This window comes from Akebia trifoliata, chromosome 15 (assembly GCF_017979445.1).
Source record: "Akebia trifoliata isolate Shusen 1 chromosome 15, ASM1797944v1, whole genome shotgun sequence".
NCBI lineage: Eukaryota > Viridiplantae > Streptophyta > Magnoliopsida > Ranunculales > Lardizabalaceae > Akebia > Akebia trifoliata.
The window spans coordinates 18,637,295-18,709,383 of NC_141389.1; the positions used below are offsets into that span (position 1 = coordinate 18,637,295).

General features: G+C 35.6%; 3 protein-coding genes and 1 long non-coding RNA gene across 5 annotated transcripts; 2 read left to right on the plus strand and 2 right to left on the minus strand.

The window, feature by feature from the left end:
* Positions 1-1,465: 1,465 nt before the first annotated feature.
* Positions 1,466-2,704, minus strand: LOC147384492 (acid phosphatase 1-like). The gene is made up of 3 exons (XM_086426854.1): positions 2,259-2,704; positions 1,925-2,134; positions 1,466-1,769 (listed from the first exon to the last, which is right to left on the minus strand). Exons 1-3 carry the CDS (start codon positions 2,645-2,647, stop codon positions 1,592-1,594), a joined length of 777 nt encoding a protein of 258 aa, XP_086282980.1. The 5' UTR covers positions 2,648-2,704; the 3' UTR covers positions 1,466-1,591.
* Positions 2,705-17,285: 14,581 nt separating this feature from the next.
* LOC147384493 (UDP-glycosyltransferase 76B1-like) lies at positions 17,286-42,776 on the plus strand. Its single transcript, XM_086424790.1, has 2 exons — positions 17,286-17,944; positions 41,744-42,776. The coding sequence occupies exons 1-2, from the start codon at positions 17,329-17,331 to the stop codon at positions 42,634-42,636; spliced, it is 1,509 nt and encodes a 502-aa protein (XP_086280916.1). The 5' UTR covers positions 17,286-17,328; the 3' UTR covers positions 42,637-42,776.
* A 2,259-nt stretch (positions 42,777-45,035) lies between these two features.
* Positions 45,036-48,089, minus strand: LOC147384494 (uncharacterized). 2 transcript variants are annotated; one of them, XR_015172811.1, is made up of 3 exons: positions 46,901-48,089; positions 46,212-46,289; positions 45,036-45,394 (listed from the first exon to the last, which is right to left on the minus strand). It is a non-coding gene; the product is annotated as an uncharacterized LOC147384494 (long non-coding RNA). The 2 variants fall into 2 exon arrangements; XR_015172810.1 differs by having other exon boundaries at positions 45,037-45,394; positions 46,212-47,184; positions 47,305-48,086.
* On the plus strand, positions 47,958-49,130 carry LOC147384495 (uncharacterized). Its single transcript, XM_086426072.1, has 2 exons — positions 47,958-48,699; positions 49,011-49,130. Exons 1-2 carry the CDS (start codon positions 47,958-47,960, stop codon positions 49,046-49,048), a joined length of 780 nt encoding a protein of 259 aa, XP_086282198.1. The 3' UTR covers positions 49,049-49,130.
* Positions 49,131-72,089: the final 22,959 nt, after the last annotated feature.

Consider the following 72,089-nt stretch of genomic DNA (forward strand, 5'->3'; position numbering starts at 1 on the left):
TGTAGAGGGCTATGTCATTACACTACCACATAGACTTGAAACTCATCACATATTCAGGTCATTTTATCTTGAAAGATATATTTAATTATTATTGAATTAAGCACTCCTGCGTGTAGTAATGATAAGTTGCTGAAAATCTCAACCCTCAGTCCTGCCCCTTGTTAGTAATCCCCCATTTTATTTGTCAAAAATTCACAATTTTTCCATTTTTTTGAATAGAAGTATTATTGGCCATACATGTGAATTATTCACAAAAAAATCGGAGTTTTTGCTATTAAAAAGAATTAAACGGATTTTAAAGGATTTTTCAAAAATCCATCCTAAAAAAATGCTAAGTAAAATAATAGGAAATTAAACCTGAATACCTATTTATTAACTTTTACCTTAAAAATTTGTAATTTTTACCTAAAAATACAACAACTTCTTCATATTTTTTTTTTTTTTTTTGTTTGTCAATTCGACTTCGACCTCCATAGCAACAAGTTTTGAAGGGCATTGAAGATAAGCTTCCTAACCAAATTTTACTATTTTTTTCGCATGTCTCTTTCTTTATTTATCTCTCTACTTCCATTCCATCTTTAAGGAAATACAGATTTTATGAGTTTTTCTTTGTTAGCATGTAAGCATTTTAATGATTGACATAATGGATTTTTAGGAGGAAATATAGAGAGAAAGAGAGAGAGACCAGATCTGCGATGTAAGCAGAATGAAAAGTGAGAAGTTATTTGGCTTAAAATTCAGGCTTTCAACAATAGAGTAGATGTTGAAGACGAAAAGACCCACCCCATCTATAGGTCCCCCCTTTTTATTTTTAACTAATACTTTTCAAATTTACATTGGTAATAAGAAGTTTCTTGTTTCTAGCTAGTACTTTTCCATATTTACATAAGTAATAAAAAACTTTTTGTTTCTAATTAATACTTTTCATATTTACATTGATGATAGAAAGATTTACTCAGCTAAGTATGGGATCCACTTGTAAGTTTGGTGGTGTATTCTTATCTACAAATTTAAATTTTTTAAGGTATAACTTTAAATTTTCTCACTTGTTCTGATTAAAAAATAAGATTCTTGAAACATTGACTATGTTTTTTGTGTGTGAATTGTATGAATTTACAATGTGGAAGGATGCTGATAATGAAATTATACTTTTGAAATTAATGATATGTATGTGAATTCAATCTATGATACGGAGATGGAGTTTGCTTAATTAATTTATTGATTCATTCTATGATTTATATTTTTCATATTTTTCTTTTATCAATGATATTATTTGAAAACTATTAATTCTACTAATGTACGTGAGTTCCTTCTATTTATTTGGATTTTGAATTATTTTTATTTGATGAAGACAAATTTTTTATTTCCGGATTTTTGATGTGTGAAGAGTAATACATGCATAAATCATTTGCCGTATGTTTGTCGTTTAACAAATGTTTGACCGGATATTAGCCCTTCAAAATCAAATAAAACTCGAATTTTTATTGACGTATTCCGAATTACTAACAAGGGTCCTACCAACTGAAAATACATTTTACTAATAACACACCAAATTAAGCCGCGCAAACTATGCATTAATTATTGTCCAAACTCAACCAATGTAGTACATTGGATCGGGCAACTTGAAGGTCCTCTTGCCTTCGTAGGTCCCTAAAAGATCACTCCATTGATCCCCAATGTTCCCTACAATTATATATCCTTCCTCTTCAAGCTTTTTCCTTTCACCTGATTTGTATTCAACGGCCTTCATCCCGACCTGCGACGATCCTCTGCCACCAATAAGAACCCACAACTGTTAGGTGACAACCTTCATGAATCTTTACCTCTTTCTTTTGTTTTCTACTTTGGATGGAATTAAGTTGACCTTAGATATTAACATAATAATGCATAGTGTTGTCATTTTCAAAGAAAATGAAAGATTTACCTCAGTATAAGCTTCAACCAAGTGTGATATCCGAATTTCTTTAGATTTGTTTCAGTAACTGCTCTCTGTTTTTCTGGTCTTCCTGTTAAGAAGACAACCTTTATTCCTAGAGAGAGTAATTTCTTGTATAGCTTAAGAGTATTGGGCAATGCTGGTGCTTTACCCAGATTGACCCATTCATTGAATGAGGTATCGTTGTATACTTCAGCCCTGAAATATAATAAAAATCTCAAATTAATTATATATATATATATGTTCATCAATTTAATTGAAATGTATCTGTGTGTGTGTGTGTGTTGTGTATTGTACACACATATATACATGCTTGACGTACCCAAAACCATTATCAGCATAGTAAGGAATATTAGATAGTGCAGTCTCATCGATATCAAAGATCCATATGTCCTTGTCATCTCCAGTTAGGTTAAGGCTCTGGGCATAATGGACAGCCGCATCAGCAACAAGTTCTGAATCCTTACGATATAGTTCACCAAGCATGTAATGACCCACATAGCCGACACATTCGAGTGGCACTGTGCGCCAGTTACGAACATTGTTAGTCTCTACGGCCAAACGCCAACTGATGCATGAGATATCACTTCCAATATGATGGCCACAGCCAGATTTTGGTCTGAGGAGGTGAATTGGATGGAGAATTCCCTCATGAGATGCATGGCAAACTGCCAAGATGGAGGCAAGGAAGACGAGTGAAAGCCGTTCCATTAGAGAGGCACCATTGTAGGAAACTTTTTACCTTTCGGTTTGCCTCTGGGCTCCGGCAGGGCAGGCTCTAGAAATAAAGTGTAGTTGATGTAATTGACCCTATGTTGATAGGATAATTACTGGACTACCCCTGAGGATGATTGTCACAAATAGCAATCTAGCCCATTCAACTAGCTTTGATGTAATTGACCCTATTTTGATAAGATAATTACGGGACTACCCCTGAGGATGATAGCCACAAAATGGCAATCTAGCACATTCATCCATGGTTCTGACGTCTTGTCTCATCCGTGAACGAGATACAGTCGTGTTGGACGAGTTTTTCGATATATTTAAGACATCTCATTTAATAATGAAAATAATGAACGTGGGATTTTAAATCTTTTTTGATACATTGATTTTTCCATTTCATCCATGCTAGATATCGAGTTGACTCAGAATATATGTCTCGGTCTCGGACGAGTTTTAAAATCATACATTCATCATGTTAGGAAGATAATTATTAATATAGTCTTAAAACTTGACTCGACTCAAATGTCCATAGAATTAGTGAACTTGAAAACTTTAGAATTGACTCAATTGAGTCAAATTAAAGAATTTTGGGCGTGTTTGATTACAAACAAAATCTTGTGACAAATCGTTCATCACGGAGAACTCAAAACTTCCAATGTTGATACCCACAAGAAATTGAAAAAGATAGTAAAAAAATTTCTCCCACGTAAGAGATTTTCCACCAAGGATGGCAATTCATTTTCTTGCGTCCCCGCCCCTAGGAAAAATGATTTGCTAAGCACCCCGTGTAATATTAAAAAAAAGTCGCCCTTTCGAGTTTTCGACCTAGCAAGCTTTTTTTTTCTTTTTTTAAACTTCTAGAGTGACTGCCTGATTTTGCTTACTATTTTCCTCAACCTTTTCATGCGATAATTAGGAAGACTTCCATAGGTGGGCTTAGGAGTTTGCTAAGAAAGAAAAGAGACTTGAGGCTCAAAACCCAAATGCCCCTTATGTGGCATTTCTTTTTAATTCTTTTCTTTGGATTTTCTTCCCTATTTTGACAATATTTTTTATTTTTTTTTCTTTTTGAATATTTTTCTAAGGAATATTTTTTAGTGTGGTCAGACCTGAAGTAACTTCTTAGGTTTTCTACGTACCCCAGAATTTTGGGATCAGACCAAAACGTAGTTCAAACAAATTCCCTCCCCTATGTTAGATGATCAGGTTGAGAAAGAAAAATGTAATTTTTTTAATATAAAAAAAGGCTGCAAAGGGCTGAAGAAGGAGATATTAAGACAGGTAACCAGAAAATTGGATCGGCCAAAGATGGCCTCCTTAAATATAGTAGCACTTGATCTGGCTAAGGTTGAATGATTCCAGCATTTTGGCATCATTACGATCTTTGAAGTCTAACAGCTTTTCCAAAAAATTTTATCTTAGTGGTGAAAAGACCTTCTCTGTTGGATTTATAATTTTCTTTCTTTAAATTTGAGATACTACTCAATTTTCTTTGTAGGCTAAATCTTCGACTTGCATGTCCCGCATCTTTACTTTCTTATCAAAACACAAATGATTCACGGCGATAAATCAAATTTACTTCTGACGATTGATTTTTGTATTCACACTTTAAGGAATGAACTTTCCATTTCAAAAACTTCTTTTCACGCCACAAAACATAGAACCCTGAGTAATCCATATAGAAATTTGAGTTGAAGTTTGACATGTCGAGGGTGTGGATGATAATTTCTCGAATCGATTTCGATGTGGCTGCCTCAATAGTAATCCATTCTGGGTGTCTAGCCATTTTGAGAAATCCAATATTGATATATTTCATAACTTTTTCTCTAATTATGTGATTCTGTTCTGGCTTTAAAAATGGCAAATATCCATCTTGTGTTGGACAACACCCAAGCTTATCCTACATATTCATAGGACTATGCGAACAAATCTTTTGAATTTTTGAATAGATTCATCATCTCCTCGTATTCCTTTGGGGATAAGTCAGGTTCAATCTGAATTTCTTATGAATTATTTTTTGTTCTGAGGTCAATGACTTTTACTTCCTCAATTAGAGGTTGAACTTGAATTTTGTCTTCTTGTTTAATTTGGGAAGGGGTTCCTCATTAAAAGATCATCTCTTGACGCAAGATTATCAGTTAATTCGTTAATACGCTCAAGGTATTCAAAAATTTCTTTTATTTCATTAAATCAGATAAGGCGATAGACACCATTGCAAGCTCGACAAACTGACTTGACTCAGTAAAAACAAAATGGCTAGACTCGATGCAACAAAAACAAGACATTGCGAAGTTGATAATAAGAGAAATCTAAACTCAAACCAAACCACATGACTCGTGAAAAATTAAAAACAAGTACCTGCAATAGGTTTGAGTACAGACTGAGGACTCAAGACATTGCTTTCAACCGGTAGGACTGAGGCACTATGATCTTTAGAGAACAACTGGCAATGTTGAAATATTCTGAAACCATTTCTGATTGTTGGCTTGGTACTGACGTACATTCCAATTGACTGGACTTACAGCTCCAACTAAATAGCGGATGCTTAAGCTTATGAATAATGATATCCTGAAATCCCATCAAAAGTGAAATATTTGTTGCAGACTCGAGAATAAGTTTTTTTTTTATTTTTTTATAGCAAATTAGAACAAAAGGTCTCTCTTGATAACGTTTATTTAACTAACCCCCTAAATTCAAAGTCTCTAACTAATGAAACATTTTGAGCAAGAAACGACATGAAGATGATTTGTTGATTGATTAGGAATCTTAAAAAATTTCAAATCATAATTAAAGGTCGTACGACCTTCAAAGAGAAAGATCTAGGTTGTGTTAGTCAGTACACCCCTTAATATGTTTTCTACTAATTCCAACCTTATTGATTAAAAATATCCGGCCCATTGAATAAAATTGGTCAATAAAAATGATTGGGACTATATACCCATTTGAGTTTGGGCCTATTAGATCCAATAGATCTGGATATTCTTCTTGAATCATTTTATCTATTATTTTTAAGCCAATTAGTCCAATCGGTCCATGTTTTGATCCATAAGATCCATTTATCAATTGGACTAATTGGTTTAACAAGACATTGATCGGTATGTCTCATCAGTTATGTTATTGGGTTGGACCGGTATTACGGGTTCAATTTGAGCGGTGTAGATCGGTTCACCCACTTACCTTTTGATTAGATTAAAAAAAGGCAATCCGAGAGTACTTATGGTTGATTCAAGTCGTAGTCTAGTAGGACCGTACCTAAATTATAGACTTACTATATGATTGAGGCTAGGTTAGGACAAAGTTTAGGTAACTTCAGCCCGAAACACCGATATACTATCCCAGTTTTACCTAGTCAAGCAGTACGTGGTGCTCCAGTTTGATATACTTGAAGGTACTGTATGAAGTTGTAGCGTTCACGGGCGTCCCCCGTGTCTCGAAGGACCAGGTTAACTTAGATTCGGCTACTGGGTTTATAAGGACATGACATGATGCAAATATGAGTATGCATGCTCGTGAGTGTATGTAAAGGGACAAAGTGCACCTGTGACGTTTTTCACAAATATCTAACCATTCAAATTAAATACATCCAATCACCAAACCAATCAACAGAGATAAATAATTGAATATTTCTAATTACATGCTAATGAAAGAAATGACAAAATCTAACCTAATCTAAGAGTCTCATTGAGTCAACTAGGTTGACTAGAGGAAAAATTCGAACTAAGGATAGTCTTGGATCAGGTCAAGTTTGATCCTAAATATCCTTAGTGGAGTCGTTACTGAAATCGCCTCGACCCCCCCCCCCCCACAACCACTAAATAGCGGATAGGCGTCCGATTACATCAATCGAAATTTTTAAAGAATAGAGAGTCGCCACCTAGTTTAGGTCTAAGAATCATAGATAATTCTAAAATGGATCGAATTAGTCCACGAGTAATGGGTAAGGGTCAGATTACAGGTTTTAGAAGGTATTAGGCACCGCACCAGCTTGATCAAGATGATCAGTCTCTACTACGATCCAAAAATATTCTATGGTCAATATTCAAAGACTAAAGGTCAAATTAGGTCCAATCATCATCGAATTACATCGGATTTAATAAACGAATTTTATGGCTAAAATAACTACATGGATTCTCGAATTTCGCATGATGGAATCCCATTATTTAATAAGACTTACGTGACACTAAAATTTAATGGATCAATTCAGTCACATTTTGAAAAGTATGAATTCGATCTTTAATGTCATGCGTGCAAAAATCAGTAAGTCAACTCCTTCATTTTAATCAAAGAAATTTGATTTTCTAAAATCGTCACGTATATTAAAATCAATCAATTTGCCCACACATTTTTTTAATTAAAGAAATTTGATTTTTTTTTAATTACCACATGTATCAAAATCAGTTAGTTAACCCACAAATAATTAATTAAGAAATTTGATTTTTTGAATCGTTGCGTGAACTAAAATCAATGAGTTAACCCACAAATTATCAATCAAAGAATTGATTTTTTCAAATTACCACATGAACCAAAATTAGTGAGGTGACTCACGTGTGATTTTAAACTTTCAATTTACACAAAATTAGGGAGTTGACTCACGTGCCCATTTCATAGAAAATTTTGATTTTAAAACCTCCAATGTACACAAAATTAGTGAGTTGACTAACGTGCCCATTTCATAGAAAATTTCTATTTGAAACTTACAATGTACAAAAAATTAGTAAGTTGATTAACATGCCCAATTTCATAGAAAATTTTGATTTTTGACTTCTAATGTACACAAAATTAGTGAGTTGACTTACGTGCCTATTTCATAGAAAATTTCTATTTTAAACCTCCAATGTACACAAAATCAATGAGTTGACTCATTTGCCAATTTCATAGAAAATTTCGATTTGAAACTTCCAATATACACAAAATCAGTGAATTGACTCATAATTTTAATCAAGAAAATCTTGATTTTCTAAAATTGTCATATGTGCCAAAATCATTGATTTAACTCAGATATCCATTTCATAGAAAAAAAAATCGATTTAAAATTTTAATGTACCCAAAATCAGTGAGTCAACTCAATAATTTTGATCAAGAAAATTTTGATTTTCCAAAATCGTCATGTGCACCGAAATCATTGAATTAACTTACATATCCATTTTATAGAAAATAAATCGATTCAAAGATTTAATGTATCCAAAATCAGTGAGTCAACTCAATAATTTTGATTTTTCAAAATCGCCACGTGCGCCAAACTTAATGAATTAGCTCATACATTTTGTAAAATCAATGAATTGATCCATTAATATTACAAAATGATAAAATCGATCCAGTAATATTAATAATCAATTGGTTAATCCATCAATATTTTAGAAATTTTAAAAATTGTCATTAGTGCCACGTACGCCTCAAAAATCGACGAATCCATTTGAGTACATAAAAAATTATGAAATCAATAATGAATAAATAAAAAAAATTACCTTTGTCGAATGATTTCGAACACTTGGATTCCTTCAACAAAAACTCGAAATAACTTATAAGTAGTGCTGTGATCTTGCGAGTTTGATATGTGAATCCTTTTCTAAAATCAATTTTTTTCTGTAAGGGCAACGAAGAAGTCGTTAATAGAGGTGAGGTTATGGCAATTTTTTTTTTCGATGGTAAAGAGAGAGAGAGGGAGAGGAGTTGAGGACGTTAATGGAGAAGAATGTGTGATTTTTTTTTAAGAAGGAAGAAGAAGGTGTCGGTTTAATAGTGAAAAAATGTTACTGTTTTTTTTAAAAGGTAGCTTCAAAAATATTTTTTCATCAAACATATTTTTTCAAAAATTCCCTTGATCTTCTTTTATGGTGGTTCTATCATCAAACATAAGAGAGGGAGAGATGATGGAGGATATGGGTAGTTGTAGATACGTGATTTTTGTCATTGCGACGGTCACATCTACTATGATTTGGAGTCGCCACCATTCATGTTGTAAGTGGGTGTGAATGGTCACCCGATATACATTTTTCAAAAATGACATTTTTGGCATTTTAGTGACTCATGATTGATAGGGATTGATCAAACCTAGAGATTCGGATAAGCGATTCGGTTGGAAAAAAGGAAAGGTGCTAGGCACCCTTTTTTCCCGTCAAATGGCAGTAACCTCAAAGAACTCGATTATTTTGATTTTTTAAAAGTAAAAAATAAAATGTCACGTGTGTGTATTTGTACCCTAAATAGGGATTTACTTTCGGCTCAATCATAGGATCATCTCATTGAAAGAGATGATCATAATGGATCATTTGCCTTGAGGTCCATTCATCTCGAGTCCATTTAAAACAAAGTGAAGAGGAAAGGGGTGATAGAAGAGGGAGGAGGAGAGGGTAGTGAGAGAGAGGGGGATTATTCTTGCTGCACCCACCTTGATGCTTCACCTTTTTATTTCCTCGCTTTTCTTCTTTTTCAATGTCTTCTTGAGTTGAGTCCTTGATGAGTTATGAGATGTAACTCTTTTGAGGTTAGTGTGAGAGAGTAGTGAAGAGATAAGTAGATAGTTGAGAGTGAAGAGTAGAGTGATTTTTATGAGACTTTGTAAGAGATTTTTTTAATCAGAGTTGGAAACTATTTTTGGGAAGAGGAGAGGGTATTTATAGATGTTGAGGGATTATTTTATGGGTATAATGGGGTGAAGTGTGGGAGAGTAGAGAATGGCATATGTTTTAAAGGTGGGGGTATGAAATTAGGAGTGGGATTGAGGGTAATTTTGTAATGAGTAAAAATGGGTAAAGTTTTGATCCAAATGATTTGGATCTTACCCAAACCATTTGGGTGAAGTGTTTGGTGAGGTGAGATGATGAGTGTTTAAGAGGGTGGTCGGTTGATTGAGTGGTATTTAGTTTAAGAGAATAGAGGGTGTAAGAGAGTGGTTGGGAGGGTGAGGGAGATGGTGACATGTGGCAAGATGTATGGATGTTAGGGGTTTGATTTTAATTGATGGAAGAGATTGAGTGTTTGATTTTAGAAGATTGGTGTAGGTTTAGGTTGTAGAGATGGGTTTATAGGAAATGATGATGGTAGATTAGGGAGAGGTATGATGATGGTAAGTTAGGGGAAGGTGTGGGTTGGAGGTATTTGATTTGAGAGAATAGGGGTTAGAGAATTATGATGGTAGGTTAGGGGAGGGTGTGGGTTGGAGGTATTTGATTTGAGAGAATGGAGGTTTATAGGGAGTAATGAGGGTAGGTTAGGGGAAGGTGTGGGTTGATGTAATTTTTTAGAGAAAATGTGATGTGGGTAATTAATGTTTTAGAGAAAGATGATGGGGTGGGTGGTTTGATGAGGGAGGTGAGAGGGAGTGATGACATCTGTCATCTTTTGATGGTAAAAGAGTGATTGGTTGATGTGGGTTGTGGTTTATGGGTTAGGGTTGTGGGTTGGATAATGAATTCGATATGGATAATGATTTGTGGGCTTTGTAGTATTCGGCTTGGGTTTTAGGGATTGGTTGATGGTTATTTTGGAATGGATTTTGAGGGTGTAGGTTGGTTTTAGATTTTAGGTGGTGTGGGATTAGGTTTAGGTTAGGATTAAGATAAGGAAGATAGATTTTGAAGAATTGAGGGTTTATGAGCCTTAGGTGGGCTTAGTTTTTTAGGATTCAGAGATGGAACGGTGAAGGGATAGGTGTGGTAGGCGTCCCAAGTTTCGTTTTTTAATTTTATTTATTTTTTTTGTGATTTTTGAAATCATTGGTTTGATCAAGATGCCACGTGTTGGCAAATCGGGTATTTTAGGGCCCGTCGATAATTTTTATTGAGAATTCATCATTTTCGATTTTGTGAATGATGCGACGAATATTGGGAAAGCTTAGGGTAGGCCGAGTCCTTTTGGTGTGTCTCCTAGACCATTACAAGGTCTTAGGGACCTCGGTATAGTCAAAATGTCACTTTTCAATGACTTGGGCCCTTAAGGCCCGTTGGCCCATTTATTTGGAAAATTGATATTTTTGGGCCCTTTCGAGTATGGGTCGATTCAAATTAGGGTGTGTAGACACCCCATTTTTGCATCCGCCTGATTAATCAACTCGTCAACCCAATCGCAATGATTCCCAATGATGGATGTGTATTCCATTGCTTTATTTTGTTACCAGATGTATTTCAGAAATCCGGATGAGGTATCTCAAACTAACAAAACCTTAGAAACCATGCTACGCTAGGAAAATACGACTCCAGAAACATAGAAATCATCATTTTTCAGACAAAAAGAAGCTTCACGATAAAAATCACTAAAAAACTATCAAATTACCAAAATACCCCTAACATCAAAACAACCCTAGAGCCTACATTATGCTTATGAAAACCCATTCAAACACATAAAATAATAAATCGAAATCAAATAAATCGTTTAGCCAATTTTCACAGAATTCGCCAAAATTACGAAAATGCCCCTCATAAAGTTCACAATCATTTCACACAAAAAATTTCATAAATGACACAAACTAATATTTCCATTGAATTTCTTACGAAAAATCGATTCTAAAACATCCTAAAACATTAAAAACCGACTTAAAATGTGAAAAGTCCTCTTCGGGGGCAAAACAGTAATTTCACAATTTTCATAATTAAAAAATTCAAAATTAATAAATAAAACATTAAATAATTAAAGTGAAACATTAATAAAATTAATTTTAAAATGTGAACAAAAAAATCGATCAATCAGGCTTTCAGGCAAAATTGTTGAGGGTTCGTAAGATATTTCTTTAAGGACCTTTCCATTTGGGGGTCCAAAGAATTAAAGATATAATAGAGAGGGGTTCTCCAAAAATTTAAAGTCATTCAAGTAAGACTAAAGTCAAGATATTAAAGTCAATCAAATAAGACTAAAGTCAAAATTAAAGTTAATTAAGTAAGACTAAAAGTCAAGTATTAAAGTCAATCTCATAAGACTAAAGTCAAAACCCTAAATCAAAACCTTAATCTCAACTAATCAAGTCAATCTCATAAGACTAAAGTCAAATCCTAAATCAAAACCCTAATCTAATAAAGTCAATCTCATAAGACTAAAGTCAAAACCCTAAGTCAAAACCCTAATGACTAAGTCCATCTCATGAGACCAAAGTCTAAACCCTAATTGAAACCCTAATCAAACCCTAATGCTTCTAAAAATTTTATAAATAGGAGCCTCCACACCCTATTTTCGTATCAAAGAAAAAATCCTAGGAAAAGTAGGTGAAGAAACCTCCACAACCCCTCCAAAATCCTAATTTTGGAGCCCCAACTCCTTATCTAACACCCCTGCTCTGATTTTAGCCTAAAAAACACCCAAAAACCTCTCAAAAACATCCCAAAAATCCACAACAAATTCGAAACACCCAGATCCAAGAAGGAGATACCTTACCTCGGAGGTCAGAAATCAGATCCGGAGATAGAATTAAGTAAGGAATACGGTACAAGGAGCCATTTTCACCAGATCTGAGGGAATAGTATTTTTGCAGATCGAAGGTAAGTTTTTTTATTTTTATATTTTTTTAATCTAGGTTTGTCATTAGCGATGTAGATTTATTTGGGATAAGTAGAGACCGGCCATGGCTGGGCGGGGTTGGTGCCTAATACCTTCCAACCCCGTAACATGATCCCCGGATCCAGATTTTTTGTGGTAGATTAGTTCTTTTTATTCATGTTAGAGTCAGTTTGGTTCTTAGACCACAATAACTAGGTGGCGACTCCCAAACCTCAAGGGTCAAAAGCGGATCCGCACACCCCGCGGATCGAGGGCGCTTTCAGGGTGTCTACAGTAGTTATGAGAAGTTGGATAGAGGAAGATGGATGACATGGGGAAGAGAAAGTTAAAGAAGAAAATGTGTGCCCACGTGTTTTCTTTCTCTCTTTTTTATTTTTTTAATTTTGGAGAATGGGGGGTGGTGATCTCACACTACTCGCCTTAATGATCTCTCATAGACCATTGTAGAGACCCTATTTTTGCACTCGTCTGATTAATCAATTTGTCAATCCGATCGCAATGGTTCCCAATGATGGATGTTTATTCCAATGCTTTATTTTGTTACCAGATATATTTCAGAAATCCGGATGAGGTATCTCGAACTGACAAAACCTTAGAAATCATGCTTCGCTAGGAAAATACGACCCTAGAAACATAGAAATCATCATCTTGCAGATCAAAAAGAAGTTTCACGATAAAAATTACTAAAAATGATCAAATTACCAAAATACCCCTAACATCAAAACAACACTAGAGCCTATGTTACACTTAGGAAAACTCATTCAAACACATAAAATAACAAATCGAAATCAAATAAATCATTTCGCCAATTTTCACAGACTTCGACAAAATTATGAAAATGCCCCTCATAAAGTTCACGACCATTTCATACAAAAAAACTTTATAAATGACACAACAAATATTCTCATTGAATTCCTTATGAAAAATATATTCCAAAATATCTTGGAATATTGAAAAACGACTTAAAACGCAAAAAATCCTCTTCGAGGGTAAAACAGTAATTTTACAATTTTAATAATTAAAAATTTTAAAATCAATAAATAAACCATTAAATAATATAAAGTGAAACATTAATAAAATTAATTTAAAATTTTAAACCAAAAAATCGATTAATCAGGCTTTTAGGTAAAATTGTTGATGGTTGCTAAGATATTTATTCAAGGACCCCTTCATCTAGGGGCCCAAAAAATTAAAGATATAATAAAATGGAGTTCTCCAAAAATTAAAGTCAATCAAGTAAGACTAAAGTCAATCTTAAAGTCAATCAAGTAAGGCAAAAGTTAAGATATTAAAAGTCAACCAAAAAAGACTTAAGTCAAGTAAAGTCAAAACCCTAATCTAAACTAATTAAGTCAATTTCATAAGACTAAAGTCAAAATCTTAAATCTAAACTAATCAAGTCAATCTCATAAGACTAAAGTCAAAATCTTAAATCTAAACTAATCAAGTCAATCTCATAAGACTAAAGTCAAACCCTAAATTAAAACCCTAAAGATTAAGTCAATCTCATAAGACTAAAGTCAAAATCCTAATTAAAACCCTAAAAGAAACCCTAATTCTTCTAAAAAATTTTATAAATAGGAGCCTCCACACTCTACTTTCGTATCAAATCATAAACCCTAAGAGAAGTAGGTCAAAAAGCTTCTCTAGCCTTCCCTAAATCCTAATTTTGAAGTCTTAATTCTTTACCTAACACCCATACTTCGATTTTCGTTTGAAAAATACTTAGAAGTCCTTCAAAAACATTCCAAAATCCATAACAAATTCGAATAATCCTGATCTAAGAAAGAGATACCTTGCCTCAGAGATCAGGACTCAGATCCGGAGACAGAATGAAGCAAGGAGTACGGTACAAGGAGCGATTTTATCAGATCTGAGGGAATAGAATCTTTGCGTATCGAAGGTAAAATTTTTTTTATTTTCTTTATCTAGGTTTTTGTTAGTAATGTAGTCTTATTTGGGATAAGTAGAGATCGGCATTGGTCTAGCGGGGTTGGTGCCTAATACCTTCCAATCCCATAATGTGATCCCCGGATTCAATTTTTCTTCAGTAGATTAGTTTCTTTATCCGTTTAGAGTCAGTATCCGATTCTTAAACCGTAATAAGTAGGTGGCGACTCCCAAACCTCAAAGGTCAAAAGTAGATCCGCTCTCTCCGCGGATCGAGGGCGCTTTTAACTATTTTTAAATTGATTGGTTGGTTAGAACTCGATTAAATTTCAATTTGATCGAGTGAATTTTACTTTTGGTTGATTGATTTAATTTTGAATTTGATTGGTCTATTTTAGTTTGAATTTGGTTGATCAATTTTAATTGGTCAATTGTATTTTAATTTCAATGTTAATCGATGGATTGAATTTTGATGAATTTTAATTTTCATTTTACTTAATCGATTGGATTTTAATTTGACTTTTGTTTGATTATGATTTGATTTTGAATTTTTTTAATTTGATTTTAAAATTTGATTTGGTTGATTCAATTTTAATTTGATTTTGATTTTATTTTAATTGGTTGATCGATTTGATTGATTCGAATGATTTTCAACTTGATTTTGAATTGAATTTCGATTGGTTTTTGTCGATATTTTAATTTGATATTTAAGTTTGATGTTTAAATTTTGATTTTGATTTTGTATTTCAATTTAATTTTAAAATTTGATTTTGTTGATTCAATTTTAATTTGATTTTGATTGGTTGATCAATTTGATTTAATTTTACTTTTTAATTAGTTGAATGATTTTTAAGTTGATTTTGATTTTGTATTTTAATTGAAATTTAATTTGATCTCTGATTTTAAATTTTTGTTAAATTTTAAATTTTAATTTGATCTTGGTTTAGTTTAATTTTCAATTTGAATTTTATTTTGATTTTTGGTTTAAATTTGATTTTAATTTTAAATTGGTTTCTTGGGTGAATTTTATTTTGATTTTCGATTTGAATTTTATTTTCGTAGAGATCAGGGTCTCTATGTTAGAGTTAAATATTGAGAGGCATTTTGATCATTTTGGTGATTTTTTTACAGATTTTTCTCGACTTTCTCTGTTTTCATCGATTTGGATCATGTTAAACTCGAAATCACATTCTGAGTGCAATGGAGGTACTTTCGATATTTTTCGAAGGTCCAAAATTTATGAGGGGTATTGTCATCATTTTCGGTGACTTTTACATATTTTTATTAATTTCTCAATTTTAATCGATTTGGGTCTCGTTAGACTTGAAATCACATTCTGAGTGTAATAGAGGTACTTTCGAGATTTTTCGGAGGTCCAAAATTTATAAAATGTATTTTCGTCATTTTGATGATTTTTTTTATATAGATTTTAGCATGAGGTTTCGTTCAGTCACTATGTGAGTATTTATAAGTTTTAAAGTCATATTTTCCTAGTGCAGCGAAGTCTCTAAGTTGTCGAATTGTGTAGCGAACCTAAGCGTACGTGCTTGCTAAATCGGGTGTAAGGTGTAGTGATCCTAAGCGTGCATAAATTTCTATGTCGAGTCGTAACGAGTAGGGAGGATAAAAGGAATCAAGCAGTACTCACAAGCATTCGAGTTCTTTATGCTTATCATTAGGAATCCACAACAATTAGGTGACGAATTGTCGAATTAGATAGATGCAAAAATGAGGTGTCTATAGGTGTCTACAATACCATCACTTGATCGTGGTTTATGATGCGTTTAACATATTGATGAAGAGATGAAGGTAGTTCCCCTGCCGTGTAGATCCACAACCTCCCTAGAAGGAAATTGAAGATGGTTGGCATGCTTATGACCTCAAAAGTAATCTGAAACATGTATGATCTTATAGTAATTGGTAGATCTATCTCCGCCATTGACTTTCTCATTAAGTTATTGAAAGGTCGGATTTGTCTATTTTTTTTTTGTCTAAGAAGGGTTCGATCTACACCCAATTTCTTTAATGTGGTTAGTGGACAGAAGTTCAGTACAGACCCGTTTCCTATTACTATTTGTGTCACTACCATTCCTTTGCACATCGCTACGATATTTAATGGCTCTATGTGGCCATGTCCTTCTAAAGTAAACTCATCTTTAGTGAATATGATGGCGTTGGACACCGTGATTTGACCTACCATCTTTCCCAGTTGTTTTGGCATGGTGACCTCGACGATGTGTGCTTTGCTCAATAGCAGTACTTCTTGATGTTTATCTGAATTCAATAGTAGCCCCAAGATTGATACTTGGGCTGACATCTTATTGAGATGCTCTATTTTGATTTTTTTGACACGGATGACATAAGTAATAGAGAGAAAATCTCTTTTGCTCACGAATTTTAATTTTAAGATTTCAAAATTTTAAAAGAATCATGAGACCCACGTGGATTATCATATTAGAAATTGAACACATAACCTTTTAGATTTCCTTAAAAATCTCATGTTTGAATTCTTTTTTCAAAAAAAGAAAATTTCTCGAACTTGATCCAAAGTGTTGAAAATGGATGACTACTGGGCACCTAAATTTAAAATTAAAATTTAAAGGAGAAAAATAATTATTTGATTTTTTAATATATATATTTTAAATTCATGAAATTTTATCCTCCACGATACTCTCGTATCAATTCTAATAAAGAAATTTCATTTTTTACCGTGGGTAAGAGAAAATATTTCACTTATGGCATTTGTCATCTGTGTCATTTGATTAATGCTGGAGTGAGATTAGTGGGGGACACATGGGGATATCTTCAAGTGGTGGGGGGCGAGCATACATGCCGATAGATGCATTTCTCCGGCATACGAGTAAAACGCGTCTATGATCATCCGTGTGCCATTCCGTCAAGGTGCTCGCTGAGGTCACTCCGACACAACTCGTGCCGTATGCAAAATGGGTATTAGGTTGTGAGAAAAAAAAAAAACTCGTACCAGCTGCAGAGGCAAAGTTGGACACGCATATAGAGAGAGAGAAAAACGGAAAAATAAAAATAAAAATAAAAATAAATAAATAAATAGGTAAGCAAAGTTGGACACGCATACGGAGAGAGAGAGAAAAAGAAAAAAAATAAAAATAAAAATAAATAATATATATATATATAGAGAGAGAGAGAAAAAGAAAAAAAATAAAAATAAAAATAAATAAATAAATATATATATATATATATAATTGCGAGATTTCTCGATTAAATAAAATTTATGTGTGAGTGGTACGTGGAGTGCAAGGGGACGCGGAGTTGTGATGCAAAGAAATCCAAGGAGTGTAAATTTTTTTTCTACCTTCTTCAATTTATCTTATAAAATGAGGATTATTGCAAGGCTCTGTCTCCAGCCTCAAAACAAGATAGCAAACACAACTGGGATAAGGATGGAGGCTTCTGAAGGTTCAGAGACTCAACAGAAGAGAAGGCGTACGGTGGTTCTTTTTCCTTGCCCTTTACAAGGTCACATAAACCCTATGCTTCAGTTGGCCACCCTACTCCACTCCAAAGGAGGTCTCTCCATAACAATTATTCACACTCATTTCAACTATCCAAACACTTGTAATTACCCCAACTTCACCTTTAAACCAATTTCAGATTTCTTAACAGATGATCAAGCCTCGAGCCCTGACGTCATAGTCACTCTCTCCCTTCTTAACCTCAATTGCGTGGCTCCCTTTAGAGATTGTTTGGTCAAGCTCTTAGCCCAAGAGCCCGTCGCATGCATCATCTCAGATGCAACTATGTACTTTACTCAAGCTGTTGCTGAAAGTCTTGAGCTCCCAACGATTGTCTTAAGGACCTGTAGTGCCATAGCCTATGCTGTCTTTGCTGCTTTTCCACTTCTACGGTTAAAGGGTTACCTTCCCATACAAGGTGTGTAGTTAATTTAATAGCACTCAAGATTTGAACTTTCTGTTGCAGGCTTACTGTTTTTTTTTTTTTTTAAACTATCAACTGCTAGATTTTACTTCCTTTTAACCTTAAATCTTCAAAAGAAAGATAGTGTTTTTAGGGAAAAAACTTTGAAGCAGCCAGGCCGCTTCAAAATTTTGAAGGATCCCTCTCCTCCATTGGATCACACCTGGCACTTCTAAGGAGGTATTCCAAAAAAAAAAATTCTTTTTCCTGGATAGTGTTTTTTTTATATTAAAAAAAAAATTAAATTCTTTTTTTTTTTCGAACTTGATCCATGGTGTATAAAATTCACTGCTACTCAGCACCCACATTTTAAAAAAAAATTCAATGAAAAAAATAATAATAATAATTTTTTAACTTTATGCAATTTTATACTTTACAATCCATTTTCATCGGATCATAATTTTGAATGTCACAAGGGAAAGTTTTTTTTTTTTTTTTTGTTCACTATGGGCAGGAGAGAAAAACTCTTTTTTTTTTTTTTCTTTTCTTTTTTTAATAAGTTATGTGTTACCACGTCAGTATGCGTCAAGTCCATCCACCAAAAGTCCGTCATATTATCAAGACTAAAAAAAAATGCTTTAAAGTGGGCGGTGTGCTTTAAAGAATTGAAAGAATAGTCTAATTTACTTGAGGCCCTTTATGTTTTGGTTAATATTTGAGAGATCCTTTTTTCCAATTTATCAATATGCCCCTTGACCTTGGTCTTCCCTTTTTGTTAGGGACCCACATCTCTATCTCTATTTCCCGTTTTTCATAGAATTGTTAGTTCTTAGTATTTCAGCAAGATTAGGAGTTCTATTTAGGTATTTCAACAAGATTAGGATTTTCTCTTAGAATTAGATTTGATTTGAATCTTTGTTAGAGTTAGACTTGATTTGAATTTCTATTTGCACGTAAGGTTGGAGTCTGTATATATTATATGAGTTCTGTTTAGGTATTTCAACAAGATTAGGATTTTTTTATTATTAAAGTTAGATTTGATTTGAATTTCTATTTACACATAAGGTAGGAGTCTATATATACTATGTTTTTAGAGGAGATGGAATAAGAAGTTTTTTTTTTTGTCCTATCTTGGTGTGTCAAGCAGTCCAGATCACCCTTTCTCTTGTTTGAGTGGGCACGTTAGAAACTATGTTCGCATTAGAGCACTGATATGGGTATGCCAATAAGGAGAAGCCGACATAGATGAGTATCGTGGAGGAGTGAGTGAAACATTTAGAAGAAGCGAGTACCACTATACAAGTTACCATGGTGTCAATATAACAGGCTATGGAAAATTGGTGGCTCAATAGCCACCCACCTTACCAAACCCACAAGTACATACCACCGAATCTATTGGTGGAGACTCAAGTGTAGGATATCAGGGTCGTATCCATAATAATCTAATGTTCAATGACCTCAAGGAGATCAGACTGAAGGGCGATTGTTGCCACATTTTGCTCGGATCGATTTTCCCTATTTTTGATGGGAATGATCCACTGAAATCCATCTACAAGGCAGAATAGTTTTTCAATTATCATCGAACATTCGAGGATGAGAAGATCATTCTTGCATCATTCTATATGGATGTGGGGTCACTTCAACTTGGTTCTGATGGTTCAATCGAACCAACTATGAATCGTCTTGGATGCATATGACAACAACCTTATTGGTGAGGTTTGGCCTAGTCGATTATGACAATCCAGGAAAAGTGTTCTGTCGAAAGGGAACCAAGAGGAAAATCCTTACAATCTCATCCTTTTAAAAATTATAAAAGATTTTTCTATGTTTGCTATGTGTAGATTGCATCCTAGGCTTCTTTAATTTCCCATCTACCTTACTCTTTGAGTAAGTAAGGCTCAATCGTCATGAAGATTCAATCAGAGGAATCAATTCAAGGGAGGTGACATTTCAAGTAACAAAAACCTTCAAGCAACACCAGATGTAAAAGGGAAACTTGAAATAATAGTTCTTGCTCAGTTCGTGGTTAAGGAAATAAAGTGAAGGGAGAACATCTTGGTAGGGTATGTTCTGGGTAAGAGACCTTACTTCACAAGCCTAAAATCTACAGTGTCTAAAAAGTGGAAAATAAAAGTCACACATAGATTATCTCTTTTGGACTTAGGATTTTTTTCTTTTCAAATTTAACACTATAGAACATTGTGGTTTGGTGCTAAACTCGGCAATCATGACTATTGGTGGTCATCCTCTAATCCTTAGAAGATGGAGTCCAGAAATGAAATTCTTTAGAGATATGTATCTTCCATCCCCATTTGGATTGGGCTCCCCAAGTTGCCTCGGCAATTTTGGGGTGTGGAATGCTTGAGAATGAATAGAATTATGATTCGAAATCCATTGCACATGGATGTACCTACTACTAAACGATCACGACTATTTTATGCTAGAATATGTGTTGAAGTTGAATTAAATTGCAACCTCCCAGAACTGATCATGCTGAACCAGCAAAATAGTTAAGAATTCTTATAATCCATTTGATACAAATAGAATCCAAAGTCTTACAACTCTTGTAACACTTTTGACCAAACTATTAATGGTTTTCAAAAAACTAAAGTGATTTAAAAAAAAAATCTCAGTAGGTTTAGGTTAAAATTCGTACAACCAAGAGATAATAGACAGAGATGCCAACAAGCAAAAAACTGAAGTAGGTAGGAAGATTGTCCATGGCAACAACATTGATGCAAGCCTTAAATTGGTAATTTTTCTTAAAAGGAAAAATCTCATGAGAAAGCAAAAGAAATTGGAAAGTCACCAGATCTTTCAAGTAGGACAAAAGGAAAGTCTATCGAAAAAGGAGATATCTCAAAATGATAGAGAACTCCAAACTCCAAACTAGCTGAATGAACTAACATGTGTTGAAGTATGACTCAAAATCAATTAGGCTCGGTCCAAGTATGTTTTTTGGGGTTGGTCCAAGGTAATTTGGGTTGGGTTGGGCTTGAAACTTATGTCAGTTACTCACTTATGTGGTACTTTTAAAAGGGATTTTGTTTTTTGTTTTTTGTTGTTGTAAGAAGTCTAATTCTAAGTTTTTTCTAGATAAGAGAGTCTAGAAAGAAAGAAACCCAAGAGAAGAGAAGTTGAGAGATTTGGGAAAAGATTGAGATCTAGAAAAAGGTGAAAGCTAAGTGATAGAGGTGTTTCCTTGTATTGATTTGTCTTGTTTTCTTTATATTGAAATCGAATTCCAACGTTTATACCTCTATGGATGTAGTCTTTGGGTGAATCACGTAAAATCTCGTGTTGTGGGTATTGTGTTCTTATTCTTTCTTTGTATAGTTGTTTATCTTCTTTTCATTTGTTATTATTAGTTGGGTTATGTTTCATTGCCATTATCAAACAAGGTCTTGGAAGATGTGACATATAAGGTATTTGATTAAATATCCAATAGGTGTTTGATCAAATTACTAAGTGAGCTTGAGAAAGGTATAGACATGCACAACAAGTTGTATCAAAGCCTACGTTATCTAGAGTGTTTACAACTACGAAAAAGGTACAATGATGATCAAAAGTTTCGTGGGGTAAAATTTGAGATGAAATCATTTGGTGAAAAATCAAACTTTACATTGTGGTAAAGGAAGATGAAGAATATTCTTATCCAACAAGGACTTCATAATTGCATCCAAGGCATTGAAGCAAAGCTGGAGAGCATGTCCAATGAGACATGGGAGGAATTTGAAGGCTATTAATTCTATTGAGTTGTATGTTTTCGATGAAGTAATATACAACGTCATGGAAGAAAAGACCACAAAAGGAACATGGGATAAACTTAAGAAACTTTACATGGGAAAGACTTTGTCCAATAAATTATTCCTTAAGGACCAACTCTATGGCTTAAGAATGGAGGAGAGATAAGATATCATGGAGCACTTAAGCATTTCCAATCAGTGTTTTAGTGATTTGTTGAAGGTGGAAGTGAAGTTTGAAGAAGAAGACAAAGCATTGCTTTTGTTGAGATCACTTCCTAATTCCTTCAAATATTTTTGGAGTACTCTTATGTTTGACAATGAGACCTTCAAGTTTGAGGATGTGGTTCAAGACCTAATCTCTCACGTGATCATGAACAAGTCAAATGAAAAGGATGCTCAAGGGGAATGACTCATTACAAAAAGTTCAAGTAGGAGAGGTCAAATAAAAGAGAAATGCAAATCCGAATGGAAGAACTCTAGATCTAGATCTAGAAGTAAAAAAGAAGTGGAGTGCTACTATTGCGGGAAGAAGGGACATTACAAAAGAGATTGTAGAAAGTACAAAACGGAGGTAAAAGAAGGGAAGAAAGCCGAGTCAAGCTCTACGGTAAGCATAGCATCGAAAATCGATAAAGAGTTCTTAGGGGCATTTTCAGATAATCTCACCTCCAACTCTTAGATTTTAGATTTTGAGTGTACTTTTCATAAATGTTTCAATTGTGATTGGTTTGAATCTTATGAATCTCATGACGTTGGAGATGTTTTAATAGGTAATAATGTGGCATGCAAAGTCATTGGAACGGATATCGTGAAGATAAGAATATATGATGGGATGGTTAGAATCTTAGGTAGTACAAGGCACGTGCTGGCACTCAAGAAGAATTTGATATCCTTGGGCACACTCAACTCAACTGGGTGTTCTTTCTCGACAAATGATGAAACACTTAAGGTGTTTAAGGGAGCCATGGTGATTATGATAGGTGTGAGCTTGCAAATAACTTCAACAAGCTTTTGGGGAACATAATTCTAGGTAAAATCGTAATATCCACAATTAAAAATTCTAGAAATGATGAAACTCAACTTTGGCACTTAGGGCTTGGCCATACGAGTGAAAGAACAATATAAGAGTTACACTAACAACAATTGTTGAAGAGTGTTAGAGCATGCAATTTAGAATTTTCCAAGTTTTGTGTGATGGGAAATCAAAGTAAGGTGTCATTCTAGATTGCAAACAAATGGATCAAGAGTAAGGGATTGTTAGATTATATTCATTCTGATGTGTGGGGGGCCCGCACCTACTAAATCAAAAGGTGAAACGCGTTATTTTATCACTTTCATAAATAATTTTTCAAGAAAGGTTTGAGTCTACTTTATGAAAGAGAAATCCGATGTCTTTGTCAAGTTTGTGGAATGGAAGACTGAGATAGGAAATTAAACAGGAATAAAAGTCAAATACTTGAAAAGCAACAATGGGGGTGAGTACAAATATGGCAAGTTCTTGAAGTTTTGCAAAGAAGAAGGCATCCCAAAACATTTTTCTGTGAAGAAAAATCATCAACAAAATGGCACGATTGAGAAGATGAATAGAACTCTCATGGAAAGGAAAAGATGCATAGGTTACATGTGGGGTTGCTAGAACCATTTTGGGTGAAATCAGTTAATTAAGCTTGCTATTTGGTTAATCAGTCACCATCTAAGTTACTTGAATTTAAATGTGCCGAAGAGGTATGGATGGGTAAAGAAGTGAATTACTCTACATTGAAGGTGTTTGGATACAAGGCATATGTTCTCATTCTTAGCGATGAGAGACACAAGTACAACCAAAGTCACTTGTGTGTATCTTCCTCAGATTTGAGAAGGGAGTAAAGAGATTTAAGCTTTGAGATCCGATAAACAAGAAGAAAATTTTTGGTAGAGATGTGGTCTTTAATGAAAGTTCCATGACAAAAGGAGAATTCAAGAAAAATGATGGTGAAAATTTGGTGTTGGTAACAAGGTAGTTGTTACCGAAATTCCTATTATCACAAAAAATACTACAAGGGAATAACCATAAATTCAATTGAAGTTGGTAGCACATCCGATGGGGAAAAACAACAACAAGAGAAAGTTCATGATGAGCCTTCTAGCATAGCACAAGGAAGGCCAAGAAGAACCATCATACTAATTCAAAGGTATGGATGGGAAGACGAAGTACACTTTACACTAGTGGCAAGTGAGGGAGATCTCACTAAATCGATTACAAGGGACAAGCTTGAGCATGTAAACTTGCTTAATCTCATTGCTTGTGGAGATTGGAGGGTACCTACTCATTTGAGGTACATGGAGATGAGATGTTTCTTGTCAAGGTGGAGTTATAAACACATTGATGTTCTAACATTTCTAAGGGTTGAAGAGTTTTTTCGCCAATGTAGAGATTGTTGAAGTATGGTTCAAAATCAATTAGGCCCGGTCCAAGTATGTGTATTTTTAGGTTTGTCCAAGGTAATTTGGGTTAGGCTTGTAACTTATGTGAGTAGCCCATATATGTGATGCTTTTAAAATGAGTTTTGCTTTCTTTTGTTGTAAGAAGTCTAACTTCAAGTCTAAGTCTTTTCTAGAGAAGAGAATAGAGAAAGAAAAAAATCCAAGAGAAGAGAGGTTTAGAAGTTTGGGAAGATTGAGATCTAGAAGAAGGTAAAGCTAAGTGATAGAGGTATTTCCTTGTATTGATTTGCCCCATTTTCTTCATAGTAAAATCGAGCTCCAATGCTCATACCTCTGTGGTCGTAGCCTTTAGGTGATCCATGTAAAATCTCGTGTTATGGGTATTGTGTTCTTACTCTTTCTTTGTGTTGTTATTTATCTTATTTCCATTTGTTACTATTAGTTGGGTTATCCTTCATTGCCATTATCAAACAAGATCTTGGAATATGTGGCATACAAGGTATTTGGTGAAATACCAATAGGTGTTTGATCAAAGTACTAAATGAGATTCACAAAGGTGTTCACATACACAACAAATAAAAGTATTTTCTCCAAAATGAGATATTGGAATGAAAATTTTTCTCCTCTTTTGGAAGTGCCAATCTGAATAACTCCTTTGAAGGTGGCAAGTCCACTTGCAATATTAGTTGATGTCGAAGATGATTTTGAAAATGGAAATTTCTATAATCTGGATTGTTCGAGCTTGCCATCCATAGAAGAAGTTCCATCAATTTTTTTAGAAAATTCCTCATTGTATGGCTTGCCCCAATCAATGGAAAAACCTTTGAGAAGGGGTAAGAAAAATAAAAAAAGAAAACTATGCTCTTATCAGACATGATAACGAGATCTAAGGTAGTTTCCCCCAGTGGGGACACTGAAATTTTCCTATTTAATGTCATTAAGTTCTTAGAACATTAGACATCTAAACCATGTCAACAAAAGGTGTGCGATCAAAGAATCATTATATTTGAAAATTTAAGTGTGTTAGTTATTTGTGAAACAAAAGTGGTGGAACATGAAGTACATGGGGCTACATAATTAGAATTTAACATAATTGTGAAAACGCCCTCGATTCGCGGATGCGGATCCACTTTTTCATTTTTGGGATCCGCCACCTAGTTTATGGTCTAGGAATCAATGATGACTCTAAACGAATAAAAAAACTAAACTACGAATAGATTTTTGATATGGGGATCAGGTTACGACATTATAAGGTATTAAGCACCAATCTTGCCTGGCGAAAGTCGGTCTTTACTCCTCTCAAATATTTACATTGTAAAAAATGACCCATATTTAGAATAATAATAAAATAAAAAATTACCTTTTTTTATATGAGTGATTGCGATGGTCGGTTCCCTAAAAATTTGGCTGTGAGCGTTCCTCGTGTGAATCTTCTTGCTTTATCTTTGTTTTCAAATCTACTTCTGATATTTGAGATGAGAGTTTCTTCTTCTAGATCTAGATGTTTTTATGACTTTTTGGGCATTTTTAGGGTTTATGGGTATTTTTAAGTCAAAAATTAGGGCTTGTAGGCTACGTATTGATTTAGGACTCTAAATTTTGGGGTTCGAAAAGATTTTGGATAGTTTTTTATCTTGATTTTCTAGAGTTTCTCAAGACCTACGAAATTAAGTAGTGGAGACTCATTTTTTAAGAGCTTTGTTGATAGGATTAGGATTTGATTAGGTCTCTTAAATATAGAATCTATTTCTAACTCATCTGTTAAACAGTTTAGATAAGATTTTAATTAGGTTTTATTTTTTGACTTACGTAGAATGAGAATTTTAAAATTTTGGAGAACCCCCCAATGAAGAGTTCTTTATTAAATTATTCTGAATTCTTTGGGACCCTCAATGGAGGGTTCTTTATTAAATATCAGGTGGGTCGCACTTGAATAATGGGTCGTCACTTGAAATTTGGCCTATGGGCTTTTTAAAATGAATTTATTCATTCAAAAATTTTAATCTGATTTATTAAGATTTCATTTTACGTTAGTTAATATTTTAATTATTAATTTTTGATCTTAGAATTTTAAGATTGAAAAATTATCGTTTTGCCCTCAAAGATGACTTTTGAGTTGGGATGTCTTTTTTTGATATTTTGGAATAAATTTTTGTAAGGAATTAATGAAAATATTGGTTTGTGTCACTTATGGATTTTTTACGTGAAATCATTATGGATTCTATTAGGGGTATTTTGATAATTTTATCAAATTTTGTAAAAATTGACGAAATAGTTTATTTGGTTTCAGTTTTGTTGTGTTTGAAAAAGTTTTCCTAAACATAACAGTCTCTAGGGATGTTCTAGTATCAAGAGTATTTTGATAATTTGATCATTTTTTAATGATTTTTCTCGTAAAGTTTTTTTAATCACAAAATGATGATTTTTGTGTTTTGGGTCATATTTTCTTAACGTAGTGTGGTTTCTAAAGTTTATTTGTATAAAATACCTCATCCAAGCTTGGGAAACACATCTAATAACAAATAAATTTTTTTAAAATATTTATCCATCATCGAGAATTGTCACAATCGAGTTGATGAATTGGTTAATCAAGAAAGTACAAAAATGAAGTGTCTACAAATGCCCTTCTTTGACAGAAGGTTGAAGCAAACTAAATAGCAAATCTACTTTAGTAGATAGTGCAACATCCAAATGTCAAAGTCAATGATAGCTCGTTTTGCAGTCTGATTTAGCAATTCATCTGGACGTTCGGATCTTTGAGGATAAAATTCTCCCAAAACTAAAAGGTTGTTAGGTCCTCAAGTGTAAGCTTTCACTGGTGGATAGTGTTAAATCCTTGAATTTCAAGAATTCTCCTTGATTAATGTGAATGCAATAAGAGTACACATATGTGTAATGGTGTGATGCTTACGAAGTATTCCATTGGATCATTGAGAATAAACTCTTATCGATTAAAAAAAAAGTTAGGTCCTAAAGATCTTCTCTCATTGACAATAATGATTCATATTGAAGTGCACCTACGTAATGAAAGTAATCATACAATATGAAATTATAGCAAGGTTGAACAACGAGATAATTGGAGTCATAGCATTATCGGCATCAAGTAATGTAGGAGCTTTATTAAATCTTATTTGAAATTCATTTTTATAGTTCAAAAAGTTTAAGTCTCATATATCGGACTCGAGCTTATAGGAGCCACATTTTTTAGGCTAAGGTTTGTAGGAATTTATTAGAATCCTATTTTTAATCATATTCTATGATTCAAAAAGTCGGAGTCATTTTTTCAGACTCGACCTTACTGAAATCACGCTTCTTGGGTTATGATTTGTAGGAACTAATTAGAATCCTACTTTTAATCATATTCTATGAATTAGAAAGTCAGAGTCTTATTTTTCTTACTCGAACTTACTAAAGCCACACACTTCTCGAGCTTGGGTTTGTTGGAACTTATTAAAATCATACTTTAACTCATATTCTATTATTCAAAAAATCAGAGTCCTATTTTTCGGACTTTAACTTACTAGAGCCACGCTTCTCGGGCTTGGACTTGCAAGAACTTATTAAAATCCTACTTTAACTCACATTCTATGATTCAAAAAGTCAGAGTCTCATTTCTAGGAATCAAACTTACTAGAGCTATGCTTTTCAGATTTGGATTTGCAGGAATTTATTAAAACCTTACTTTAATTCACATTCTATAATTCAAAAAAGTTGGAGTCTCATTTCTTGGATTCAAACTTATTGGAGACACGCTTCTCAGGCTAAGGTTTGCTAAATCCTCAGTATTATCAAACTCAAAGATTGGAAGATTAGGTCTTTATTGGCTTATCATGCATTTGGATTCATAATAACATTGGGCTCTACTAAACTTTTAGACTTTTGAGTAAGATCTTCATTTTTTATCATATGATTAAGAATAAAAACTTTGGAATCACAATGACTTTAAAAAATGCCCCTAGTTTCGAAGTTGGCCTTTAATCAAAATTTGACTATGAAATTGATGGAATGGATTGCACTTGAAAAGTATGGACGAGAAATTATGAATTCTGATAAATGATAGACAGAAGAATTCCTTTAAATTTTTAAGACTCTTAAGATTATCATATGTGCAATAAGGAATTAATCACTTTTTTCAAATTTCTTTTAAGAAATGCTTGAGCTGAGCTTAAAATCTTGATAATTAAAGGAATAGAAGATTTTTCTCTTCAAAGTTGTCGATGGTTTTACATTGTCTTTTAGGGAACACTTGGACAGATAAACGTACTCTAAAAGATCCAACATGTTTAAAATGGCTTTTGAGTTTTTTCAATTTCAGCATTGTCTTCATCGAATGCTAGTTGTTGATTGAAAAATGGAAGTTATGACTTGAACGATTTTCTGCATTTACCAGTTTTTACGTAAGTTTCTTTCTAAATTTTTCTTTTCAGTGGGATTTTTTATTTCCCTATTTCTTTTTGATGCACTAATTTTTGCCTAGATTGCCCTTCCAGGTTTTGAACCTAGCGGACTTTGCTTTTTTTTTTTCTAAGGATGTCTTGATTTTTGCCTAGGTTGCTTTTTCAAGTTTTCAACTTAGCAGTCTTTTCTATTTATTATTATTTATGGTTATGCCCTAACTTTTGTTTAAGTCTTCCTTTCATGTTTTCAACTCACCACTTGACTTGTTCAACCATTTCGCAATTTCGAAAAAATCTCATATTTTTTTGCGAATGAGAACTTTTCTCTCTCGAGTGAAAAACATAATGAATCCCTTTTGTGAGTTTTAACACCTTTGTCAATGATTTCAATTGCATCACCCTTGACCGATAATCTTTGACTCTGACTTTATATCTCGATCTATTTTTGTATAATTTATTATGATGAAAGGCAACATGGTGTTTATGATTGACATATTTTCATAGGGCCATGCGAGGACACTACTAAATTTCCTGAGTAAGTTTATATTCTTCTCATGTTTTTCTGAGGATAATGTAGTACCAATTTGCATTTCTGGAGTGTCTTTTTTTATTTCAATATTTATCAAGTTCGATTAGTGAAATCTAAGTTATCCTTTATGTTAAATTTTATGTCCAACTTATTATAACGTGTAAGATAATCAAAAGACTCCTTTATTTTATTGGAATTAAAAAATACATAGACTTACAAACTTTACGAAACAGTCTTAACAGGATTAATTGAACTCAAAGATTGACGCAATTTAAGTGAAACTAAAAAAAATTCAAGGGTGCTCAACTACAAAGTAGGGAGATCAAACATACTTCTGGAGCTTATTTCACTTTGGATATCTTTACGATGGATGACATTAGCTCATATGTTTTCGCTATCTCTTTATGTTTTGATTCAAGCCTATCCGATGCTGAGTAACCCATTATTTTAATAATATCTTTATCTTCCAATTTCATCATTGTCTCAAGGTAGATGGGCTCATTTTGATATATTAAGGATAAACTATTAAGACCAATTGAGCGAATGAAGTAAACTGAATCAATTGATTTGAGTTTAGATAGGGATATTAGGTTCAAAACAAGTAGATGTTGATTTTGAAAGGTAGGCAAATGATTATTTTTAACATTGGGCACGGTAGGAATGGGTATGGTGACTTTTCCTTGCACACTAAGGTCTTGAATAGTATAGTGAAGAGTAATATACTTATCAAGAACATGGCCCATCTGATGGAATTCATAGAATTGCTTATTATCCAAGTTTAGAGGGAGATGATTAAACAAAGGTTTAGGTTGCAATGGTGTTAGCAATCCCCTTTTTATCAATTTTTTAAAAACGATACTAAAGAACATTCCAGATTGGAGAATTGTTTCATAGGCTTGGCTTGTGAGGGTTACACGACTTGAGGAGCTAATGCAAAAGAGGTATTGGCCACTTGTAAGGAATTGACACTAGGTTTGAAATTTTATAATTTTGACTCAGACAAGTTACCAAAGAGACCTATCCTTTACCATCTTCCTATGCGGGCGTCCTACGATATATAGAGGAAGGCACCCATCAAAGTCCGATCACAAAGAGTAGGCGTCCTCAACTTGATTTCCAACCTTAAGGAGAGACTGAAAGGTGGGAAGGTATTGAGGCATCAAATACTTAGCATAATTTGGAGTGACATTCCTGTGAATAATCTTGACTTGTTCATTCTTTTAAGGTTGATCCCATAATTGAGCGGTTTTAGGTCTCCATCGAGCAATGAACTTAGTGAAGGCTTCCCTAGGTTTTTGCTCGGTCATTTTTGAATCTCTTCTTATGAGTTCAATATCCGCATTAAATGAATATCGTCTAATAAACTCTTTTATTAATTCATGCCATATTCTTACACGAGATGAGTCTAGTGATATAAGGCCAATCTTATAAAGAGTTATCTGAAAAAGTTGAGTTATATGTTCTTCGTTTAGACCTTGATATTGCATGATGCCAACATACTTTTAAGTAAGTCCAAGGGCATCCATTCCCGTCAAACTTATCCATGTCTGGCATTGTGAATTTCTTTAGAAGACGGATAGTAGGGAATAATGTCATTACCTTTAATCTAAGAGCAATATCATCTGGTTCCGTGATATTCTTCAAGATAGTTTTCACCTGAGTTATACGATGAGCTAAGATTAGGTCGACGGGTAATTGATTATCTTTTTGGTCTTTGACGAGGTCAAACACAGCCTGAGGTTCTATAATTTTATCTTTTTTATTTTCAGTCTTCAGGGTTTCAATTTGTGTTTGAACAGAGTAATAATCTGTGCTTGAAAGGATTCTAAAATTTGAGATAGTGTTATTTCGTCCATAATACGTTTTTCTTCTTATGACAAAGGCTAATTACTTGGACTTGATGATGGTACTTTGGCAAGAAAATTCTTTTGACAGACCCTAAGTGACGTAGATGACAGTTTAGAACGTTTAGGAGCAATTATTACCTGATTGGAATGAAATAAAATTAACCATTGATTCTGAAGGTTGGACTCTTAATCATATTTGGCATAAATTAACCCAAATCTAGTGGCAAACATCGAATCAAAATGCACTATAAGTCTATAATGGTCATATGGTGAGAAATGTTAGTTACGAGTCTACTACGATTGAGGTTGAACATTTGGACAGACAAATTAATTTGACCATTAGGTCGAATCCTTGAACCTAAATCAATTGGTGCTTAGTATTGGCTGGTTAGATCCACTTGCCAATTGGGTCGAACCGATATTACAGGTTTAATTTGAATAATGTGGATCGGTGCACCCATTTACCCATTGATTAAATTGGATAAAGCAATTTAAGAACACCCATAGTCGATTCGGGTTGTGACTTATAGGAAGGCTCTTAGACTCTAGGTTTATTATATGAAATGCAATTTCTCTGGTCATCCTTTCCCCAAACACATCTATATACCTCTCGGGCGTACCCAATCAAACAATATGTGGTGACTTGGTTTGATATACTGTATAGGTACAAGGCTAGGGTTGTAGCTTTCGTAAATGGTTTAATGTCCCACAAGGGAATCGACCATGTACTAGCACTACGTTGGCAATCGGAACATGTGACTTTGTGGCTTATAATAAGACAAAGGTTTAGGTCGCTCTAGTATGGGTGCATTGATATACCTTTCAAGGTCATTTGATCAAACAGTACTGATGCCCCAGTTTTATATACCATAAAAGTATGTGACGGGAGTTGTAGTTTTCATGAATGACGTTGCATCCCACGAGAAGGTCGGGCCATGCACTAGTACCACGTTGGTTATAAGGGACATGAAAGTGTGTAATACATCATAAATTAAATGTGCTAGTGGTGTGTGCAAGTAAGGTAGGGTGTGCTAGGGGTGATTTTCAGATAAATAGGCCCATGGTTCACATTTCATCACCAAAGTATGGATATTAGAAAATATGGTCATAAAACATAAATGTATCCATAACATCAATAAAGATCAATGTGCACACATCAAAGATATATATTAATTAAGATCATGACATATCATATAAGTAATCAATCAAGATAGTATAAAAAAGAACAAAGATGATCAATCAATCAGGATAACACAAAATAATATCAATCATCGACCAACCATTAAGATGGGCACAAGATTATATTATGTTTTATTAAACAAAATAAAAAGACTTTATTTTTAATTTTTTTTTTTGTGAAGGACATGCTTGGCAAACCTTCTTGTTGATTTTTTAACACAAAATTCCCTTACCCTATGAAGTTTATCACCTAAAAAAAATCTATGAGAGAATATAAGTTAACTTGACCAACTCATAAGGTTTCAAATTTTACTAAGGGTCATTAGGCCAACGTGGTTCATCGCATCAATAATCTAGTACTTTAACCTTTTTTATTTGAAGGGAAAAAAACTTTGATCCAAGAAGAAAATTCAATTTTAAAATCAATAAACTTAGATCCAAGGTTTTGAAAATAGATAGCTATGAAATCAAATTAAAAATTAAAAAACGTAAGTGACAAATAGTTGTATTGAGATTTTTTTTTTCAAAGTACGAAAATTTTGTCTCTTAAACCATGTTTTAGATGCCACAATGCATTCTCAAAGACCCTTAGTAAGATATGAAATCTTACTAGGTTAATGAGTTAATCTTATTCCCTTGAAACCCACAAATTCTATCATTAGAAACTTTAAGTTGGTTAAAAAAATTGGTCATGTGAACAACAAGAGAACTGCTATTGCCACATCAACTTTTACTAATACCCCATCAATTCTTATACATATCATTAAAATAATCGCACATAGTCGATGTAGTATTTCGTAACAATTGGTGTGATAATAGTAACTCTCGAACAACACAAGAAGTTATTCTTTCCTCAACAATGGCGCAACATAGAGGGATGCCATGTTATGCCCTTGTTTTTTTTTTTTTTTTTTTTTTATGTTTATATATGTATAGATATTTTTGTTAACCACACTTATTTTCTTTTTGTTATTTTTGATTTTGTTGCTGAAGGACAGATGCACATACTCAAAAAGATTTTTATTTTTTTTAAATACTTTTTCATGGCTCATCATCTCAACAACCACCATTGTATTCTCAATTCATTATTTTTGAAATCTTGAATTGTTTTGAGTCATAAAAGATTACCCTCGATTGGACCATAGAAAATAAAAAATAAAAAGTCCAAAATTTTTAAATAATCAAACAATCCACAACCTTGCCAAAAGAATAAATAAAAAAATAAAATAAAAATTATCTTTAATAATAATAAAAATAAAAAGAACTAGGCCAATCTTACAATGCACTAATATTTGGGATTTTCAAGTTTGATCTTCAAACAATAAATCCCCAATGGAGTCGCCATTGAAAAAGCCCTTAATTCGTGGGTACGGATCTGCTTTTTCTTTTTTGGGATTCGCCACTTAGTCTTATAGTCTAGGAACCAATGATGACTCTAAATGGATAAAGAGTATTAAATTACAAATAGATTTTGGGTATGGAGATCAGGTTACAAGATTAAAAGGTATTGGCACCAATCTCGTCCAACGAAAGTCAATATCTACTCCTTTCAAATATTTACATTGCAAAAAATGACCTAAAATCAGAATAAAAATAAAATAAAAAATTATCTTTTTCTTTATTTGAGTGACTATGACGGTTGGTTCCCTTAGAAGTTAGTGGTGAGCGTTCCTTATGTGAATTTTCTCGTTGTATCTTTGTTTTTAGATCTACTTTTGATCTTTGAGATGAGATTTTCTTCTTCTAGAGCTGAATGTTGTTATGACTTTTAAGAGTATTTTTTAGGGTTTCTGGGTATTTTTAGGTCAAAAATTAGGGATTGGGGGTTAGGTATTGACTTGGGGCTCTAGATTTTGAGTTTTGAAAAAAATTTAGAGAGTTTTTTACCTTAGTTTTCTAGGATTTTTCAAGCCCTACGAAATTAGGTAGTGGAGAATCCTTTTTAAAGAGCTTTGTTGATAAGATTAGGATTTGATTAGATCTTTTAGAAATAATGTCTATCTCTAACTAATCTGTTAAATGGTTTAAATAAGATTTTAATTAGATTTTATTTTTTGACTTATGTAGAATGAGAATTTTGAAATTTTGGAGAACCACTCAATGGACGGTTTTATTAAATTAATTTGAATTCTTTGAGACCCTTGGTGGAGGGTTCTTTATTAAATATTAGGTGGGCTCCACTTGAATAAGTAGGCCTTCACTTGAAACTTGGCCCATAAGCTTATTAATTTAATTTATTTGTTCAAACATTTTAATTTGATTTATTAATATTTCACTTTATGTTATTAATTTTTAATTTTCAAATTTTTTGATTGAAAAATTGTCGTTTTTCCCTCAAAAACAATTTTTGAGTTGAGATGTCTTTTTTTGATGTTTTAGAATCTTTTAGAATCAATATTTTTTTTAAAGAATTCAGTGAGAATATTGATTTGTATTACTTATGGATTTTTGTCCTGAAATGATTGTGGACCATATGAGAAGTATTTTGATAATTTTATCAAATTTTGTGAAAATTGACGAAATAATTTATTTGATTTTAATTTTTTTATGTGTTCAAAAGGGTTTTTCTAAGGGTAACGTACTCTCTAGGGATGTTCTGGTATCGGGGATATTTTGATAATTTGATTATTTTTTATGATTTTTCTCATAAAGCTTCTTTTTGTCTCAAAATAATGATTTATATATTTTGGGTCATATTTTACTAGTGTTATGTGATTTCTAAAGTTTATTTACATGAAATATCTCATCCAAACTGGGGGAAACACATCAAGTAACAAATAAAAAACTTTAGAATATTCATCCATCATAAAGAATCGTCACAATCGAGTTGACGAATTGGTTAATTAGGCGTATGTAAAAATAAGGTGTTTACAAATTAGATCTTTTTGGATAACTACAATTCATATTCAGATTCTACACTGATATTTTTCTGATTAATATATTTTCTCACTTAGCAAAAAAAAAAAAAAGCGACCTTTCAGAAAGATCCTTAGATTACTTAATTTAATTTGGGAGAAGGCCAGTCTTCCAAATGAGTAGCGATCCAAATGCTAAAGATTTTTATTTTGTGGGGGATAATGGTTGGAATGCTTTATGGAAGAAAGGTTACAATTGCAGCAGATTTGTAAGTTGAAATCATCATGCTCCTTGGTCGAATGAAAAGGACATAATAGTTTGGACTAGCACAACCTCTGGTTTGTTCACATACAAGCCAACTTGGGAATCAATTAGAAGGGTAAATGATCAAGTTGCATGGCTTAAAATAATATGGAACAAGAAAAGTATCCCTAGGCAATCCTTTCTTGCTTGGGTAGGTTTGTGGTGAAGCCTCCAAACTACAGAAAATCTTAACAAAAAAGAGTCTTATCATGGTTTCTAGATGTATTCTATGTTGTTGAATATGTGAAGACAATGAACACAACTTCTTAGATAAAAAAGGTGATTATAGAAGCCAATTTTGGAAGAAAGTCCTTCATAGGTTTGGAGTTAACAGGATGAAAGTAGGTCCAATTCAGACCGAAATAGAAGTTATGAACATGTTAAAGCCGGTAATTATGACCATAAGATATATGTTGAAGGTAGGTTTTTTTTCTTCCACATTCAACAAGATATGGAGAGAGAGAAACTTGAGAACATTTGAAATCAATAAGTATGACCTGACCACTCTCTTGCTTATTATTCAGTTTGATTTGCAAGGAGTCTTTAGTGAGACTAGTTGCAATGCTAGCTCATGTCAGGCCTTGGATCGGTGGGGTTGCTCCTATGTTGTCAAGGTTCAGAAGCCTATTTTTGTTCAATGGAATTAAACTTAGATAGATCTCTTTCTAATGCAGGTGGGGGTTTTGGCTTTATTCAAAGAAATTCATTGGGTTAGATTAAATTTGCCGGCCATGGTATATCAACATTTTCAAACATTTCCATCAGTTGAATTACAAGCTATTATGGGAGGTGAAAGCGCCCTCGATCCGCGGGGTGCGCGGATCCGCTTTTGACCCTTGAGGTTTGGGAGTCGCCACCTAGTTATTGTGGTCTAGGAACCAAACTGACTCTAACATGGATAAAAAGAACTAATCTACCACAAAAAATTTGGATCCGGAGATCATGTTACGGGGTTGGAAGGTGTTAGGCACCAACCCCGCCCGGCCATGGCCGGTCTCTACTTATCCCAAATAAATCTACATCGCTAATGACAAACCTAGATTAAAAAAATAATAAAAATAAAAAAACTTACCTTCGATCTGCAAAAGTACTATTCCCTCAGATCTGGTGAAAATGGCTCCTTGTACCGGATTCCTTACTTAATTCTATCTCCGGATCTGATTTCTGATCTCCGAGGTAAGGTATCTCCTTCTTGGATCTGGGTGCTTCGAATTTGTTGTGAATTTTTGGGATGTTTTTGAGAGATTTTTGGGTGTTTTTTAGGCTAAAATCAGAGCAGGGGTGTTAGATAAGGAGTTGGGGCTCCAAAATTAGGGTTTTGAAGAGGTTGTGGAGGCTTCTTCACCTACTTTTCCTAGAGTTTTTTCTTTGATTTTATACGAAAATAGGGTGTGAGCACCTCTATTTATAGATGTTTTTAGGGGTTGATTTGGATAGAGTTAGTGTTTAATTAGAGATCTTTTAATTAGAGTTGTGTTTTAGTTAGACTTATTTTAGGTAGAATTGTGTTTTAATTAAAATTGTTTTAGGTAGAATTGTGTTTTAATTAAAATTGTTTTAGGTAGAATTGTTTTTAAATTAGAACTCTATTAGATAGAGTTATTATTTAATTAGAGTTCTATTATGACTTTTGGTCTTATTTGATTGACTTTTAATATTTTGACTTTAGTCTTAATTGATTGACTTTTAATATCTTGACTTCAGTCTTGCTTGATTGACTTTAATTTTGACTTCAGTTTTGCTTAATTGACTTTAATACCTTGACTTCAGTCTTGCTTGATTGACTTTAAATTTTTGGAGAACCCCCCTCTAAAATATCTTTAATTCTTTGGACCCCCAAATGGAGGGGTCCTTAAAGAAATATCTCACGAACCCTCAACAATTTTGCTTGAGAGTCCGATTAATCAATTTTTTAGGTTAAAATTTTTAAATTAATTTCATTAATGTTTCACTGTAATTATTTAATGTTTTATTTATTAATTTCGATTTTTTTAATTATGAAAATTGTGAAATTACCGTTTTACCCCCAGAGAGGACTTTTCACGTTTTAAGTCGGTTTTTAATGTTCTAGGATGTTTTAGAATCGATTTTTCGTAAGGAATTCAATGGAAATATTATTTTGTGTTATTTATGAAATTTTTTGTGTGAAATGGTCGTGAACTTTATGAGGGGCATTTTCGTAATTTTGTCGAATTCTGTAAAAATTGGCGAAATGATTTATTTGGTTTCGATTTGTTGTTTTATGTGTTTGAATGAGTTTTCCTAAGCGTAACGTAGGCTCTAGGGTTGTTTTGAGGTTAGGGGTATTTTGATAATTTGATAATTTTTAGTGATTTTTATCGTGAAGCTTCTTATTGGTTTGCAAGATGATGATTTCTATGTTTCTGGAGTCGTATTTTCCTAACGTAGCGTGGTTTCTAAGGTTTTGTTAGTTTGAGATACCTCATCCGGATTTCTGAAACATATCTGGTAACAAAATAAAGCAATGGAATACACATCCATCATTGGGAATCATTGCAATCGGGTTGACGAGTTGATTAATCAGGCGGATGCAAAAATGGGGTGTCTACAGGAGGGCTAAAGATTGCGGTCCAAGAGGGTGTCTTGAGAATAATATTGTTTGCTGATTCCTCATATGCAATCCAATGTTTGGAGAAGAAATATTGGCCTCTTGGAAGCATATAATCCTCCTCAGAAGTAGAGATGAATTAAAGCACCATTTCACAAGTATCATGGTCAAATTTTCATGGAGACAGCCCAATAGAGCGACAGATTGGTTAGTTAAGGAAGGAGCTTTAGCTACTCTAGATTTGTAAAATGTTCCTCATGCTTTGTCTCTACTTCCTTTAGAGGACTCTTTCTGTAGTTTCTTGCGGTTTTAGCCACTCTTCATGAATAAGATGGGGCCATTTAGAGCCCCTTATTATCGATAACAAAAAAAAAAACACTTAAACGTTGTTGCACATTCCTAGATCTAGGTGAAGTCAAGAAACTTCCTGAGCGGGTGGATAATGGTTTGCATTTTCTTAAAGCTCAAGAGATGAGATTAAGGTATTGAGAGTTATTAACCTTCCCATTAGCTTCTGGACATCCTTACTGATGTAGGACATCTATAGATCTAGTTAGAATCTTAAGTAGTTTTCTAATTCTAGTAGGATTTTTTTCAATATCCTAGTTTTGGTAGAATTTATATTTCCTAGTTATAGTTGGATTTCTATTTCATAGTTATTTTAGGAGTACAATTCATCGTTAATTTCTAGTTTGTTTTAAAATTTGTTTTCATACTTTAGGCTATTATTAGAAGTGTCCAAATTGAGTTATAATGGTTTAAAAAGTTAGTACTATACTATAGATAGATTAGAAAGTTGTTTTTTAGTGTTTTAAAATGTTTCTACATTGTTGTGGTGAAGTTATCGATATAAGGAGTTTCAAAAGAGAAATTCAATACATTAATTCAATTCAAACATATCAATTAATTTCTCTTTATCTCTTACTTACTTTCTAGTTATTTACTTTATCTTCTTCTTCAATCTATTGCTTGTTTATCAATTGAAGATATTCCTCTTGAGATAAAGGTCTTCAAGCTATTACTTTATATAAGGAGATTCAATTTGATTTCGTGTGTTCTATTAAATATAATATCTTAATTCTTTTTTAATCTATTGATTCACATGTTTCCGCTACATCAAGAGGTATCAGAGCTCTTACTACAATCTACAAAAAATGGTTAGTGAGGTGATTTTGTCACAAAATCTTTTCTAGAAGCTCAATTTGAAGTCAAATTTACAGCTCAAAAAGCTCAATTTGCAATCCAATTCGAGAATTTTGTTGAAAAAATCATCAACAAAATTATGGCTAAGATGGAGTCCCTTGTTCAAGGCATGGCTCTCAACATCCTCGAGAAAGATAAATGTACGAAAACCCATGGAGATAAAGGCCTTAAGGATTCCCACCATCCCTTTATCAATTCTCCTCAAAATTCAGACCTTAAGGTACCAATTAGTAAGATCGAATATTTTAATTTTCAAAATTCTGCACAAAATTTTAATCATACCCAAATTGTATCTCATGCCCCCCTTGACCTATCTTCCACCATCATTCAATCTAAATCCTATTAACAATTCCCTTCCCCAATCCCTCTCACACCTCATACTACCCTCCATCAACCTTCTAGCCATATGGCACCACTTACAGATCCTCAAAATCAAAACCCTCACCCTCCAATTAATAGTCACAACCCTTAATATAATCCTCAAAACCCTTCTTAAATATAGTGATTATTTTGATAGATTGGATCCCTATAATACTTCATCCCCCAAGCGAATCAATTAGGTAGAATATCGGCTTAAGACAGATATCCCACAATTCAATGGCCTTCTTCATATCGATGATTTGCTTAATCTGTTATTTATTGTTGAACGTTTCTTGGAGTATAAGTATAGGTGTTTCCTATCATATGACGGAGATTTGAGAATGATTTATCTTAATAAGTATTATTTTCCAACGGGTACCTACAACAAGACTAAGTTCAAGAAAATACTTCCATTGTGCATGGAGTTTCTTTAGAACTCGGGAATGAGTTTTGTTCAAGAACAGGGGCCTGAAGTAGGACATCTATAGATATCTATCTAGTTAAAATCTTAAGTAGTTTCCTAATTCTAGTAGGATTTATTTCTATTTTCTAGTTTTAGTAGAATTTATTTATTTTAGTTCCAATAGGATTTCTAATTCATAATTATTTTAGGAGTACAATTCCTTGTTAGTTTCTAATTTGTTTTAAAATTTATTTTTATACTTGAAGTTATTATTAAAAGTGCCCAAATTGAGTTATAATAGGTTTAAAAAGTTATGATTATATTATAGATATATTAGAAAGTTACTTTTTAGTGTTTAGTTATCATGTTGAAGTAATCGATATAAGGAGCTTCAAAAACGAATTCAAGACATCAATTCAATTCAAGTATATCAATTAATTTCTCTTTTATCTCTTAGCTACATTCTAGTTCTTTACTTTATCTTTTTCAAGATGTTGCTTGTTTATTAATTGAATCTATTGTTTAAATTTGATTTTGTGTGTTCTATTAAATACAATATCTTAATTCCTTCCGAATCTAATGATTCACTCGCTTCCACTACGTCATTTATATTCTCTTCTTGCCATCCTACATTCAACTCAAGAACATAATGGTAAATTTGTCAAATTGTTTGAATATTATATCAGATAATCATTTTCATGAAAATAAATGATGACCAATGTTGTGAATATTTAAAAAATTGTTGATTCAATAGTTTTAGAAAAATACACAATTGTTTTAGTAAAATTTTCTCTAAAATGATTATAGTTGCCTCTTTGATATTGTTGATCAAAGAAAATACTCGGATGAATAAAAGCAAGTCACTTTTAATGGTCAGCATCTAGAGAGTTGAATAATAATAATTATATATATAGGGTGGGGTTCCGTAGACACATAAAGTTACTCATAAAGCTACAACGTTTTTGTCTTATATGATTAAAAAGATTTTGAATAGGCTGATTTTTTGTGAGGATAATCTCTATGATGAGGGGATCATCCTTGCAAAAAATCATCTAATTTCAAAACTTCTAACCCCATCAAAAGTGATTTACCAAAATTGGACGGTCTAAAATTTTTTGACTTATAAACATGGGGCTAGAAGTTTCATAATAGGCTGATTTTTGGCAAGGATCATCTCCTCACCATAGAGATCATCCTCACAAAAAATCAGCCCATTCCAAACATTTTTGCCCATATAAGACAAAACACGTTGTAGCTTTATGAGTAGCTTTATGTGTTCACGGACCCTAATCCATATATATATATATATATATATAAAGATAATTAATCATTAGAGGGTCACCTTGTCATTTTGGATAAATTTAATCAAATCCAAAGATCAGCAAGGAAGGAATTCTCAAATTTAAAATGAGTCATGCTGGAATGACCTCAAACAGTGACCTCATTTTGCACTTTCTTGATGTAGAGGTGCGTTACAGAACCATAGATGCTTTTCACTCATATCTCAATGAAAACATCAATGGTTCCTACACTCCTCGATGTCAGTAAAGTGCAAAATGAAGTCAATCTTTGAGGTCACTTCAGCATTATTCATTTAAAATTCTAAACCAATGATAAATAATGGTCTTTTCTTTATTTTTATTTTTTTTAAGTCTTAAAATTTTATGGTGTTCATCCCAGTGGCATCTGATATTCCTATCATGTTTTTGGATGAAAACATTTTCCTGACTAACTTAGTCAGGAAATTTTCCTAACCACCCCATAAATCGTGGCATCCAAAATCATTTGATTGGATGCCACAGGAATGTAGAGCACAAAATAGTAACAACTTTAAAATAAATAAATAAAAAGTTATTTTCCACCTTTAAATTTAAACTTCTAACATTAATTTTCCTACGTGCACTCACCTTGTATAATTACATTTTAACATTTTTTATTTTTTATCTTTGTTTTTTAACTTGGATACAAAATATAAAATTTACATTATATGTATCTCAGAGTCCCAATTAGAGGAAGAAGTGCCAGAGTTTCCACCACTCAAAGTTAAGGACCTCCCCGTGATCAACACAGAAAACCCAGCAAATCTATTCCATTTGGTGTCTCAAATGGTCAGCAGCACAAGAGCATCTTCAGGACTCATTTGGAACTCATTTGAATCCCTTGAACAATCAGCACTGACCATCACCCAACAAGTTTTCTCGATCTCAATGTTCCCTATCGGCCCTTTCCACAAATGGGCTCCAGCATCTTCTAGTAGCTTATTGACACAAGACTATAGTTGCATTTCTTGGTTGGACAAACAAGCTCCTAGTTCCGTTATCTACGTCAGCTTTGGAAGCTTAGCAGCTATGGATGAAATCCAATTCATGGAGACAGCTTGGGGTCTAGCTAATAGTGAACAACCCTTCTTGTGGGTGGTCCGACCAGACTTGGTTCAGGGGTGCATTAAGAGGGATGCCGACAACGTTGAACTCCTACCTCGTGGATTCCATGAGATGGTAAGTGGAAGGGGCTACATTGTAAAATGGGCACCTCAACAGGAAGTTCTAGCTCATGCAGCTGTGGGAGGATTTTGGACCCACAATGGTTGGAATTCTACGTTAGAGAGTATATGTGAAGGGGTCCCTATGATCTGTTGGCCTTGTTTCGGAGATCAGAAGGTGAATGCTAGGTATGTGAGTCAAGTATGGAGGGTGGGTTTGCAGTTAGAGAATGGATTAGAGAGAGGAGAAATAGAGAGGACCATAAGAAACCTAATGGGAGGTGAAGGAAGGGAGGAGATGATGGTGCGGGTCAATGATTTAAAGAAGAAGGCAGATCTTTGTCTAAGGGAAGGAGGTTCTTCCTTCAAGTCCCAGCAGAGCTTGATAGATCACATCTTGTCATTCTAATCTCTCTTTCTTGATCTCCTCATGTGCGGTGAGCTGGATTTCTTTTTTCCTTTTTTTTTTTTTTTTTTCAATTTGTTTTCGGGATGATGAACAAAGCAAATTTATTTAGAAATTATTCTCTAGAGAACTCTCCTTTCATTAAACATTAAAGTTTGCCATCCTTTAAAAGGATCCATTATAGTGGTTAACAATTGTTTGGTGCTACTATTACTGGAGTTAGGATCCATAACGATGTCCCGTTCCTACAATAAAGGTAAGGTATCTACATAACTGTTGGAGTTTAAAACTCCTAAGACTCTTAACCCAATGTTTGCACTCAAGTAAAAATGTGCCACGTAGACTTCTAACATTTTTATAGGAATGGGACACCGTTTTAGATCGCAACTCCTATTACAGTGCTTACGACAGCATCATTGCAATTTTTCAAGGATGTTTGGCCCATATAAATCACTTTTGATGGGGTTAAAAAGTTTCAGAATGGGCTAAATTTTGGTGAGTATGATCTCCTCATCATAGAGATCATCTTCAGAAAAAATCAACCCATTCCAAAACTTCTAAACCATGTTTTGAAAATGTTTAGCTCACTTTAGGCCTTCGAACGCCACATATATATATATATATATAAAAGCGTTCGGAGGCCCTAAAGAGAGCCAAACATTGTGCCAAACATTTTTTCAAAATAGGGTTTGAAGCTTTGAAATGGGCTGATTTTTTATGAGGATGATATGTATGGCGAGGAGATCATCCTCACAAAAAATCAGCTCATTCTGAAACTTCTAACCATAATTTACAAGTTGAAGAATCGTAGACCATTCAGTTTTTTTAAAGCACTTTTGATGGGGTTAGAAATTTTGGAATTGGCTGATTTTTGGTGAGTATATCTCCTCATCATAGAGATTGTCCACACAAAAAATCAGTCCATTCCGAAACTTCTAACCCATACATTGAAAAAATGTTTGGCTCTCTTTAGGGCCTCCGAACGCCACCCACATATATACATGTACAGAATTGGTATGATTATTATTTTTATTATTTATAGCAAATATGGTTGTATTCCCATTTTTGTAAATATTAATTTTGAACAGGTAAAGCGGTTAACTCATTGCTTTTTTTTTTTTTTTTTTGAAGTAACCTATCCGTTGCTTTTAAAATTAGAGAATTGTGAATTGTGCCCAAAAAAATTAAAATAATTCAAAATATAAAAATAAAATTGTTGAACCTCTTAGCCAAAAGCATATTTGATAAATGGATGTCTGAATAAAAATTTACGTCCTAATTAAGATGAGGATTGGATTTCCCCGCATTTCAATAAACAATAGTGAACTCACCATTTTACCTATATATTCTATAATTTTTGAAATGTTCATATCCATTTGTTTATAGTTGTCTAAACATTCACTATGTTATAATGCGCAATAAACGACTATTCTTGCCGTCGCAATAGCAGTTGTTTTAAATTTAGTCGTGCTTAACTTGCGACAGACGATACACGTCGAAAAAAACAATAGTTTTGGACTGTCAGAAAAAAATGATTGTTTTAGACAGTCATTTTTTCTGTATTTATAATAAAACATATATATTTTATGAATTCCTTTTATTTATTTATTCCTTTACTTATACATTTAATAAAGCAATAAACACCTCAAGCTTGCTAATCAAAAAATTGAAGAGTTGAGATGTGATACAGTGTCTCGATCCTGATTCAAAAGTAAAAGGTACATTAGATATGCCACACCTTGTATTGGGCACTTGTAAGATTTCATGCAACGTAATAGGTTTATCCTATGCATGCTTTATATGTACAGGAGTATCATACTTGTGCCACCACCGCCAACTCTGCCATTTCCCTTTTTTTCCCTTTATGATGCCAACTCTGCCCTTCCCACAGCCACTATTGTCATTACTGCATGTTTATTGAATTCATGATGTTCTTGTTAGTATCGATTTTATTACTAATAGTTGCCAGCCTGCGTTGATTACAAGTCATGACGGATTTGAAGTCCCCTGAAGTGGTTCTCCTACTCGACTTGAAAATATCAATCCTAGGAGATGTCTGAAGAATAGTAATGTGGTCCGCACAAGAACTTGTGATCAATTTTTGATTTTCGACAGGGCCAATGGGTGGTTCTTGGCTCAGTAAAGAATTTGAAAATCCCTTTTTCAAAGAAGAAATCTCGATTTTATTATTTGATAGATCAGCTTCATCATCGTCTCCTCCTAGTAGACCAAACCCATCACAATTTTCTATCAAATTCAGATTATCGAATTGAAAATGGTGATATCTTGGCACTAGTTCCACTTCATAACTTTGAATCAAATCTTTCCAATTTAGTAAACCAAAATACATTGGGAATAAGGTTTTGGGTTGTCATGGTTTTAAGATGGAAGACTTATAGAAGAAAACTTCCATTAAAGGTCAAATTGAGCTATAACAGTACAAAGTATAGAACAGTGAAGTTACCCATTTAAAATTTCTATGTTAAGTACCTACCACACAAGTATAAACAACAACTTCAGTGGAGGTTAAATTAATCCAATTGGATCAAGTTTACAATACTTGCACTATAGATAAGTCATAATGCTTACCCTTCATAAGGTCATGAGTTGGGAGGTTCATTTCTCTCAACCACCTAATGAATTCTGGAAACAAGCCTTTGTTTGATGGGTTGACGTCAACATTAGGCTCATCTACATAAGGAGTCACCCTCAAACCAAATCCAGTCTTAACCAATGAGATATAGAAGTCAGCTACATGCCTCTGCCAAAACAACATAAAACAGAAAGCTCCAATCAAGATACAAAGCCCAAGCAACTGGAAGCATGTAAGGTGCTAGACTTTCACCCATGGGTATATAGCAATCTAAAAACAGTTAGTAAATAGATGGTTATGAATCATATGGTGGTAACTAAAAATACTCTTACATTTATTCAAATGTAAAATAAATGATGTTAGCACAAAGTATGTATCTCCCGTGTTTGTCCTGCATGGGTCCTTGAGCAAAGGAAACAGTGAGTAAAGATCTTTTCTGGTTTGTATATTCTAATATTGTTGTTTAGGTATCCTCGGATATGCAATCACACTAAAACAACTACTCCAAGCTCATATGCCAATGGACAAAGTATTGCAGTGATAAAAGTATTGAAGGAACAAAGGAATCAACTCCAATCTAATTAGCTGGTCAGGGAAACAAATTATTTTGAATTTGTATTACGGGACAGTGGACAAAGTATGTTAGGCAAGGACTTCAACTTAAGGTATGGGTTGATTCTGAAAATACTTTTGCAGACTTGTCCCATTGAATAAAAGTAATAAACTAAGGTTCGGAATAAAATATTATAGGGTATTATTATACATGATAGCAAGTTACCTAGAATACTGTCACCAACTTTCATTCTCAATCAAAGGAACACCCTAAGAATTGCCAGCCACATAGTTTCCTAAAATGTCTATGAACTTGATATTAGTAACAAAATTAAATAAAATTAATAACAAAATTAAAAGAAATCCAAGCTAATACAAATCAATGACGGCTAAATAAAAATGATAAAATAGAGACCAAGAATGAAAAACTCACATAAAGTGAACTCCTGAAAACCAAAGAGCTTCGAAATCATTCCCTCTTGTTCTTCAATAGCCTACTAAGATGTGAGATCTAAACAAAGATTTAGTGAGAAAGAGAGAGGTTAAAAAGAATTACAGAGAAGTCTAAGACCAACAACTCTTAAGTTTTCAAACAATTTTCTTGATTAATCCAATTATACCCAGTGGTCCTATTTACCACCAAGCCATCCAATGAGGTTGCCTCTGACCAATGCTCTCATAGGAAGGCCCTTAGTTCTAGAGCCATAGCCTCATCATCTGACCAATGCTATCTACAATAGTGTAGGTGTCAGCTGGGTCCCCAAGGGAGCCACCATTTCATTCACCAAGGCAGCAAAGACGTATCGGAGGAGGTAGGAAGAAATCTCCACTTGGCTGTTGTAAGTACAATGCGCATATTGTACCTTGAAGCCAAAAAATTGATAAACTCAAGGCTTTGTGAGATGTGTTGAGATTTTAGGAGATCAGTAGTATAGAATCATTTGTGATTCTTTCCTTTCTAAGTCTAATTAAGATTAGCTGTGAGATCATGCTTAATTAGGAATGATTGGGTGTGATTGTATAGCTGTAAATGAGACTGATTATGGGTGATTGACTTAATTGTAGGAAAATTCTTCTTTATATACTGGTTGTACAGTAACAGAAGATATGAATGAAAAATACCATTAATCCTTTCTTTGAAGATGGTATCAGAGCTTTGGTCAGTTTTTTGATCTTGCAATCAGGTTGACCAGGCTTGGGCCTTCTAACTCAGATCCATTGTAACCTCTCCCAATGCTCTTCTCTGTTGAAATCCTCAGTGTTAGGTGTTCATTCTCCCATGATGTTTAACAGGCATTTCGTCAAATAAGTTATGCACGTCAACATGTGGTATCCCACCATTGTTACTGTTTGAAGCCATCGCTGAATTGGTGGTAGTGTTGAGATCTGCTCTTCTTCAGTGAAATCTTCAACAAACCATTGAAAAAAGGAAAAGGAAAAAAAATCAATTTGTAGAAATTGCAAACCAGAAATTAAAAATTCAGAGTTCTCATCGAAGTCTTTGCTGAATCTGCCGAAACCACTACCATAGTTGTCGTGGTATTGCCGCAGTCACCATAGCCATTGCTGTGCCATTGTTACCACCGTCGAAGAGCGCAAAGAAACTCCTTGTTCTATAGATTGAGAAATCAATTTTTTTTTTTTATTATTTCTCATCCTCATAACAGCCCATAGCCGTGACCCCCTTGGTTCCTTCATCCTCAAACCTCTTTCAACCTCTTCTGCCAACAGCCAGCACCACTAAACCTCAACCCTCTTTTTTAATACCACCAAAACATCCTCTCTCATCCTCTTTCTAACTGGAGTTTTTTTTCATACCTTAAAAGATAATGGCGGAAACATCTAATCTGGATAGCAGAATAGAGCTCTAAAGTTACTGTATTGCTGTACAAAACCTAGTGTTTCCTCTATTTAACTGCATCTTACCAAAAAAAAAAAAATGCAGGAATCATTTGGAACAAAATCAATTCCAGTTATTGTGCAGTCAGAAAGTAATTTTAATGCAGGAATCATCCTCACCGAATCCAATTATGATGTTTGGTCACAATTAATGGAGATGCATATTGCTGAACGGGAAAAACTTTCCTACATTCGGGGTAAGACAAAGCCACCGCTAGAATCAGACGATGGTTATGAAAAATGGTATGCGGAAAATTAAAAGGTGAAGAGATGGCTATTAATGTCCATGAATCCAGAAATTATGAAGCGTTACTTACGCTTACCCACCGCTCAAGAAATCTGGAGTGCGTTATCAAAGGCTTTCTATGATGGAAGTGATGAATTGCAAGTGTTTACGCTGAATCAAAAGGCATTTACTGCCAGACAAAGTGGGAAGTCTCTCTCTGAATACTATGGAGCGTTGACTGAGATTTTTCACGAATTGGACCATCGAGATAAGGTCGTCATGAAAAACCTTGATGACATTGCAGCATACAAAAAATCCATTGAACGACTACGAGTACACATCTTTCTTGCTGGACTAGATGGTGATTTCGAACATGTTCGAGGAGAGATTCTACGTAAAGATCCAATTCCTGATTTGGAAGAATGCTATGTGTTAGTTCGACGAGAGGCAATACGTCATGCTATTTTGAAAAGAAAATCTGATAATCCTGACACCTCTGCAATGGTAGCTCGACAGCGATCAACCCTAAATTGGCAAGACCGATCCAAGACCAACCATCCTAAGATGAACCCTATTGCTAATAAGTCAACCTTCAAATGCATTCATTGTAATAAAACTGGTCATGTCAAGAGTCGTTGTTTTGAACTGGTGGGATATCCAGAATGGTGGGATCATAATCGCAATCAACGGAAGAATGACTCCAAGAAGACCTCCACTGCAGCTGTTGCTGAAATGAGAACAGATGAGAATGTTGCTGATAAGGCCTCTGCATTGGTAGCCGCTACGGATAATGGAGGTAAGGTTTTAAATATTTCTGCACCTGTTATTAATAGTGCATGGATAATTGATTCTGGTGCTACAGATCATATGACTTTTGATTCTAGACAGGTATCAACCCTTAAACCTTCCTCACAAAAAATTGTTTCCACAGCTAATGGTAATACGACCCCAGTTATTGGGGAAGGATCCTTAACTCTTACTAATACTTTGAATTTGGACTCCGTTTTAGTTGTTCCATCTTTGGATTACAATCTTTTGTCAGTTTCCCAAATCACTGCAACCTTATCTTGTATTGTCATTTTTTGGCCTGAATTTTGTGTATTTAAGGACATCCAAACAAGACAGACAATTGGTTGTGGTATTAAGCGTGGGAAGTTGTATTACTTAGACTTGCAGTCGAAGGATTCTAACAAATTGCGACAAGCCTTGATAGCAGATGGGTCTGCGGGGGAGAAGAAGAAATCTGAAATTTGGTGATGGCATCGGCGCCTAGGCCATGCTTCATTTGGTTATTTGAAAAAATTGTTTCCTAGTTTATTTGCAAAGTGTGATGTGTCTGGTTTCCAGTGTGATGTTTGTGAACTAGCAAAAAGCCATCGTGCTTCATTTCTGTTAATTTTGAATAAAAGTCCACTTCCTTTTATGGTTATACACTCTGATGTTTGGGGTCCATCTAAAGTCCCCACTTTGGGTGGATCACGTTGGTTTGTTACTTTTATTGATGATTGTACCAGAATGACCTGGTTATGCCTGATGAAGTCCAAAGGTGAAGTGAACTTGTTATTTCAAAAATTTCATAAAATGATTGGAACTCAATACAACGCCAAGGTTCAAGTCCTTCGCAGCGACAATGGTGGAGAATATCAAAGTTCTGATCTTCAGCAGTATCTAGAAGCACATGGAACCATTCATCAGACTACTTGTTCCAACACACCCCAGCAAAATGGAGTAGCTGAACGAAAAAATCGACACTTGTTGGAGATTGTTCGAGCTTCCTTGATAACAGCACATATGCCAATATCTTATTGGGGAGAAGCACTTACCTCTGCCGCATTCTTAATCAATTGGGTACCCTCCAGCTCAATTGACTTCCGGACACCTCTCTAAGCCCTAACTGATGTTATAGTCGCTCCAACTGCCCCAAATCTGCCTCCTCATGTTTTTGGTTGTGTGGCATTTATACACCTCCATAAGCACCAGCGCAACAAGTTAATGCCACGTGCATTGCGATGTGTGTTTGTTGGATATGCCTTACACCAAAAAGGATATCGATGTTATCACCCTCCAACTCGATGAATGATTATTACAATGGATGTGGTGTTTCATGAAAACACGATGTATTTTTCCTCTGAGTCTGAACTTCAGGGGGAGTACCATCAGGAAATTCAGATTCTCGATTATGATTATCGCATCTCTGAGGAAGGTGAATCTGAACAATCTGAACCAGTAAATCAGGAAATGGGTGAATTGGAATCAGGTGATATAACTCTGGAACCAAGTGGTGATGAGCACCCTGAAGCTGAAGAAACGACAGAAGAAAATATAACTCAATCTCCACCATCATATGAACAATTTGGATCCGAGGACGCCTATGCTGATATACCAAACCAATCGTTGTGTGCTGAGGATGTTCTTAATTTAGAGTCTGAGGCCATCCAGAAAACAATTACCACATCGTCTCACTAGAGGTATTCCTAAACCCACATACGAACCTGAATTGTGTAGTAAAGTCAAATATCCCATGAGTAACTATGTGTCTAACCATCGTCTGTCGGAATCAAATAAGTCATTTGTAAATCAATTATCTACTGTAGCTATTCCTAACAGTGTGCAGGAAGCCTTAGCTGATCCAAGGTGGAAAGCAGCCATGAATGAGGAGATGAAATCATTATTGAAGAATGAAACGTGGGAACTCGTGGAGTGTCCACCAGGAAAGAAACCAGTCGGGTGTCGTTGGATTTATACTGTGAAGTACAAGGCAGATGGGAGTATTGAACGCTTTAAAGAAATACTGGTAGCAAAAGGGTACACTCAAACTTATGGGATCGACTACACAGAAACATTTGCACCTGTGGCTAAAATCAACACAGTTCGAGTATTACTATCTTTAGCCGCAAACCTGGATTGGCTGTTACAACAGTTCGATGTGAAGAACGCCTTTCTGCATGGCTAGTTGTCTGAAGAAGTATACATGGATGAAAGCGCCCTCGATCCGCGGGGTGCGCGGATCCGCTTTTGACCCTTGAGGTTTGGGAGTCGCCACCTAGTTATTTCGGTCTAGGAACCGATCAATGACTCTAAACGGATAAAAGCTAATCTAAAACCAAAAAAAACTGAATTCGGGGATCAAGTTACGGGGTTGGAAGGTGTTAGGCACCAACCCCGCCCGGCCAAAGCCGGTCTCTACTAAACTCCCAAGTAGATTACATTGCTAAAACCTAGATAAAAATAGAAAATAAAAAAATAAAAGGTTTACCTTTCCGATGGCAAGGACTTGGTTCCCTCAGATCTGACAAAAAGAACTCCTTGTACCGTGCTCCCTTGCTTCGTTCTGCTTCCGGATTTGACTTCGGATCTCCGAGGCAAGGTATCTCCTTGTCTTTGAATATGAACTCTTCAATTCGTTGTGGATTTGGGGGTGTTTTTAGAAGGCTTTTGGGTGTTTTCTAGACTAAAATTGAAGGGGGGATGTTAGTTAAGGAGTTGGGGCTCCAAAACTAGGGTTTATGGGAGGCTAGGAGAGCTTCTAGACCTACTTCTCCTAGGGTTTATAATTTGATACGAAAATAGGGTGTGAGCACCTCTATTTATAGATGTTTTTAGGAGTTGATTTGGATAGAGTAAGTGTTTAATTAGAAATCTTTTAATTAGAGTTGTGTTTTAATTTGACTTGTTTTAGGTAGAATTGTGTTTTAATTAGAATTGTTTTAGGTAGAATTGTGTTTTAATTCAAATTGTTTTAGGTAGAATTGTTTTTAAGTTAGAACTCTATTAGATAGAGTTATTAATCAATTATAATTCTATTATGACTTTTGGTCTTATTTGATTGACTTTTAATGTTTTGACTTTAGTCTTAATTGATTGACTTTCAATATCTTGACTTTAGTCTTGCTTAATTGACTTTAATTTTGACTTCAGTCTTACTTGATTGACTTTAATACCTTGACTTCAGTCTTGCTTGATTTACTTTAAATTTTTGGAGAAGGCCCCTCCATTATTTCTTTAATTCTTTGGACCCCCAAATGGAGGGGTCCTTAAAGAAATATCCCACGAACCCTCAACGATTTTGCCTGAGAGCCCGATTGATCGATTTTTTAGGTTCAAATTTTTAAATTAATTTCATTAATATTTAAATTTCATTATTTAATATTTTATTTATTAATTTTGAATTTTTTAATTATGAAAATTGTGAAATTACCATTTTACCCCCGGAGAGGACTTTTCACGTTTTAAGTCGGTTTTTAATGTTCTAGGATGTTTTAGAATCGATTTTTCGTAAGGAATTCAATGAGAATGTTGGTTTGTGTCATTTATGAAAATTTTTATGTGAAATGATTGTGAACTTTATGAGGGGCATTTTCGTAATTTTGTCAGATTCTGTTAAAATTGGTGAAATGATTTATTTGTTCCGATTTGTCATTTTATGTGTTCGAATGGGTTTTCCTAAGCGTAACGTAGGCTCTAAGGTTGTTTTGATGTTAGGGGTATTTTGGTAATTTGGTAATTTTTTTGTGATTTTTATCGTGAAGTTTCTTTTTGATCTGCAAGATGATGATTTCTATGTTTCTGGGGTCGAATTTTCCTAGCGTAGCGTGGTTTCTAATGTTTTGTCAGTTCGAGATACCTCATCCGGATTTCTGAAACACATCTGGTAACAAAATAAAGCAATGGAATACACATCCATCATTGGGAATCCTTGCGATCGGGTTGACGAGTTGATTAATCAGGCGAATGCAAAAATGGGGTGTCTACAGATGCCCCTCTTTGGCAGAGGGTTGAAGCAAACTAGATAGCAAATCTATTTTGGTAGATAGTGCGATATCTGAATGCCAAAGCTAGTGACAGTTCATTTTGCAGCCTGATTCAGCAATTCGTCAGGGTGTTCGGATCCTTGAGGGTAAAGCTCTCCCCGAATCAAAAGGTTGTCAGGTCCTTGAGCGCAAACTCTCACTGACGGTGTCAGATCCTTGAATTTAGAGAATTCTCCCTGACTAAAAAATGCAAATGTGCAAGTGTGTGCACTGTGTGAAACTGAGTAAAACCTGAGCATAAATTTAGCATAATCTGAGTATAAACTGAGCATAATTTGAATATAAACTGAGCATAATTTGAATATAATCTGAGCATAAACTGAGCATAGTTCCGAGAAAACCCTCGGCGGCATCTGAGCATAGTTCCGAGAAAACCCTCGGCGGTATCTGAGCATAGTTCCGAGAAAACCCTCGGCGGTATCTGAGCATAATCCAAAATAACCCTTGGCGGAGACTGAGCAAAATCCAAGATAACCCTTGGCGGAGACTGAGCAAAATCCAAGATAACCCTTGGCGGCAACTGAGCAAAATCCAAGATAACCCTTGGCGGAGACTGAGCAAAATCCAAGATAACCCTTGGCGGAGACTGAGCAAAATCCAAGATAACCCTTGGCGGCAACTGAGCAAAATCCAAGATAACCCTTGGCGGAGACTGAGCAAAATCCAAGATAACCCTTGGCGGCAACTGAGCAAAATCCAAGATAACCCTTGGCGGAGACTGAGCAAAATCCAAGATAACCCTTGGCGGAGACTGAGCAAAATCCAAGATAACCCTTGGCGGCAACTGAGCAAAATCCAAGATAACCCTTGGCGGCAACTGAGCAAAATCCAAGATAACCCTTGGCGGAGACTGAGCAAAATCCAAGATAACCCTTGGCGGCAACTGAGCAAAATCCAAGATAACCCTTGGCGGCAACTGAGCAAAATCCAAGATAACCCTTGGCGGAGACTGAGCAAAATCCAAGATAACCCTTGGCGGCAACTGAGCAAAATCCAAGATAACCCTTGGCGGAGACTGAGCAAAATTCCAAGAAAACCCTCGGCAGTATCTGAGCATAACTGACAGAGGAATGAATGAACGAATTTGGAGAAAACTGATTGGAACGAACCGGAAAACGAAGATAATGAATCTGGAAGAGAAATGATTGATTCCAAGAATGATTGAATCTGGAAGAATGTTATATCTCCTATGTGAGATCCGAAATGCTTTTGTTTGAACCTCAAGGATTTATCAAAAAGTTTTAAAACCTGATTTTTATTTCTTTCGAACCTCAAGAGTTTTTGAAAAACTGTTATCAAGAGGGTTACCTTAAATTTGGGGTTCTCATTATCATTGCTCAAAAACAAAATGCCCCTAGTTTGACAATGACCATGGCCTTGAAAATAATTGAACACATCATAAAAAAAATGCCCCTAGTATAAGGGGGAAAAGTTACATTAACAAAAGAAAGAAAATGCCCCTTGTATGAAGGTTTGAAATAATTGATTACCACAAGCGCAATAAAGACTCAACTTTTAATTTTGATTAATTTTATTGAAGGTTTTGAGTCAGGCTCAAGAGTACAAAATTATTTCCTTTCGAGACTCATCATAGAATTCACCCTTATCTCCCTTGGTTCACTTGGGGTAGTAAACATTTTCAGATCGATCGTAGACAAGATACTTGTGGCTTCTGAGTCTATGCCTGGTTTAAGCTAAGTATTGAACTTGATTATTCGGACTTCTGATGTTTCAGCTCGGACCGCTCTCAGCTTGGGATTTTCTTCTATTTTTCTTTGTTGCTCTAACTTTTGCCTAGATCGCCTTTTCAGGTTTTCAATCTAGCGAGCTTGCTCTAACTTTTGCCTAGATCGCCTTTTCAGGTTTTCGATCTAGCGAGCTCTTCTCTTTTTCTTTGCTCTAATTGTTGCCAAAGTTGTCTTTTCAGATTTTCAACCTTGCGAGCTTGCCTTAATTTTTGCCTAAGTCGCCCTTTTCGGGTTTTCAACTTAGCAGGCTTCATCATTTTTTATCTTTTTCTTCTCTTCTGAACTTCTGGAGTTGCTGTCTAATCATGCTTTGCTATCTTCCTTGACTTCTCGTACGGTACTTAGGAGGACTTTTATAGGTAGGCTTAGGACTGGGTATAAAAAGAAAGGGATTTTGAGGCTCAAAAACCCAAATGCCCCTTGTGTGGCTTTTCCTTTTAAATTATTTCTTTTTCTTTAAATTTTCTTTCCCACTTTGAATTTCTTTTTCCTTTGAATTTTTTTTTTTTTTTTTTTTTGATTTTTTTTTGATTTTTTTTTTTTTTGTGTGGGGAAATAGATTTTTTTTATTTTGATGTGGTCGGGCCTGAAGTAACTTCTCAGGTTGCCTACGTACCCCAGAATTTTGGGATCAGACCAAAACGTAGTTCGAATTTTCCCTCCCCTAGGTTAGGTGATCAGGCTAAGAAATAAAAGGCACAATTTTTTTTGAAAAGGTTGCAAAGGGCTGAGAAATGAGATAATGAACTAGGTAGCAAGGAAATTGATTCGACCAAAGATGGCCTCCTTAAACGTAATACCGTTTGATTTGGTCAAGGTTGGTTGGTTCTGGTAACTCGATTCCATCATGATCTTGAAGTCTGACAGCTTTTCCTGGTAATATTTCTTTGACAATGAACGGACCTCCCCAATTTGGTTTGAACTTTCCTCGGGGATCAAAAATAGGTGCCCTGTTCTCTTTGAGTACCAAGTCCCCGACTTGTAAGTGACGGGCCTTGATTTTCTTGTCAAACGCACGGGCGACTCTTCTTTGATAAGCTTGCACGTGATACAACGCTCTCAGTCGTTTTTCCTCGATCAAATTCAACTCTTCATACCGTTGGCGAACCCAATCTGCTTCTGACAACTGACTTTCTAACAGAACCCTGAGAGATGGAATCTCCATTTCAACTGGCAAGACTACTTCCATGCCATACACTAAGGAGTAGGGAGTAGCTCCAGTGGAGGATCGAATTGAGGTTCGATATGCCCATAATGCAAATGGCAGTTTTTCTTACCAATCTCGATGTGATTGACACATTTTCCTGAGGATAGTCTTAATATTCTTATTAGCTGCTTCGACTGCTCCATTAGTCTGAGGTCGGTAAGGAGATGATTTATGGTGTGAGATTTTAAACTTTGAACACAATTTGATAACCTCAGCTTTGAAATGCGACCCGTTATCAGAGATCAGCTCCGAAGGTACTCCGTATCGACTAATGATGTTCGTTTGAATAAACTTTGCAACTCGAGACGCAGTGAGGACAGCATAAGAGGCAGCTTCAACCCATTTGGTAAAATAATCGATGGCAACCAGGATGTATTCGTGCCCGTTTGATGCCTTAGGCGATATTTTACCAATAATGTCAATTCCCCAGACTGAGAATGGCCATGGTGAGGTCAGACCCACTAATTGAGATGGTGGCACATGTATCAGGTTCGCATGTATTTGGCACTTATGACAAGTTTTGACCATGTGATGACAATCTGTTTCCATCGTGGGCCAGTAGTATCCTTGTCTCATAATCTTCTTGGCTAACATTTTCCCACTCATGTGAGGGCCACATTCTCCTGAATGTAGTTCAATCATTATCTGTTCAGCTTGATCTTCATCAACACACGACAAGTGAATCCCATCATAAGACCTTTTGTATAAGCTTCCTGCGCACAGGATAAATTGAGACGCTAATCTTAGTAGGGTCTGTCGTTCTTTCCTCGATGCTTCTTCCGGGAATTCTTGTTTTTCCAACACTTTCTTTATGTCTGTGTACCATGGCTTTCCATCAGGTAGTCGAGTAGCAATGTTGATCTGATGGCAGTACGCGGGTTTATTTTTGACTTCAACCGTGATTGGCCTCAATTCCATGCCAGGGGGCAAATGGATCATTGAAGATAAAGTTGCTAAGGAGTCAGCAAATCTGTTATCCTCCCTTGACAAGTGCTGGAACAGGATAGCTTTAAACTTACTGACTAAGTTTAGCAAATACTCATGATAGGGTTTCAACTTTTCATCCCTAGTCTTCCATTCTTCCAATGACTGATGTATGACCAAGGCCGAATCCCCGAAAACCTCAATTTCTGTAATGCCCAGGTTCAAAGCAGCTTCGAGCCCTGCGATGCACGCCTCATATTCAGCCGTGTTATTAGTGTTCGAGAAAGCTAACTTAATAGCGATAGGAATATGACACCCTTCTGGAGATAACAAGACTGCCCCTATTCCATACCCATTTTGATTGGCTGCTCCATCAAAGTATAATTGCCATGTTTGGTTCTGCGGTTCTTCCTTAACGTGCAAGATGTTCTCATCTGGGAATTGATCGACAGGCCTTATTCCTTCTACTACAGGGTGATCTGCCAAGTATTCTGCTACAGCTCTCCCCTTGATGGATTTCTGTGTAACATGCGTGATGTCAAACTCTGATAGCAACAGTAACCATCGCGCGGTTCTCCCTGTTAACGCCGGTTTCTCAAAAAGATATTTGAGAGGATCCATCCGAGATAATAGGATAATTGAATGAGACAGCATATAATGCCGGAGTCTCTGAGTAGCCCAAACCAATGCTAAGCAAGTTTTCTCCAAGGATGAATACTTTCGTTCATATTCTAACATCTTCTTACTGATGTAGTAGATGGCCCTTTCTTTGCGAGTATCTTTGTCATACTGTGCAAGCATGCACCCCATAGCTTCTTCTGTGACTGACAGATAAAGAAGAAGTGGTTCACCCGGTGTAGGTGGAACCAAAATAGGTGGGTTTAAAGATACTCCTTGACTTGGTCGAAAGCCTTTTGACATTGCTCATTCCAAACTGTTGGCTCATTCTTCTTGAGAAGCTTGAAAATAGGTTCGCAGACGTTGGTGAGTTGAGCGATGAACCTGCTAACATACTGGATTCTGCCCAGAAAACCTCGAATCTGCTTTTCAGTCTCGGGGGCGGCATCTCTTGGATAGCTTTAATCTTTACAGGGTCTACTTCGATTCCTCTCTGACTGACTACAAATCCCAACAGCTTTCCAGAAGTTACTCCAATACACATTTCTGTGGGTTGAGGCGGAGTTGGTACTTTTGAATCCTTGTGAGAAACTTTTCTAACGCAGTAACATGCCCTAGTCGTTCTTTGGATTTGACTATCATATCATCTACATAGACTTCGACCTCTTTGTGTATCATGTCATGTAGTAAAGTCGTGGCTGCTCTTTGATAGGTAGCTCCAGCGTTCTTCAAACCAAAAGGCATGACCTTGTAACAGAAGGTCCCCCACTGTGTGATGAACGACGTCTTTTGCATATCTCGAGGATCCATCTTTATCTGATTGTACCCTGAAAACCCATCCATGAAGGACAACAACGCGTGTCCTGCTGTACTGTCCACTAGAACATCTATGTGTGGTAAAGGGAAACTATCATTTGGGCTTGCTTTGTTTAAGTCTCTAAAATCCACACACATTCTAACTTTTCCATCCATTTTCGGTACTGGGACTACATTAGCAATCCACTCAGGGTATTCTACTACTTCCAAAAATCCAGCGTTAATTTGCTTCGTAACTTATTCTTTGATTTTCAAAGTCCATTCCGGCTTCATACGTCGAAGTTTCTGTTTGATTGGTCGAGCATCAGGATATAACGGAATTCGATGTTGGACAATATCTGTGCTTACCCCGGCATATCCTCGTAAGACCACGCGAATTCGTCTTTGAACTTTCTGAGTAAATCTACTATCCCTTCGCGTTCATCGGGAGATAAAGTGACCCCTATCCGAATTTCTTGAGGACTTTCTTTTATTCCAAGGTTGATAACTTCTACTTCCTCTATTAGAGGTTGACCCTGACGTTCCTCTTCTTGTTTAAGTAATTTGATTATTTCAGGGGGAGGTTCTTCGTCAGAAGACTCTCCCTCCGAAGCCAGATTATTAGTTGAATTATTATTGCGCTCGGGGTAATCAAAAATTTCTTTCATTTCATTGAAAAGAGATGGGGTAACAGGACTCATTGCAGACTTGACAGACTCACTCGACTCAGTAGGAAAAACAGACTCCCTAGAAATAACAGACTCAGCAGAAACAACTAACTTACTCGACTCAACAGAAATAAATGACTCAACTGGCATGTCAGACTGAACAGGACTAATGGGACCGACAGACCCAGCCTTGACATGCAACACAGGACTGATTACATGATAATTTGATAGAACCCCAACAGCGGGTTTGATTACAGACTGAGGATTTGGGATCCCTTTCTCAACTGACAACACTAAAATACTATGGTCTTCAATGAATAGCTGATCGATGTTGAGGGAGTCCAGATCGAGCTGCCAGTCTTCAACTTTCTTCTCCTTAACTTCTATGCTTGCTTTCTCTTCGGGCCATTCCATGCCAAAGAAGATTTCAAACCCCGGCAGACGAGTACCTGTGATGTGATCAATGAAGGCTCTGGGAACCCACAGTAGCGGAAGTCTTCTCCTTCTTTCACAAAATAACCATTGAGGGTCTTTCGATAGGGCTTCATTTTAATGAGATCTGTGGTACGCCTTTGCCTTTTAGCAATGGCCTTATCCCGTTTTTCTTCCAGTATTGGGCCCAATCCTCTTAGTAGGCTTATATCCTAGTCCGAATGTGCCGATGGCCTCTTTAATCATTGGTGCTCTTTAATGCCTTGCTGTTTGCGACCTAAGCCCATACCAGGGAAGAATCTCATTTTCTTGAATATATTGGCCATGCAACAATTATAGGTATTTTCCATTGGAAAATACTCTTTCATGGCTTGATCCCATTGGACTGAGCATATCTTTTCAAATTCGAACCCACTGAGCTCTACTCCCTGTTGTTCTGGTTGAATCTCAAGCAACGGCTTATCCTTAGCCTCAGTATTATTTATGATCCCTACAATTTCAGCATCTCCATGAAGAGTAATTACCAGCCCATCCTTGATAAATTTGACCTTCTGGTGTAGCGTAGAAGGGATGGCTTTAATCTGGTGTAACCATGGTCTCCCTAACAGTAGATTGAAAGAGGACTGGATATCAATAACCTGAAATTCCACAGGAAATTCAGCTATGCCTGTGGACAGCCGAAGGTGCAAAATTCCCAGTACATCTCTCTTGGTGTTATCATAAGCTCTAACACCTTGATTAGTAGGTTTGAGATCTTCAGCCTTAAATCCGAGACAAGTAGCCGTTTTCAGCGGGCAAACGTTCAGTGCACTCCCGTTATCAATCAAAACTAAAGGTACCCTCATTCCGTTACAGTCAACTGTAATGTGCAGCGGCTTAGTATGGCTTGCCCCTTCTTTTGGAAGATCTGAGTCCGAGAAGGATAGAATATTCTCCACGTAAGTTGCCCCCACTATACTGGCTAGCTGTTCTGGAGAAGTATCAAGGGAGACTTGGGCTGTGTTTAGTGCTTTGAGAACAGCCTCCCTATGAGCAGTGGAAGCCATGAGTAAACCCCATACTGAGATATTAGCCCCTGATTTTTTTAACTGTTTGATCACGGAGTTATCCTCTTCGATGCTTTCCTTAGTGGGATCTTCTCCTTCTTTTCTTGCCAGGGCTGCAGGATTTTCAACACAGAGTTCTTGTGGCTTAAAAACTCTTCCACCTCGAGTCATATGTCTAACTTCATCACAGGAAAGGGAGAAGGGCTCATCTTCTTCAGTCAACACGTATGGATCTTCATCTGTTAAAGATACAGGGTTTTTCAGATTCATTTGTGCTAACAGGTAACTAGTGAACGCGGGACTATCGTAACGAGGTGGGGATAAACAATAGGTATCATCCGAGGTTAAATCGAATGGTTCATGGTTTGTGGTAAAGACCTCATCAGTGAAGGCTATCCCGGCAAGGGGGTAACTGGGCGGTTTAACTTGGATTGGATGGATGAGAGAAACGGGGTCGAATGGTAATGGGGTGTGAGAAACCATGTTCAGGGTCGGTGGAGGTTGATAGGAAGGTAGTGGATTAGTGGTGACATTTGGTGGGCTGGGGATCGTGATCTTTTTGTTATCAATAAGGTTTTGAATGGCATGGCGCAGGGTGATACATCGATCCGTGTGATGGCCAGGATTTTGATGAAATTCACAGAATAAGTTGGGGTTGTGTCCGGCTGGCAAGGGATTTGGTAAAGGTCGGGGTTGAATTGGGGTAAGCAACCCTTTCTTCAACAGTTTGTGCAAAGCTACGGTAAGGGTCATCCCTAGATTGGTAAATTGACGCGGAGTTCTAGGTTGACTCGGGTGAACCTGGTTATTATTCCGGGCTGGGAGTTGAGCTGGGGTAACTGAGGTATTGGCGATATAAGTATGGTTGATGTTGGGTTTGGGAACGTATGGTTTCTTAGGCCTGTTATCTGAGGGGTTAGAAAGGATCCCAGAGGCAAATGCATCCTCGAGTTGGCTCCCGGCTTGCAATAAAGATTCAAAGGTAGGGAGGTATTGGGCCACTAGGTGTTGAGCATATCCTTGAGAGAGGTTCTTTAGGATAATTGCTACTTGTTCCTTCTCCGAAGGTCTATCCCACATTTGAGAAGCCTTGGCCCTCCAGCGACCAATAAAATCAGTGAATGTCTCCCCATTTTTCTGTTTAGTTGCTTCCAAATCTCTTCTTGAAGTCTCAATCTCGGTACTGTACTTATACTGATGCCAGAAGGCCTTTGACATGTTTTCCCATGTTCCCACAGTAACTGGATCTTGAGACATTAACCATCGTAGTGCTGATCCCGATAGAGTTCTTTGGAACAACAGTGTCATTTGTTCGTCGCTGAGCCCCATAGTGCGCATGTTGGTAACGTACACCTTAAGATGTGTTTTTGCACACCCTGTCCCACTGAACTTGTCCATTTCAGGCATCACAAACTTTTCTGGCAAATGGATTCTAGGGATGCGATTCAAAGCTTCAATGCCTGCTGCGATTTCATCAATACCCTTTATACTCTTCATTGCTGACTCCAATTGAGACATTCTATTAGATAATGCCGGATTTTCATCAACATACTCTTCATCTCCGTCGAGCTCGAAAACTTCACGTGGACGTTTCTCTTCAACCTTTTTTCCCTTTGGGTCATCTAAGGGAATTCCCGTTGATTCCGAGGTTTGTTCTAACATTTCCACTTTGCCTTTTATATTGCTGATATCATTGGCAAAGGCTGCCAAGATCTTACGGATCTCTGTGAGCTCAGATTCTGACGCCATCTCTGCTTGTTGACTTGGTACTGTGGTTCTTTCTAACCGACTGGACTTACGACTCCAACTAGGAGGTGGACGCTTGAGTTTAGGCGCAATGATAATCCTATATGACCCCATCAAAGGTAGATTTAGTCAATTTCGGTATTACCCCCTTGATAACATTTTTAAGAATCATTTTATTGAGGTTTGTGTACCAATCCATTAATTAATCCATTCACACAATGAGTATTCATTCGAAAAGAAAGATAGTTTTATTGAAAATGATAAACAATAGTTTTTATTAAAAACATCTTTCAACACATTTGTTTTGAACTATTTTTACATGGACGCTTGGCTTTGTCTTGATGGTCATCAGGATTGCTATCAGGCTTGACCCTCTTGGCTCTAACAACTTGCTCTCTGAATTCTGCCGGTCCGTCTGGATACCCTAAGGTGCGCTTGTTCCAAGCTTTCTCAATGAGGTGTACTAACTTTTCAGTCAAAGGCTCGGGGGAAAAGAAGGCTTTATGCTGAGGTAAGGATAACTCTGTAGGTACATCGTACTGTTCTGGGATTAGGTTAGGGTGGTAAAAAGACGTTTCTTCTAAACCAATCAAACGGACATAGTATGATCCTTTGGTTCCTAGAACAGGGGGATCAGTCATCCACCAAGGACACCTAAAATCGATATGACAGGCGAGGCGAGAGTCTAACCATTTGCTCCAAGCTTTGACTGAATTGTGACGCACTAACAGGTTTCTCTTGGAAAAATGCTCTGGGCCATATTCGAGGTTTGAGGGAACCTCTACGATTTTGAGACGGTCACAAAGCCACATGTAGAGCAAGTAAGGGCTTCCTTTGAAGCTTTCCCGCTCACCATTTTTTATGGCATCCAACCCTGAGAAGGTTTCAGCTAAGATTAGGGGTACTGGGTTGGCTTTCCTTGAGAGCTGAGAGGCTATATCTATGAAGGACTCAGGGATAGTTTGGCCATCACTATTGGAGGTCAGTATGTATTGGGCTAGAATTCCTAAGCACAACCGATAGTCTCTAGTGGTTCGCCAAGCTTCAGGTTTTACATTGATTGGGTGACTGCGGGAACGATACGGGCCCAATAACGGTACTAAGTTCAATCTCCCGTCATTGACTAAGGCTTTGGCTTCTTCCTTGGAAATGTTTAGCCCTGTGACGAGTTCACCAGAATATCCGGTCTTCAATGAGGGCCTGACTAGGGGACCTGAAGTGGATATCCTCATGATGCCGCAATAATCCTCGTGTGTAGGGCATAAATGCATGTACCCCATATGGAATATGTGGAGGTAAGGGTTCCATCGCTTAGCCATAGCATGTAAGAGGTTCCAGTCTATCTCAAACTCATGGAAGAAAAGAGCACTCCTCAACATGAATCTCCCAAAATTGATCTTCTCTACAGGGTGCATTCCTATGACGGTTGTTTTGACTAACTGATCGATTGGGTTATCGCCGGCAGCTAACATCCTGGTTTGACACAAAAGGTTATTTTAGTACTCTTCCAATGGCCCATGCAAGAGATTAATTTATTTTCTTTTGGAAAATCTTATTCTTATGGAAAATATTTTCTGGAAAATATATTTTCTGAAAAATATTTCTTCTAAAGGACACCTCTTTTGGAAATTAATCTTTTTTTTTTTGAAAAATATTTTCTTTTTTTTCTTTGAAAATTCGATTTCCATTTTGATTTAACTGGCCCGGTCCATCATGACTGTTGAATCGAGATGGACTGGGTCATTATTGTAAGAGAAATGGATTCTTTACTGGGTCGGTGCACTCATTTCAATTTTCAAAAATAAAATTTCTTTGATCCTTGAGGACAATCATGCATCATCATTCACATCACTCACATACATTCATCCAACAACAGACATTCATTCAATAAACAACCCGGGAACACCCACGATAAGTTCGAGTCGTGACCTATGGGGAAGGTTTCTAGACTCTAGGCTTACTACGTGCAATGCATTCTTATCTGGCCACCCTTGCCCAAGCACACCTATATACCTTTCGATACGTGGTGACTTGGTTTGATATACCGTATAGGTGATAATCTAAAACCTCAATTCACTTCTCTGAAGCCAAAAACAGCCAGTTCGATCTCCAGTTGAGAGGTGGCGCACAATGCTGAGCAAGGGCCCACTTAAATACCTCTCGTCTAGAATAGACGTAGTCTATCCCCCTCGTACAGTAGGGTACAGCGGGGCAAGATCTTGCTTAGGCACCGGTTTTGACCAAGAAGTGCAATTGATATACTTAGATTACCTTTTATACCTACGGGTACGGGTCAAGAGTTGTAGCTTTCATAAATGGTTTGGCATCCCACGAGGGGACCGACCACGTACTAGTACTACGTTGGCAATCGGGACATGTGACTGTGTGGCTTACAATAGGACAAAGGCTCAGGTCACCCCAGCATGGGTGCATCAATATGTCTCTCAGAATCACCTGATCAGACGGTATTGATGCCCCAGTTCGATATACCCTAAGGTACGTGACTGGAGTTGTGGGTTTCATGAATGACGTCGCATCTCCGAAGAGACCGGGCCACGCACTAGTGCCACGTTGGCTAAATGAGACGTGTAAGTGAGTAAAGCGATAAACGTGCATGTGGTGTGTGCAAAGTAAGGTGGGGTGTGCCCGGGGCCTTTTCCAAACAAATGGGCCCACGGCCCAATCAAACCAATCATTATAACATGAATTATATGGATCTAAGCATCATTCCAATCACACAAGCATTTAATGATCAACATTGTGACCAACATCAAACATGCATTCCCAATGATATTATGGCATATTAAATAGGCAATTATCATGAATTAATAATATGGTCCGAACTATGGAAATAAGCATGCACATCACCAATCATGGTAGTTTATAGTCCCGATCATCGCAATATTTGATAAATTTTATAGTCCAATCAAGGGTGTTTTGGGGCGACCAAAAATAATTCAAAATTTCTAAGGGTTTTGAATTGAGGGTATAATGATGATTGATGAGATTAAGAGGATTTATTAATTTTTTTTTTTTTAAATAACTTGAGCCCAATCAAGGAAATTCAAAAAAACAAAACAAAGAAGACTTGCATATATGTTGCTATGGGTAACATTTAGAAAATGACTTTGTTGTTTTTTTTTTTTTTGAACTCCCTTTTTTAAAAAAAAACTTTCTACTCTTTATTTTTTTTATTTTGATTTTCCCCTTTTGTGAAACAAATTAATTTCCCCCTTTTTTTAGAAAATAAATTGATCTTAAAAAAAACCAAGATAATAATGTCGAGCTCAACGTCGAGATCAGCAGCTTAACGTCGAGATCAGCAGGTTAACGTCGAGATCAACGTCAGCTTAACGTCGAGATCAGCAGGTAATCGTCGAGATCATGAGGTTAGTCGTCGAGATCAGAAGGTTAACGTCGAGGTCAACTCATAACAGCAGGCACTCGTCGAGATCAGCCTATAACAGTATACCAGCGTCGAGATCAGCTTTCAACAGCGTAGAGATCAACCTTAACAGCGTCGAGATCAACCTTAACAGCGTCGAGATCAACCTTACCAGCGTCGAAATCAGCCTTACTTTTATAAAAACCAAGTTTCAAACCGACTAAAGACACAATTTTCAGTCGAAGATTCAGCAGATTTCGAAAGAACTAACAGAATTAAAAAAAAACAATTTCAAACGAGACTCATATTTGAATCAGAGGTCTTCTGATCTGGCCCACCACCTCTAAAATCTTCTTCGATAGATGAAAGAGATTAATTTAAGAAGAACGATCGGGTTTCAACATTGGCTGCCAATTAGGGACTGTGTGCTTCTACCTTAGAAGACATCGATCGAATTTGATAGTCTTAAACCGATTGGAATAAGAGAGCGGAGAGACTAAACCGGTGAGATTTAGATCTGAACCAAGAGTCATCGATCTTAAGCTTCGTGCCTAATCACCGAAAAAAAAAACGGAAATCGATCAATCATCGAACAATCGCCGATCGATTTGGTTTCGGTCGTTTTCTCTGATCTGCTTTGGTTGAGAACGAAGAGAAGAGAAAAAATCTCTTTTAACAGTAAAAGGGTTTTAAGAAGAAAAACCCTTTTTTACTTAGCGCACCCGTTTCTATTACCTTTGCTGTCGCACACAGCATTCAAAAAATTTTCCTCTTTTTTTTCTTTTTTAAAAAAAAACCCTTGACACCATTACCCTTGCTGTCGCCCACAGCACTCAAAAATTTTTTATTTTTTTATTTTTTTATTTTTTTATTTTTTTAAATCTCCCTTGCTGTCAACGGGCAGCACCCTCATCAACACAAATCGATCATAAAAAAATAAAATTAAAATTAAAAAAAAACTATCGACCAAAAGATCGACCACACACCTACAAATAAAATTAAATCAAAATCGTTCTCCCTTTCAAAAAGCACCCAAGAATAGATCAACGTATGCCTAAAAAATAAAATAAAAAATTGAAGATCTCCCTATTCTAATAAACATTAATCCATTCTTAATAACACCCACTTTCAAAATTTTGCTTTATTTAAGGTCACCTTAAACAATCCTCAATTGAACCACAAAGATAATAATATGCCCAAAATATCAAACATTCGAAATCCAAACGCATACTCAATAATCAAATAATAAAATAAATAAAAAAATCAAAGATGCAAATAAGCTAACAAATAAACCAATGAACGAACAAAATAACTAAAACATTCTAGGTAATTTTAGTAATACTCCCATACTTGGGGCTTTTCAAGTCTGATCCTCAATGTCCCCAGTGGAGTCGCCACTGAAAGCGCCCTCGATCCGCGGGGTGCGCGGATCCGCTTTTGACCCTTGAGGTTTGGGAGTCGCCACCTAGTTATTTCGGTCTAGGAACCGATCAATGACTCTAAACGGATAAAAGCTAATCTAAAACCAAAAAAAACTGAATTCGGGGATCAAGTTACGGGGTTGGAAGGTGTTAGGCACCAACCCCGCCCGGCCAAAGCCGGTCTCTACTAAACTCCCAAGTAGATTACATTGCTAAAACCTAGATAAAAATAGAAAATAAAAAAATAAAAGGTTTACCTTTCCGATGGCAAGGACTTGGTTCCCTCAGATCTGACAAAAAGAACTCCTTGTACCGTGCTCCCTTGCTTCGTTCTGCTTCCGGATTTGACTTCGGATCTCCGAGGCAAGGTATCTCCTTGTCTTTGAATATGAACTCTTCCAATTCGTTGTGGATTTGGGGGTGTTTTTAGAAGGCTTTTGGGTGTTTTCTAGACTAAAATTGAAGGGGGGATGTTAGTTAAGGAGTTGGGGCTCCAAAACTAGGGTTTATGGGAGGCTAGGGGAGCTTCTAGACCTACTTCTCCTAGGGTTTATAATTTGATACGAAAATAGGGTGTGAGCACCTCTATTTATAGATGTTTTTAGGGGTTGATTTGGATAGAGTAAGTGTTTAATTAGAAATCTTTTAATTAGAGTTGTGTTTTAATTTGACTTGTTTTAGGTAGAATTGTGTTTTAATTAGAATTGTTTTAGGTAGAATTGTGTTTTAATTCAAATTGTTTTAGGTAGAATTGTTTTTAAGTTAGAACTCTATTAGATAGAGTTATTAATCAATTATAATTCTATTATGACTTTTGGTCTTATTTGATTGACTTTTAATGTTTTGACTTTAGTCTTAATTGATTGACTTTCAATATCTTGACTTTAGTCTTGCTTAATTGACTTTAATTTTGACTTCAGTCTTACTTGATTGACTTTAATACCTTGACTTCAGTCTTGCTTGATTTACTTTAAATTTTTGGAGAAGGCCCCTCCATTATTTCTTTAATTCTTTGGACCCCCAAATGGAGGGGTCCTTAAAGAAATATCCCACGAACCCTCAACGATTTTGCCTGAGAGCCCGATTGATCGATTTTTTAGGTTCAAATTTTTAAATTAATTTCATTAATGTTTAAATTTCATTATTTAATATTTTATTTATTAATTTTGAATTTTTTAATTATGAAAATTGTGAAATTACCATTTTACCCCCGGAGAGGACTTTTCACGTTTTAAGTCGGTTTTTAATGTTCTAGGATGTTTTAGAATCGATTTTTCGTAAGGAATTCAATGAGAATGTTGGTTTGTGTCATTTATGAAAATTTTTATGTGAAATGATTGTGAACTTTATGAGGGGCATTTTCGTAATTTTGTCAGATTCTGTTAAAATTGGTGAAATGATTTATTTGATTCCGATTTGTCATTTTATGTGTTCGAATGGGTTTTCCTAAGCGTAACGTAGGCTCTAAGGTTATTTTGATGTTAGGGGTATTTTGGTAATTTGGTAATTTTTTAGTGATTTTTATCGTGAAGTTTCTTTTTGGTCTGCAAGATGATGATTTCTATGTTTCTGGGGTCGAATTTTCCTAGCGTAGCGTGGTTTCTAATGTTTTGTCAGTTCGAGATACCTCATCCGGATTTCTGAAACACATCTGGTAACAAAATAAAGCAATGGAATACACATCCATCATTGGGAATCCTTGCGATCGGGTTGACGAGTTGATTAATCAGGCGAATGCAAAAATGGGGTGTCTACAATGGATCTTCTACCAGGATGCATGGCATCAAAAAAATAGAGTCAAAAGGTGTGCAGATTGAAGAAATCATTATACGGGTTGAAGCAATCCCCGAGAGCATGGTTTGAAAGATTCACAAAGTCAATGAGAGATTTTGGCTATCATCAAAGCAATTCAAATCACACTTTGTTCCTGAAGAAACAACATGATAAGATTACAGCACTCATTGTATATGTGGACGACATGGTGGTTACAGGAAATAATCTTGAAGAAAGAAAGGCTCTACAAAATTATTTGTCTAGAGAATTCGAAATGAAAGATCTAGGTCCTCTAAAATACTTTCTTGGGATTTAAGTTTCTCGATCAAGTACAGGAATTTTTCTATCTCAAAGAAAGTATGCCTTGGATCTTTTACAAGAAACTGGAATGTCAGGATGTCAACCTATGGATACACCAATAGAAGAAGGTCTGAAATTATATGTTGAACCCAATCAAATACCTGTTGATAAAGGAAAATACCAGAGACTTGTGGGGAGATTGATGTACTTAGCTCATACAAGGCCAGATCTTGCTTATGCATTAAGTGTGGTAAGTTAATATATGCATAATCCTGGAGAACAACATATGAATGCGATCATGCGCATTCTAAGGTATCTGAAGAGTGTTCCTGGAAAGGGAATTTTGTTCACAAAAAATGCTGATTTCCAGAGTATAGAAGTATATACTAATGCTGATTGGGCCGGTGCAGTAGATGATAGACGATCTACTTCTGGTTACTTTACCTTTGTAGGTGGTAATCTTGTGACCTGGAGAAGTAAGAAACAGAATGTTGTTGCTTATTCAAGTGCAGAAGCTGAATTTAGAAGTATGGCACTAGGACTCTGTGAGGCATTATGGCTAAGACTCCTCTTACAGGATTTGGGTCACCTATCTAGGCAACAAATCCGATTGTTTTGTGACAATAAAGCAGCATGTGACATTGCTCATAATCCAGTACAACATGATCGTACAAAGCATGTCGAGGTGGATAGATTTTTCATCAAGGAGAAGTTAGATGAAAAGATTGTGGAGTTGCCTAAGATAAAATCAGAAGATCAATTGGCAGACATCCCCAACAAAGAAGTCTCCTATCGGGTATTCTCAAAATTTTTAGGCAAGTTGGGCATGTGTGATATCTATGCACCAACTTGAGGGGGAGTGTTGAGATTTTAGGAGATCAGTAGTATAGAATCATTTGTGATCTTTCCTTTCTAAGTCTAATTAAGATTAGCTGTGAGATCATGCTTAATTAGGAATGATTGGGTGTGATTGTATAGCTGTAAATGAGACTGATTATGGGTGATTGACTTAATTGTAGGAAAATTCTTCTTTATATACTGGTTGTACAGTAACAGAAGATATGAATGAAAAATACCATTAATCCTTTCTTTGAAGAAGATGTAATTCGGAAATGTCAGCCATTCTACGGAACCATTTTTACTCACACTATGCTCCATCCCATTTTGGGAGCTAAGAGCCACATGGAGGTCAATTATGAACTTTATGCTATAGGCCCTGCACAAGATTGGAACTAAGAGTCAAGTACTTCCTAAACAAAATCAATCATGAATGTCAAAAACTTCATAACTAAGACAAATGAAAGGTGAAAAAAAAGACCTACTATGCCCATGAGAAAGTGTTGTCAAGAGTCACCAATGTTCCTCCAATGAAAGGAGTAGGTAGATTGGGATTATAGATTGTTAGAGAATAAGATGCACTGTATTAAGATGCATGAGATACATTGTATCATTGTTAGTGTATCTCATCACAAATGGAAGGTTGTGATGAAGGATATTCTAGAATATATATTGATATTTAGAATATATCAATTGGGATATTTTAGAATATTTATATTAGGTAGTTTTCATATATCTTGGTTGATGTAATGTTTATAAATATCGTATCGGGGCTTTTGTAAGATTCATCCAATAAATCTTAATAAACTTAGATTCCTACATGGTATCAGAGCTCAAGCTCTACTGAGCACATCGATCTTGGTGCGCCGTTCTTCGACGATGGCACCATCGCCATCGCCAAACCTTAATCATTTTGTTTACATTATTAATATTTTTTAAAAAATAAAAATATCATCTTTCTCTATATGCCGAACCTAGATATCATTTATTTTCTTCTTTGCTATTATTTTAGATTTTTTTTCAATAAAAATCACAACTTCTTCAATATCTCTACAAATATCTCAATTTCACATATTCATATTTTACGATCTCATTTTTTTCCTATCTAAAATCTCTCCAATGAGAGTTCTTCATTTAAATGGCACAATCCTAATTTTTATGCTTCTAGGAGTGTTCATGACAGATCTGATCTAATAAGCCACTGGTTTCGACAAACTCAAAACGAGCAAGATGCGATAATGATGGATTTCATAGATAGACGATGACCACTAGCAAACACGATTGGCACTTCGATGATCAATGAGTATATCCATTAATGAGATCAAGCAATTATTCAATAAAACCAATTGCATATTCATTTTTCAAAGGACCATGCAATTGCAGGAGGATGTTAGAGAATAAGATGCACTGTATTAAGATGCATGAGATACACTGTATCATTGTTAATGTATCTCATCACAAATGGAAGGTTGTGATGAAAGATATTCTAGAATATATATTGATATTTAGAATATATCAATTGGGATATTCTAGAATATTTATATCAGGTAGTTTTTATATATCTTGGTTGATGTAATGTCTATAAATACCTTATTAGGGCTTTTGTAAGATTCATCTAAGAAATCTCAATCCGGATAGGATTTATATAGAAAAATAAATCCAACAGATCTGATCCAAATTTAATTAAAATCAATCATAATCTAACCAAATCCCAAATAATATGAATCTAATCTTCATAGAAATGATATGGTGAATCCTAATACACCTTATTACAATGCGTCATACCTAATACTCTAACACCCTTCCTCACACTAATCACAATTGAAGATCAATGTGAGTTTGACAAAATCTTAACCCTTGAATCTACCTTCTTCTTTTGGTAAGATATGAACTGCCTTCACCAAATCCATGTCGTCAATGAAGAATCAATTGAAATCCATTTTTCTTCGTCAAATGTAAATTGTTTGCCCAAGAACAAAGATGCAACCAAAGTGATTGATTGTGATAGAAAATAAGGTGGAGCAAATAGCTCAACTCAAATAGGTCTTGAGTAAGCCATGATCGATTTAGGCTAAATTGAAACCTAACAAAATCTCAAAAAGTCAGAATGGGCCATTATGGGCCATAATGAGCTTGATCACAAAGGATTCAAAGGCTCATAAAAAAGACATGATTTTGGGCTAAAAGAAGCCTGATCCCTAGGATTCCAAGGCTCTTGGGTCAATAATGAAAAAGAACTTGATCAATGGGGATTCAAAGGTTCTAGGGTAATGATGTTTTGGTTCATATGAAACCATAAGCATTTTTGTTTTTTTGGAATGCTCTTACACCAAAAAGGAAATGGGATTGGTGCATGTGAGTGTCATGTGTCAGGCCTGGGTTACAGGGCCTTATCTAGGCGGCCCATTACTTGTTGGGTATTATTTATCTATTGAGTTATTTATTTATACTTTAATGTTTTTATTTGAGTCCATA

What these genes read in the sequence shown, in the direction of transcription:
- LOC147384495 (XM_086426072.1), top strand. Translation starts at nt 47,958, where the DNA reads ATGTCCATGAATCCAGAAATTATGAAGCGTTACTTACGCTTACCCACC. An exon ending in AGCCGCTACGGATAATGGAG is followed by an intron (nt 48,700 to 49,010) that starts GTAAGGTTTTAA and finishes TGTGTATTTAAG; the next exon opens with GACATCCAAACAAGACAGAC.
- LOC147384492 (XM_086426854.1), bottom strand. Translation starts at nt 2,647, where the DNA reads ATGGAACGGCTTTCACTCGTCTTCCTTGCCTCCATCTTGGCAGTTTGC. An exon ending in TATGCTGATAATGGTTTTGG is followed by an intron (nt 2,135 to 2,258) that starts GTACGTCAAGCA and finishes ATTATATTTCAG; the next exon opens with GGCTGAAGTATACAACGATA. An exon ending in TGGTTGAAGCTTATACTGAG is followed by an intron (nt 1,770 to 1,924) that starts GTAAATCTTTCA and finishes TATTGGTGGCAG; the next exon opens with AGGATCGTCGCAGGTCGGGA.
- LOC147384493 (XM_086424790.1), top strand. Translation starts at nt 17,329, where the DNA reads ATGCAAAGAAATCCAAGGAGTGTAAATTTTTTTTCTACCTTCTTCAAT. An exon ending in GGGTTACCTTCCCATACAAG is followed by an intron (nt 17,945 to 41,743) that starts GTGTGTAGTTAA and finishes TATGTATCTCAG; the next exon opens with AGTCCCAATTAGAGGAAGAA.